Source organism: Triturus cristatus, chromosome 4_1 (assembly GCF_964204655.1).
Source record: "Triturus cristatus chromosome 4_1, aTriCri1.1, whole genome shotgun sequence".
Classification (NCBI taxonomy): Eukaryota; Metazoa; Chordata; class Amphibia; order Caudata; family Salamandridae; genus Triturus; species Triturus cristatus.
This window is the reverse complement of record NC_140585.1, coordinates 163675666-163747754: the sequence shown is the minus strand read 5'-3', so window position 1 is coordinate 163747754 and position 72089 is coordinate 163675666. Positions and strand designations below refer to the sequence as shown.

General features: G+C 45.7%; 1 long non-coding RNA gene across 1 annotated transcript; it reads left to right on the top strand.

The window, feature by feature from the left end:
- The first annotated feature begins 55666 nt into the window (after positions 1-55666).
- Positions 55667-68801, top strand: LOC146853790 (uncharacterized). The gene is made up of 3 exons (XR_014980721.1): positions 55667-55703; positions 63929-64007; positions 68674-68801. It is a non-coding gene; the product is annotated as an uncharacterized LOC146853790 (long non-coding RNA).
- The last annotated feature ends 3288 nt before the right edge of the window (positions 68802-72089 follow it).

Below are 72089 nucleotides of genomic sequence, written 5' to 3'. Positions count from 1 at the left end.
CATCTGTTGGAAAACAAAAAGAACACACATATAAGTTAGTATTACATTTAGAAATGTGCATACACAAAACACAAGACAAAGCTCATGCTGTAACAGTATTCCACATTATAGTAAAGCATTTCATGTTCCCTGTTTTGTGTTCCCAGCTTGTGTAGTTGTACAGTCGGGGAAAAACAACTAAAAATATTACAGGAAATAAAAACAGAACTGCACAGTATATTACTGCAAATAAGTGACATTACCCACTGCACCCACTACAATTATTTAATCAATTATTTTACTTATAGCTACTGAACTAATCTCAACAAACATATCTTAAAAATAACTATTCATTCTAGAAGTGGTACAATTATACTAGTGGATGTAAAGCACACTTGAACTTTAGAGATCCTTTTGAAAACATCTCCCCTTTTAGGACGCATGATGTCTTAAACAGTGATGATCCATGTAGAACAAATGCTATATACTACTTATTAAATAGTAATACTCCTTAGAAATGTATTTCAAGAAACAAAAGGTAAGAATCTGGTAGTTTGGAAGGCAGTTTTTGTTTGCATTTAAGGTTGCTGTCATTGCATTCTGGCCATTCAGTTTCACTCTTTAAATATATAATGCCCAGATGTTACATTAAGTGAAAGGTAACAGCCATTGTAGTACAAGTAGTTCCAGAAATAGACTTTTGCGCAGTTTTGGAGTTTGTAATTTCAGTTTCCTATTTAGACCCATCACTAGCATTAATATAAAGTATTTTCTACATTTTTGTACATGCAATTCAGACAAAACATTTGATTTGCATTGTGGGCATGCCATATTTTGCCCAACTTCTTTTCTTCAATCTGTCAAAAGATAAGGTGCTTATTTATAAACCTCTTGAACTGCTAGTGTTTTACATTTTATGACGGTCCAACAGTGCAAAGTGCAGACCCATATCTATGAGGCCATGCAAATCCACTTTTCATGGCTTTTCATGGCCTTATAGATGTGGCTAATGTAACACATCGCTAGTCGATGTGTTGCCTTAACACCATCAGAAAAGCGTTCCTTGGTCATTGCGGTGGAAGTTACCATGCAGCACCCATGGGTTTTGACACATTCCCAGATATATAAGGTTCTGTAAACCTTGGAATGCATCAAAACTGTACATATCCGAGGGCTGGCATAACAAGGAGAAGTATGTTTATTTCTAGTCCATTTTCCTCTTTCCATGTGTGCTGCATTGCGCAGCACACATAGAAAAGAGGAAAACACCTACATGGATTGTTTTTGTGCAAGAAGGTGTTTCTTCCTGCACAAAAAACAATCCTGCCAACAGTGTAGGCATCCTGCACCCTGGTGCAAGGGTTCCTGCATTGGTGGTTAGCACCAAATTGTGTACCGGCTGAAAGGACAGGAATGCACCCTATCTGCCCTTTTTTTTTGGTGTAGGGCAGTACAGCAAGAAGACTTGCCATGCTGCCTTATCCCAAATCATTATAAATGAGGCCCATAGTTTTTTAATCCAGTAGTGGTAAGTACAGATATCACTCAGAATTGGTTTGAATGGTAGGAATAAAAGAGCAATCTTCGCACTCATGGATCCATGTGTAACTAAGTCCAAATAAGTCATCAAAATGTATTTCTTCTTCTTCTAACACTCCAAGGATGATCATTGTAAACTCATGTGTATCTTATTGACAGTAAATTCTACAGATCCACTACATATATCTAGTGGATGTCGAATGCCAGAAGCACAATGTTTTACAGTCCTATCACTATGTAAACCATGCAGTATAGAACATAATCACTTCTGTGGTTGCAGTTCAATTGCATTTATGAGATGAGGTAAATGAAAGAGTAACTTCAGAACATTCATGCATATTAGCAGTAGACATTAAAACTATTTGAAAAGTGGTTATCTACAATAATTCCCTCTTTCTCCAATTTATTTTTCCTAACACCTTCCTTGTTCTCCTTGTTTTCCTTCTTTTTAGAAGGATTCACTTTGGACACATTTTCGATTTTTCAAAAATGAGATACGGTCCTAAATGAGGAGCATTATCAGTTTTAACCAATTGTACACTTTGACACAACTTGCATCAACATTTACTTTGCTTTCATCTAAATCAACCAAAAATGAACTTGACAATGTTCTAACTTGAGACAATGCTACATATGACAAACCTTCTTTAAATACAGTACTACTACTATAAATAAAAGTTACACTTAAACCTTGAGGTTTATGAATAGTTACAGCATAGTCTAAAGAGACTGGAAACTGCTGCAGCTGGGCATATAAGTCGTTTACAAGCAAACAACTTCTACAAATCTCCTTCATGCCATCAATATAATGACATTTTAAGGCTAAGCATTCAACCCTATTCCTATCTTGAAAGTTAATGAAATCAATCACTTTACCCATAGCACTATTTACTAATCCTTCCTTAATTTATAAATTATGCCATATGGGTAAACATTTTACTAATCATGCAGTCTTGGAAACAGAATTCTCCAAGAAATCCAATGTTGCTTGTATTTACCTTTACCATCACCCCTAGTTGTTGCATTTTGTTGATTGCTGTAAATTTCAAAATGACTACATTCTCCAGTTTTAGCAATTATTCATTAAAACTGGAGCACTCCTGAAGTGTAGGATTAGGCAAATTATGGATTTTCTTTGACTTCATTCTCCGGTTTTAGCAATTATTCATTAAAACTGTAGCACAAGTTGTATTTGTCTATATTTTCCATCACATTGCTGCCTTCTGTATCCCTAGTATTGAAGTATTTCATAAAGACACATGCTTTCGAGATGTGGACTCCTTCTTGGATAATATGTGTCCCACATATTTGATTTCAAAATTGTTGGTCAAATTCTGTTAGGTAGTACATTTCCAGGAAAGATGTTGGAACTCAACTTCGTGTGCTACAAGGGCCAAGATTTACCCAGACAATTCCCCTTGACTTTGAGTACAAACTGGCTGGGCACAACCAATCGCATCATTCATAGGAGCCTATCACTCTATGGGAAAGCATTTTCAAGTTGAAGCTGCACAATTGTTTGGTTTGAAACTTTTCTGCAGACATTTTCTCCCAGATCTCTATCTCTGTCTTCCCTGATTTTGTGATGTACAAAGTCACGTAATGAGCAACAGCGATGTACAAATTGTGGATCCAAATTCGCATTCCAAATCTTCCGAATCACAGGTTATAATAATTATTATACTTGGAAGCCGCTGTTCTTCTCAGGTTGTATGTGTTTTTCAGTCCTTTCTGTGTGAGTGTATGTCTGGCTGCAGACAAAAAGCTGTTTACTCTTCCTTGAGGAATGACAGGTCATGTGAATCCACATCAACACTTGTGTAAAATTATCCTTTGCATCTCTATTTTCGACAACAATACTTCCCACATCCATGAGCTTCAAGGGGTAGACGTTGCTGTCTCAATCCCTTTTCAAAGGAAAAATACATTTAAAGCGCTGCTTCCACAATGCAGTGCTATTACAACACGGTCATTACAACGCCTGTGTTATTAGTATGCATTAGTATACATTGCAAGTCATTACAACGACTTGCTGCAGGGGGGCGCAAAGGTATTGGATATAAAACCCAACACCTTCCCTGTTGTTGCACAACCTGGAGTAGAAATAGTAAATAATACTATTCCTAAGTCCAGAGTGCCCCCTACAGCAAGTCATTGTAATGACTTGCGATGTAAAGGTATTGCGTACTAACATCAAAGTCGTTGTAGCGTGCGATGTATTCACATGCATTGTAACATGCTATATTTATTTTCAACACCGTCTTTTGGGATGGTGCATGTCACATACTGTTCTATGAAATACAAGACCGACTCATTAATGTCTGTTTCAAACTTTGGTGCATCTTTTATCCATTGCAGCATGTAAAATTGAGGAGCACCTCTTGCTTGGTACTCTTTTTTCCAAGCGACATGAGTCATTTCACCAAGAGGGGGATTTCTTTAGTTTTAGATGAAATATAGCATAGCTTGAACCCTGTAGGTAAATATTAGCAGAATCCAAGAAGAAAGGTTCTCCTGCTTTCTTGACATTGATATCCTTAATGTTTGAGTTCACTTATCTTAAAAATTCAAGAAACCAAGTAACCAAGAAACCAAGTCAGAAACCAAGTAGGTCTCTTAGCATTCTTTTGAGGTCTCCATGACAACAATATCAATAATCCTTGGTGCTATGTTGGAATGCCAGCAAGTTAATCAAGTTGTACTCTATGTTTTCATCCTTTTCCTGAACTTTCGCAAAAAAATCATTTGCAGAGAGATTTTGAAGATTTATTCCTGTCTTTAGTATGTGGTTTAAAGCTTATGAAATTCCAGACAAGTCACTCTCAAAGGGAATGCACTGGCAAAATCTTGGTTCCTCCTAATATAATATGTTTTGAGTAAAATTCAGCTGCTAGTATCTGTACAGGCTAGTCAACATACAGCTCTCTGCTCCAGCAGGAAGCAGGTGGAGAAAATAGCGACCTCTAAGCTTTTTTCGCCAGATAACTATAGCGTCACCAATGATTCCTTTACAATGCAGAATAAGGATGCTAAAGGGTTCATACATTTCTTCTGATCTCAATTGATCCTGCTTTTAAAATTGACCATCCTCTATATGTTTTATATCTTGAACAACATCAGCATTTATTTTTATAAAACATATTATTTTGTATCAGGTATAAAGTTGCTTTTTCACTTTATTAAAATCCACTAAGCCAATTAAAATCTTTTCACGTGTTTGCTCTTAGTAGGGACACCATTTACTAGAGTAATATATGGATCAACAAAATCTCTCTGTCACCCTATAGTTTCAATATTCTTTTTCAATTCTAATGGCAAATACACAACTCTACTTTTAAGACCTTTCTGTAGCTCTGTTGGATGTAATTTCCCAGTTTTTTGTTCCATACAAACTATAGCTTGGAAAGGAAGTATACATTGTACGAGAATTAATTCATAAACATTTAAGTCCTGAAGTTCTGATTTACCTTTAGCTAATGGTAACTTGCTATGTGCTGCTGTAGCTGGCATTATGTTATCCTCTAACTTATCATAGCAGCCCTTACATATGATTTGCCGCATGTTCAAATAAATATGCAGCAAACTCTTGCCACTTGCTTCTTATCTCCTGTTCAGTTTTTGAGTACACACCTATGTTACAAGTTTGGCTTTTGTATCGAGTGCATCAACACCAAATCTAACCTGGTTTGTTTCTTTGAGCAAACTGTGTTAAACTTTGAAATCTCTTGTGCAAAGTTTTCAATACTGATTCCTGTATATTGTTCTTCTACACCTCTAGTAATCAGCTATTCATTTTCCCCAGACTCCTTTGGAGGACCAAAGAAACAAAACCGAATAGTTTCACAAACCTTTCAAGCACTTGTACTGCACCATGCAAAAGGCTTTTTATTCAACTCTTCGAAATATAAGGCAGGTGTGTTTGCAAAGCAAAGACTCCTAACCGTATGTCATATTTTAGATTGATAAACAGCTAACATACTGCGTTATGTTTCGTAGGGTACCCCAATATAGGCTTGAGTAGTTGCCTGACATTTTACCGACATGTACTGTACCAATGTACTACATAACAGGTTTTGGTATTGACCTTTTACCTAGTTAAGCGCTGCATACATTTCATGTGGTTTTCCCTGAAAACTAGTCTCATTAATTATGCACAAGGATTTTCAGAATCATAGCAGGATAACCATCTTCTCCATAGTAACTATATATAAGTGTCACCCCTTCTGTCTTCCTCGGGCGACATGACACAGCAAGGTAGAACCCCTGAAGGTACCTTTTGGGTATATATACACCACATATTTGCTGGGGCAGGGAGAGGAGAAAGACTTCCATGCTGATACATTGACGCAAGACGCTGATGTTCCTGCACGCAGACATTCCAGTGCAGTGGTCTGATATCCTTCGCGGGGTGTCAATCTCGAGACCAAGATGGGGTTCTACAGTCTCTCACTTCAGGTAATAGGGTTGGCTTCAGCCTAGGGGGATTCTTGGCTCCACACCTACATACATGCTAGGTACACTTAGGTACAGCTAGTTAGGGTTGCATCGTAATAGTACGCATTATGACTGTCATGTATTTATATACCTGCCTGTGTTCATTGTTTTCCATTAGATTTAATGGGGTAACCCAGTAACCCTCAGAACCTGGGTACGTATATGAAAAGGAAAAAATTGGTTCTGTTGGGGGTGAACTTGATTTAAGGAACACTGAATGTGTACAAAAGGTTATTACAAAAAAGTGTGCCTAATCACAAGCAAACACACACACATAACAATTATTACTCTAACTAACGCAAAGTGATTTTCGTTCTCAATGTATTTTTAAATGTATTTTTAAATGTACACAATTATTATTGCAACATAAGACTGACCCAAAAGACAATACATAAACACATTTAGTGAACAATAGTGTACAATCACATTAACAATCAACATAGACTTGACATCATGGACATATATTTAGACAAAAACATTAAAAGATTGATGATCCGTGGTTCGTAGCATAAAACACCACAATATGTATTATTCAATATTCCAATGGTGGAGTTGCATGGATCAATCAAATAGATAACGTCGACGTTTCGACCCTAGGAATACGTGTGAATTTATACGCATCAAAGTCGGGTCTTCATCAGGACAACGACAACCAGTCAGTCTGAGGACTAAGAATCGATTTGTATATATATCCTTGTGTCGCATACGGTGAAAGCAATCCAAATTATCCCTGCGACATGGCAAAAACCTTACGAAGCTCCTGCGTAGGGCAGACAATTACCATCAAGGCGATCAACAATGTTTCGAGCCGAATGAATCAGCTTCCAATCTCACACAGTCCCGACAAACAATGAGCATTGTTTTAGCACTATGGTACGAATCTACCATCCATTTACTGTATTGGTGCTTATAATAATGTGTATCTGTTTCTGTTGTATGGTTGTTTCAGCACACCTATTTTACACTAGAGTGATGCTGGTTCAATAAAGGCTTATTGAAAATGTCCCCACCGTTTATTCTGTGTATCTCTCTGAGACAAAGTGAGCACGAGTAACTGAACGAAAGTACTGTACTGTTTCCACGATCCCGAGATGGGACAGAGTTGTCATGTTCGATAGTTGGCATGAACTATTCTTTCCTTGGTAAGAGGAGTTTACATAGACACTGTAAGCTAGCTGGAATACAGGTTAACATACACAGTGAGGGTTTCTGGAATCAGTCTGGACATCAATCCCACAGTATATGTTGTCTAAACGGGGGGATCCTATATAGGTTTATAGGAACTTCATGACATGGCACCACCAATGTTGGTTTGGTACTTATTTAATGGTGAAAGCTGAGTAGTTCAATTGTGCTTTTTGCAAAGACCCCTACTCACATTTACCCAGTGATGTATGGAGTGGAAAGGGAAAACCAGCCACAGCTGAGTAGGCATATCCTCTGTATTGGCTGTAGGTTTATTCAAGCTTGAAGGACAAGTAGTTCCTATTGTGCATAAACTTTATCACAGTTTCCTTGAAACTTTTTCAACAATGGCTGATGAAGACATCACTGCACCAGCACAATGTGCAAATGCAGTTAAAGAAGGAGAACAAGAAGGCAAAATAAACATTTCAGAAAATGTCATAACTGCCCTTGCTTTCAAATTAGCAGACTATGGAGTCACAGCAAGGGGTGGGACAGTAACATTCATGATTGAGGCACACAAATTATACATGCTAGAGGTATTCTATATATGGGTCAGATTCCCACCAGCAGATACATGCACAAACACATTTCATTCTCACACTGAAGATGAAACAATAGTGAAAAATTGTCCATATGATGACATTGAAGTTCCACTCACCTAACAGGAGCATATCAAATAGTTCAAAGGCTCCCTCCCACTCACAAAAGTAAGACTCTGTTCTAGCGGTTTACACACCGCACCAAAAATTGACACAATGCCAAGAGCAAACATACATCCACTACTCAAAGAAATAATAAAACTTTACAGAAATCTGACACAATTCGGTATGGGAACACAAACTTCAGCCAACAAGGGCTACACCAGCAGAACAAATTCAGGGGTCTACAACTAAAATAACTCCACAAACGCTACATGCAGTTATGGGTAAAATGCCCACTAGGCATGAGCAGATGCCATTCTGGATAGTTCAGAAAATTACACAGTTAGAGGAGGAGTTTCCACACACAAGCCCTCAAGAAAAACACAGTTAGCTAACAAGCTCCTTACCAATGGGGATCGCTCCCCAGATAGAGGATTCTACCTCTTTGGGTACAGTTTTCGCTACCATGTATATACCAGAATTCATGGTATCCCTTCAGCAGCAGTAATACCAGATGCCTTAAGGCAGATGATATTGAGTATGGGGCAGAACCTGCTCTGAATTTAGGGATAACATCTTTAGGAAATTTTGCCCAGGTATCATCTAATATATTAGCAAACATAAAAGGGGATGCAGCAGCATTGGCAATACACCAACGCCTGAGAGACTTCACTCCTTGACAACACAAGCGTGAGTTACCTAAAATAATCGAAGACACATAGGTCGAATTAGATTTAGATAATTTTGGAGTTAGAGCAACAAAACTTCAACTCCTGAAAGGACCGGAAAAAGGATAACACCAAGAAAGCACCTGATTTTTCCAAGAACAGATCACAATCAAGGGGTGGGTATCCTCAACAGGAGCCCACTGAAAGGAGGTACCAACTTAGGACATGATAACATTAAAAAACGTGACAGGTATCAGGATACTGATACATGTTCCTCTCGTTCCTTTCACGGTTCATCAAAAAACTCAGAGAGGGAAGGACGGTCGAACTTAGAGAAGAAGGACGGACAAAGTCCAGAGACACAAAGTGTACTTCGGACTATAATATCAAAAAAGAAGATAAACCAATATTAAAACCTCAATTAAAAAAAAAGAAAGTAGCAGGTCTTAAAATAAGACATGCCAGGGATACTGAGGACTCAACTTCTGAACGGGGAATGGGCAGAAGTAACAATAGCTCACCAGAACTAATGGAATTTCTGGTGATAGCGGCTTTGAATGAAAATATCATGGTGGAAACACCTGATACAAGGGTAAGTGTCCCACACCCGTTATGTAAATAACACTCCAAATGGAAAAGGACAAACCCAGAAAAATTAAAGGTCTCTTATTGGAGAACCTGACCAATGGCTATGACATCCTTTGGCTGAAAACGATTGCCACCTGAGATTGTTATGGATTGCCCAAAGTGAGAAACAGTAATTTTACCAGAATTTTCTTACCTTGCTCCAGTATACTTAAAACAATTATATGCACTGGAGTGGGTGGTATATCGCAACCATGTAGGGTGGAATGCTGATTCCCCTCACCATGTATTCCCAGTGAAAACAACTCCAAGTCCACAGAGACAGTACCCAATAAAACAAGAAGCAAAGAAACAGGTCAAGGAGATCTTAGATCAACTTGAATACCAAGGTTTAATAGTGAATTGCACCTCTTCAATGAATAATCCTTTGTTTTCCATAATAAAACCTGATAATTCATATTGTCTAGACTACAAACATCCGAACACATGCACTAAGAGATTTGCAGGACAGAATGCAAACAGTGCTGCATTGATGAATAACATTGTGCGGAAAAAAAACAAAACAACACTAGGGGCCTCATGTAGGTAGCGTACCAGTTACCACTTCTTAAATACCGAGCCGTACCGACTCGGTATTTAAGAAGTGGTAACTCGTATGTAGGTAATGAGTCGGTAATTTTTACCGATTCGTTACTAGTCGGTGATTACCGAATCGGTATTTACCGATTCGGTAATGAGGCATACCTTCCTATTGATGGGAAGGTATGCCTCATTACCGAATCGGTAAATACCGATTCGGTAATGGGGGGAACACATACAAGGGTGGCAGGGTGTCACATTGACACCCTGTTGCACCCCTGTTTCGGCCATGTGTGCACATGTGGCACACATACATGCCCTAAGGGCATGTATGCATGCCACATTGCACACTGCTACGCGGGTGAAAATGCATGAATACATACATTAATTATTTACCACCAACTAAAAGTTGGTGGTAAATACCGACTCTAAAACACACCCACACACTCCCCCTACATCTCGATTTTGCTTTCGGAATTTACCGAATCGGTAAAATTACCGATTCGGAAAAGTTACCGATTCGGTAACATTACCGAATCGGTATTATTACCGATTCGGTAATTTTACCGATTCGGTAAATTCCGAAAGCAAAAATTGTCCCCCTACATACCATTAGCCAAAATACCGGTCGGTAACGGTAAAATTACCGAATATCGGCCGTTACCGACCGGTATTTCGCTACCTACATGAGGCCCAAAATAACTTAAATCGATTTTTCTGCCAATGTATAGTGCCTGAGATCAGATATTTGACAGCATTCTCAGCCCTTGGCTCTCAGCATAGATTCTGCTGACTTCCCAAGGGTATAAGAATAGCCCCGGGTTGTCCTTAGCTAGGGTGACAGAGTTACTTCAAAATTTTGATGAAGAGGCATTGTACTATGTGGATGACATTTATCTAATGGATGATGATTTAATGGAAATAGCCCACCTCAATGTCCTTGTCGCCTAGGGCTGTACTCCCCCTGAGTATAATAAGTATACCACCAGACGATTTAGCTGTTGTGAGGCTTTATTTAGAGTTCGTGGACAATGTCTTGGTTTCTCTCTCTCCTCCTCGTCCTGCGGGCCAATAACGACGATGTCCTCTCCGAGTCCGGGGTCTTTGTCAGGTGGAAGGCCTCCGAGGGACATGCAAGGAAGGGAATACCAAATATTAGTGGACTGTTCCTGTCCCATCAAGTATTGAGGGGGGAAGGGCAGTGAGGGGTCACCGGGGGTCTGTCACCAACAACACACGTGGGACAAGAGGACTCTGTGAGTTATGTTATGTTATGTTACATAGAATTTGTAGAGCGCACGTTCACCAAACGGTTTCTTGGTGCTAGGAGAGACATGAGGCGGCAGAGGGACAGGAACTAGTTTTCATAAGCCTGAGAAAAGAGCAGAGTCTTCAGAAGTTTCCTGAATAAGGCATAGGTGGAGGCAGTTCTTATCTCCAGCGGGAGTGAATTCCAGAACTGCGGTGCCAGTACTCCAAGACGAGCACCGCCCATTTTTTTACGTTTGAAAGTAGGGATGACTAGCAGGTTGTGATGGAGGGACCGGAGAAGCCGGTTGGGAACATAGCGTATGATTTTAGATGAAATGAAAGCTGGTGAGCTTCCGTACAGGGATTTGAAAATGGTGCGCCCCAGTTTAAAAAGACCTTGTTTGGCCACAGGTAGCCAGTGAAGTTCCTTCAGAAGAGGCTGGATGTGATGCCATCTAGGGTGATGGAAGATCAACCTGGCCACCTGATTCTGGACAAGTTGGAGGCGTCTAAGCTGATAAACTGGGATGCCTACGTAAAGGCAGTTGGAAAAGTCCAGTCGGGAGATGACCAGGGCTAGGATTACCAAGGTCAAGGCTTCTTGAGAAAGAAATCTACTAATCTTTTTGATTCGGCGCAATTGGAAGAAGCCGGCTGAGACCACGGAGCTGATCTGGGCCTTCATCGATAGGTCGTTGCTGACTAGTATTCCAAGGCTCTTAGCGGAGCTAACTGGGATGGGGGGGTTGCTTAAGTGGGGAGGCCAAAAGTTAGAGTTCCATGAGTTAGCAGGGCCACCCGTGAGAAGTAACTCCGTTTTATCAGGGTTAAGTTTCAGCTGGTTTCCATTCATCTATTCGCTGATAAATGTCATAGTATCCTGAAAGTGGTTTAGCGAAGAAGGGAGGATGCTGATATTGAAAATCAGCTGAAGGTCATCCGCATAATTGTAGGTTACAACTTCCCTGTCCCGAAGAGAAGAGGTTAATGGGAGAAGATAAAGATTAAACAGAAGCGGGGAAAGGGAGGAGCCCTGAGGGACTCCACAGGAGAGTTTTCTCTTTTTAGACGAAAAATTGGCAAGGCGAACTGATTGAAATCTATTGCTAAGGAAAGAGGAGAGCCAATCCAGAGCCCGCCCCTGGATCCCGGCATTGTTGACACGGTCCAAAAGGATGTTATGATCGACCGTGTCAAAAGCCGCGGACAGATCCAGGAGGACCAGAGCAAGCCCTTTGTCAGCACTCCCTCTAAGCTCGTCCATCACTGTCAAAATGACAGATTTGGTGGAGTGAAAGGGACGGAAGCCGGCTTGGTGAGGGTCCAGAATATGATGCAGCTCCACAAAAGAGCTTAGCTGTGAGGAGACATGGGCCTCAAGGACTTTGCTAAGGTATGGTAGGAGCGATATGGGACGGTAGTTTTCCGGGGATGGAGGGGTCAGCACCTGGCTTCTTCAGTATAGGGATAATTTCCGCATGCTTAAAAAGGTTGGGGACTATGCCCTCTTGGAGTGATTTATTTAAGAGGGAGAGAGAATGGTCAGGACACCTGGAGAGGGTCTGCTGAAAGATGTGGGGGGGCAGCAGTCTGTTGGGGACCCTGAGCTGACTCTTTTTAGTAACCCCTAGAAGGTTTCCAAGGAAATAAGAGGAAGCTGGATCATCGGAGGTGGCAGGTCCTTGGTTTTGGGAGGAGTGAGGGGGGTGTGAAAGGGCGGGATACTGGCTTTAATGTCAGTAATCTTATCCATAAAGTAGGAATTAAGTGAATCGCAAAGAGATTGAGAGGGAATAAGCTTAGGCACTATTCTGTCAGGTTTAGACAGCTCACTGACTATAGAAAAAATGTCTTTAGCTTTATTGGCTGAGTTTAACACCTTTTTTGAAAAGTAGTCTGTTTTGGTTTGGAGGATGGCACTTTTATATTCCTTTAATAGGGTGATGTAAAGATTTTTGTCTACTGAGTGATAGTGGAGTCTCCACTTACGCTCAGCTTGTCTGAGTGTAAGTTTCTTAATTTTTAGGTCCGTAGAAAACCATCGCTGAGCGTCATGTGGTCTACAGGTTTTAATGTACTTGAGCGGAGCGACGTGCTCACTTGTGGATTCAAGCCAAGACTTGAGGTTTGTGGCCTGATCGTGAATTGACTCCGAGTCAATAGGGGCCGTAAGAGTAAGATGGGAACAGAGAAGGTCAATATTAACATTTTTCCAGCTCCTAGACTTAAGGTTTTTGGTCGGTTTGGGTCTAGGGAGTTGAACTTCCGGTAAGGGGAAGGACACAAAATGATGATCCGACCAGGTGCACGGATAGATCAAAAGGGACGAGGGAGTCATGTTCATTGTCCAAACCTGCTCTAAAATATGTCCCTTGGTGTGGGTAGGTGCCTGCACGTGTTGGGTGCAGTTCATACCCAACAAAAGATCTGTAAATTCAATAGAGCTGGCGCTCTCAATAGCATCTGAGGGCCAATAATTGAGTGAGTGGGAGGTCTGCCTGATGCAGAGAAAACCAAAAACGATACCTCCAGAAATCCCCGAGACCTCCCCACAAAGAAAAGAACAAGCTATCTCCCTCCCCGTGTGGATAGGAAGCCCAGGACCCGGCCCCGTACCTTTCCCAGCCACGCTCCTCCAGGCGCGTGGCGGGGCGAGACGCCGTGAAGTTGGCCTCCTGGCTCTGCAGCTCTCTCGTCTCCTCTCACTCCGACCTCCGAATCACGTCCTCCGCTCTCCTCGTTGCTCTCCTTCTCCTTCGCTCCGCACTCTCTGTCTCCGACCTCTCCTCCTCGGGCTTTCGCGCCGTCGTTCGTCCCGACTTCCGTCTTACGGGGTTCGATGGTCTCCGATTGGTCCGCCGTCGTTGACGTCACAGGAGGCGTCTCTCTTGTCGCGGCAAGCCAGTCCGCGTTAAAGGGACCGCCGGCACCCTGTATAGAAGGTGGAAAGGGCCCGTCAGCGAGGGGGTTCTTGTAACCCGGGTCTTCTCCTGAGACTCGGCGACAGTCCTATTCTTGGGTTACAAGTTATCAAGTGAAGGGAAAAGCCTAGTAGCTAACTTTTGAGAAAAGTGCACACTGCTCCAGTCTCCAAAGACTCCATTTCAGGATTCCTAAACTTTGGCTGAACATACATTTTGGATTACGCATAAAAAGTAAAGCCTTTCTACAATTTAATCAGACTTAATTTTTCAATTAGACATTGGACACGGGTACACACAGATGTACTTCGTTCCTTACAAGCTGACATGATAGCTACCAAACACCTACACACATGTGTAAATACCACAAATCTGGTGATCTGTGTAATCGCGGGCAATCAGGGTACACTTGCCTAACCTTCAATGAAGGCAAAACAGTACCCGTAGCATAACAATTACACTTGTAAACAAGCGCAGTGCTCTCTGCTTCCACAGAAAAAATTCTGTCAGCAGTGCAGACTTCTGTAGTGAGAGAAAGAGCACTGGCTCTGGGGAAACAAATGCTTGTCGTCACCCCAGTACCGACCTTAGAAGCTGTTACAAAAGCTAGCTCTCCGAACTCAAAAGTGCTACATCCATGATGGATACAATGGGCTAATTCTTTAACTGCAACAGATGTAGAATAGAAATTTGATTCTATACTAAAACACAAGCATTCCTGCAATATGAACAAGAATATCCTCTCTCAAATTAAATGATGCCACTAGATTAGAATGAATACATTATTTACACTGATGGTTCTGCTCATCCATCCATAGTTAGTAAACAACAACACAGCACAGCTTGTGCGATTGTGAAAGAACGTATGCAGGACGACAAGTTCCATCCTAGCAGCATGAAGTCTCAATCTCTAGGAGATTGCATAGTACAGCTGGCAGAATTAAAAGCCATATCACTGGCATTAATACAAACAGATCGGGAATTCCCCACACTTATAGTGTGCAATTTGTTTTACTGTGCCCATTCTTACAATGAATATCTTCACTACTGGGTTCAGATTGGGATTTAAAAGGTTGCACATTAAAGCACAAAACTGTGGCAGGAACAAGAGGCAGAGTTGAAAAAAGACTTCCTGAGAGCTTATTTGATACATATACGCTGAGTCATCAACCTGATGGCATTCACGTTGAAGGACATTCATTGGCTGATGAAGCCGCAAAAGGGGCAGTACTGACTGCTGCCAGTGCTGCAATCACTCATTCTAGCACAAGAATAGACAGAAGCACAATAGTAGCTCAAACGATTTAGTTTGTTTAGCTAGACCTGGCCACTAATAGCATTGTTTCAGTAATTAAACAATCGCAGTAATCCCTGGATGTGCAGCACCCATACCCTTGTGTGCAGCTAGATTTAAACTTAATCTGTGATCCATTTTTGGTATAACTCTAAATCGTTTGTACTTAAGTGCGACATCCGTCAACAGATGAAGGGTTCACCCGTAGCACGTCCAGCGCAGACAGCATTAATAATATCAGATAGACCTCTCGCCTGTGTCTATTTGGACCACTGTGGCACCTTACAATCTGATGGGGATTACAAGTACATCTTGGTGGCAGTAGATTCATGCTCTAGACTCCTGGAAGTTTGGCCTCAGCACTCCGTTATAAAAGATTTGCGAGTCTTCATAGAAGCATACGCAGATGGAACATTACATTCTGACCCTGGCCCCGGGTTTAGCTCTAGGGCTTACAAAGAAGCCATGGGAAGTTTGGAGTTTGGGTGTTGCATTGTGGTACTCCTCTCCGTACCATACTGATGGAAATTTGATTGTGGAGATGAAAAACCGGGACGTAAAGCAATCTTTAACAGCAAGGGTATTAGGTTTGGATGGTAGTTGGGTCAATCACCTATATTGGGTCCAAAGGACACTAAATAATAAGCCAAGAAGCTCCCAAGAGGGTGAGACCCCTTACAAAGTCCTATTTAGTCCTATTTAGGATGAGAATGTGGGTACCTGATCTCGATTATGAAAGCACAGTGGCGGATGAAAAACCTTTTGACATCAATAAATGTTTGCCTGTTTTACGCAATCCTAATGAATATCGGGCACTATGAAGTAAAATGCACTGCCACTGGGGAAGTAAAATCAGTCAGAAATAACTGCCTGAATATAAAAAGTCAGGGATCCGATCAGAGAAAAGATTGTGGGCAAGAAAGAATTTGGGTCATCATGCAGAAAGCCTGTACCTGTCTAGGCTGTCAAAGGAACAAGAACAATACTTCTTCTGCCTCTTGCCAGAAAGAAATATTAATCTCTATGGATCTGACCAAACCACACTATTTGGCTGCTCCTGAATAGCAGGCCACATGGGCTCGTGGGTAGCCACCGTTCTCCTCTTGATACCATACAAGAAGTTCAGATAGAAAGAATTGCAACATTTGAAGAGTCTACAATTCAAATGAACCACAGATGTCAATTCGGCCTACCACTGACGTCTAAATAAATATGCCTCTACAGGAGACAACTGCCAGTTCAACAAAACCTGATGAGCTACCAAAGATAGATCCATCTGCCTCTGGCTACTTCATTGATTCCGACACGTTATCTCTGGATCCAAGCTAACCTGAGTCACCACCAGCTCCAGTTTCCCGTAAAAACGACTTCATGATTTCTATTTTTTTCTGAAAAAGACATACCTAGTCTAACCATAGCTACAGCTCTGGATAATAACTGTAATACTGTTCCTAATATTCTGGATAGGTTTAATAACTGACTTGTGAATGGACACTATCTTTCAGAACGCTCCACATCATCACATGTGGCCTTAGTACTGAAACCTCAATTAACTCATCATAAACAGAGAGACCTGAGAACATTACAGCGGTTCCAATCCTGGTGGAAATGTTTGGTACAGTGTTTCATATGATGCATTTTGTCCCACTGAACCTTTGAAAATACCACACGCATTTGAACTTTCTTTGCATGATATCATTACCTCCAGTACATACTGCGTTGTTTGTGATTTTGAAACTGTTAAAAATCTGTTGTCTAATTTAGAACAGTCTGCAGCATTTTAATGCAATGTACTGTTTTCAACACTATGGTAATCAGTTTTTGCATAAAATGAGAACCCCGCATAATGTTTTGGCATACTACCAATGGGATCATTGCCCAGCACCACCAAAAGGTAGATCACACACGTTTGCATATACTCTGCATCCTTTAATGCCCAACTGTCTGAACGGGGTTTCAACTTATGGAAAGACGCTATAGACACAAAATCAGTCTTGTGTACTAAGCAATGGCAGCTTCAGGGATCCGAGGCACTCTTTCAAGCATGCCTCATACTACAACAGATTATTTTCCTGAATGACACTGTGCAACACACTTCCTATCTTGGGTTAGCCATAATTAAGGACTTGAACACACCTCATATACTCTCGCTTTCACATTTGGAGGGATGGCAACATTATACAGAAAATGGTGAAGGCACACCTGATGACATCATGCATGGTGTCATACAATTCAACAACCCCAATTGGAAGGGATGGTTAGTTTGGCCTATCAACACAAATAAGTGTCAGTTAAGATTCAGAGGTACCGCCGGGAGGATTATTATCCATAACCCAGACTTACGCTATGTACAATGAGAACATCTGTGGGTGATGACATCATACAGTGTTCAGAAGTTATGCGTAGCTTGGCTAAGAAACTCAACACTGTCTCAGGTGAAACAACAATTTCCGTACTCCCAGAAGACATTGATCTTAGGGATTTTTTACTAAGTCCCCGAAAACCATCTTATATGCTATTTATAATGAAGTTTGGAAACTCTCTCAACAGGAAGCTGTTGAGAGATTAAGTTGATTTTACAGAATTAACTTAGAAAAGGCTTTGATTGTGGTTGATAATGGCATGACCACCATTACATCCAGAATTTATTCACTGTGCAACATTGTATCTTCTGCTATAGATATGATGGAACAAGATCTGTCAATCTTAAAACATGGACAATCACAGTTATGTTCTTTATGATATTAAGCTGGACGCTACAATGACTGCACTGCTCCGTATTCGTAATTTGAAAGACTTCCGCTATTCCTGGGAGTACTGATTTTAATTTTTCTTCTATGCAATGGATGTCCCATTCACCAAGGAAATGGAAAATATGCTCTTGCACTGACGTTACCATGATTGCATGGTACTCCATCTTGGCACACCTCGACTTCGGGAGCTAAGCTAGTCTTGGGTCCTATCATTTAGATCAGTCTGGATTGACTGTGTTCTGCCTGTTCTCTGCTGCTTGTTCTGCGGACAAGAATGTGTGTTGGATCTCTATCTAACACTTGCATAGCTTGTGCCGCCAGACGTAGATGTATTACTGGACTCGCCAATGGCCCACGTACTGCAGTGTCCCCAGCACATTTCCATGTTGATTCTTAGACCCACCATGGGATGCTTCCTCTCCTGTGGACTAAATATCAGCATAATCATATAAATGACAGATTTGTTAGGGTGACCAGTATCTACTGGTAAGTTTGCATTAAGCACACATCAATTAGGCATAAAGACAGTAATGTTACTTCGTATAGAACATTATGCAAAACATTAGCCCCAGGGCACCATAGTAAACACTTGTAACAGGGCACATACGTACACTCCATTGTACCAAATTGCCCTCACTAGGGAGAGGCAGCTGCCGACCACTTCGATTCACCCTGCGATGCCCACAGGAACAAGAAAAGCCCCCAGCAGAGTGCACAATTTGGCAGATACCTTGACTCACCATGTGCTGCTGCTGGTCAGCCCAATAAATTGGAGACCTCTTGCGGTCATGTGCCCCACAATGTCACCAAAAAGGGCAGAGCAATTCCCCCGAGGACGGGAAGACTTCACTTGGTCCCCCCGCGAAGGCAACTTCCACATTGGCAGCTGCCCGCATGCATGGCTGTGAGAGTGTTTTTATGGGTATGTGAATGGGTGTGACAGTGTCTGTACAGGTATGTGAGTGGGTGTGAGTGTGTCTGTATGGGTGTAAATGTGGGTCAGAGAGATCCTATATGGGTATGTGAGTAGGTATGATACTGTGTGGATGTAGGTATGGGTGTAACAGAGTCTGTATGGGTATGTGAGTGTCTGTTTAGGGATATAAGTGGGTGTTAGAGTGTATTATGGGTGTACTTCTGGGTATGTGAGTAGGTGTGAGAGTATATGTATGGGCGTAAGAGTGGGTGTGAGAGTATATGTATGGGTATGTGAGCAGGTATGACAGTGTCTGTATATGTATGTGAGTTGGTATGAGAGTATCTTTATGGATATTTGAGTATGTGCATAACGTGTCTGTATGGGTATGTAAATGGGTATCTACATGGGTGTTCGTGAGGGTGTCACAGTTTCCAAATGGGTTTGTGGTTGGGTGTGAGAGTATGTGTATGGGTGTAAGTGTGGTGTGTGTGTCTGTATGGGTATGTGAGTAGGTATGCCAGAGTTTATATTTGTATGTGAATGGATGTGATAGTGCTTGTGTGGGTAAGTGAGTGTGTGTGAATGTTTGTATGAGTATGTAAGTAGATGTAACAGTGTCTGCGTTTATGTGTGGATGTGAGAGTATCTGTATGGGTATTTCAGAGGGTGTGAGAGTATCTCTATGAGTATAATAGTAGATGTAGAAGTTTATAAATATATTTTTTTGAGTGGCGCTAGCTCCACCAATCCCTTGCAGGGTTAACAGGGGCTACCCTGAGCCCTCCAAGGGGTTGCGGATCTCACATTTGGCCCCAATTTATTTTTGAGGCATTTTACTGCCCATTACACATGCTTACCCCTCATTTTTTACACACATAAGGGGTCTGGAAAGAATTATCCAGACCCCTTCCTTCACAAATTTTGCTTTCATGTAATTTCTCTAACACTACTAAACATATTTACAGCAAAACACATAAAGCATGCATTCTGGACCAAGACCAAACATCCTGTCAAATTAAGCATGATTTTGTATATATATCCAGTAAGGAATTAGCATTTAAAAAACCTTTGATGTTCACTGAAAAAAGCAAAGGTTTCAGGGACGTTATAGTTAGGCTGACATTTCACTTGTACAATACCAAAGAAATTCAGCCGTTATAGTAAGCCTAGCCAACTATAACTCACGCCCCCGCACTACACTGCTTATGACCTAATATATTACATCACACATGACATAGCTCTAACTCTCGCAAATGTGAGATCTATTGCATTGCAAATGCTTCTTTAATGAGTAGTTACATTTGTAGAGTGGTGGAGAAAAGAGACTGGGCCTCTGAACAGCGCTCAGAAATGTTGCTGTTGAAGACTTACAGGAGGCACCAGGAGGGCATCTTGGCCCCCAAAGTCCCTCAGGAGTGAAGCGGACTTCTTCCCCTAACCAGTAGTGTGCCAGGAGGTGTGTTTGCAGAGTGGTGGAGAAAAGAGGGCATGGCCTGTGAACACCTCTGTGTGGGACTTACTGGGGTAACATATTGGGTAGTTTGCCCTCAAGGAAATCTTTGGGGGCCAACTACCCCTCCTATTACCTCCATTAAGTCTCACAGAGCAGGATTGCTAAGTTTTGATAGCAAGCAATGCTCCCCTTTGCACACCCCACTGCAAACGCGCTTCCTGGCGCACTCCTGGTTGGGGAATAAAGTCCCCTTTGCTGCTGGGGGTCCTAAGGGGCCAACTAGACTACCTGTTACCTCCAGCAAGCCTCGCACACATATGCAAGAGATCATGAAAAGGGTGGTAAGAGTATATTTTTAATTAAATTTTGCTGCAAATTTGTGGATAGGTCTGCAGGTTTTTGGCAACATTTTTAAAAATAGACACACAGAATACTGCTCATCTTTTATAAGAAGCCCCTGGGTGGGTGTGATGGCTTAAAAGCTTTGGAAAGCCCTGGGCGGCTCCCGCATGGCCCCCTCACTTTAATAATAAGGACATTTAACATATCAAGGCCGAGGGATGGGGATCCTGGGGCTGAAATCGTCCCATATATATATTTTTTAAAGCCTGGTAGTTTACAGGAGCCGCCATCCCCTTTCTGCACCGATCTGCAAACTCACCTCCTGAGCATCTTTGGGGGTAAACAGCACCTCCTGTTACCTCCAGTAAGTCCCACATTGCAGAATTGCTAAGAGGTTGTCAGAGGCCATGCTTTATTTTGCCACCACTCTACTAACACATTTCCTTGTGCACTACTGGTTGGGGGAAGAATTCCACTTTAGTTCTGAACCTCATTAGCCTGATCTACACTAGGCTGTAAAGGTTGTACCCTATACTACAATGATGTATTTATGTCACCATACCTTTACCCTGTCCTTCACTCGCTGATTCACCACCACCTACCTGACTTCTCCCTTTCTCTCTCACTCAAAGAGCACTATAAATTTCTATTGTACTGAAATTGTTTGGAGCAACTGCGTTGCCATTAACAAATGCTTTGACTTAATATCGCTTTTGATATATTTCAAGCTTTTTCTGAATCAGTTTATTAAATATGGTTCAGTAATCACAAGAACCAGTGAGTGGTGAATGTTCTTGTGCACATTTTGTTATTGATAACTGCTATCATGACCATTTCTTGATTGTACTGTAACTTAGGAGTAACGCATTTAAAAACACCAATACATCATATAAACACAACACACAATAAAAATCCCACACCAATTTATATAATTTGGAAATATTTTTATAAACAAATAGACACTAAAATGACAACAAGGGAGGTGAATATTTAAAGATTAACCACTTTGAAGTACCTAAAAACCTATAGCGCCACTCTGGGACATCTGGTTTTGCTTGTGCTTGACCTTAACAAGGTTTGATGCTGACAACGATGGAACCCTGTCAGATACACTAAGCGGGAGGTGCCGTTCAAAATGTTACCTTTACACTTCATTTTTCCTGGCACTTTTTCATCCAATGGCACTTGACCCTCCACAGCAGGCCGGATTCCTAGAGGGTTCACAGGCTTGATGTTCTGTGAGGCCCTGATCTAATCCCAGAAGTGCGGAATTTTCAGTGGGATGAACTTGAAATCCTGTCTGGGTCATGTACCTTTTTACATATACCACTGGCCCTGGGCCTGCTTAGCAGACTCCAGGACAGAGTTGGTTAACACCAGTATCAATCAGTATAAAAATGGGGGTGAACAGGGAAAAAGTATGACTTTCTAACAGTACTGTCTTGTATCACTCAGGATTGATCAACACACCCAGAGCCACAAAAGATGGCCTTGTGTGGCTTGATAAGTCTCAGTTAGGTTTTGCGTTGCCCTTTCCCTCTGTATGCAAATTCTTGTTAAAATGGGCCTCTTTTTTTGTACTTCATGTTTGCAAACCTGTTCTCTCTTTTATATGAAAGAGCTAAGCACTAAGGATTTAAGTGGATTGTATGAAAGGGGGAACCCTGAGTAGTTTCCATGTTTTGGTGGAGATCAAAGGATTAGCAAGTGCCATTAATGCACAGCTGACAAATGACAAAAGCCTTTTGGCACTTCAGGCACAGTTTAACCAATTTGAATGGATAAATTACCATCCAAGCAACCTTGAATGAATAAAAGCCATCCTTGACACAGTTTTTACTCGTATTAGAGCCAATCAGAGAGGTATAGCTTTTTCAGGCACAAGGTAGCAAACAGTATTAAATAATCAAAAAGAATGAATCACGGAGGTCTTTTGGAAATTTTCTGATGAGGGCCCTCGGCCACACTGTCACGGCAGCAGTATATCTTGGTTCTTTGCTTATTTGATTAAGTGGGATGAATCATCATAGGGTCTTGGCACCTGAGTGTCCGGTTCTCCAAGTGTTTATTATCCTCCACCAGGAGGAAACCTGTCTGGTGTGTGACAGTAATGAGTGGGAAGTGTCTTCAAATAATTAAAACAATAAAAAATATCTTCTCTCCGGTGCAGATTTTTATTATATTCAAAGGGGAGGGATAAGGTTAAAAAAATAGGTGGTGCTTAATGGATATTTATAGGTCTAAAACACCTGGTGAGTAGTCGGTCGACATGTTTCAGCCTGTGTAGTCCAAAAGGATCGGATGGCTTTCTTCAGGACCAAAGGATCCAGCCATCTCAAAAAATGAGGGGCTGTGTATGTGTTATGTAAGGTAGCGGAATGGTTCAACCTATTAGGGCAACATTGACTGTTACGGACATGTAGTAATAGGCATTTTTGATCTATTTCTGTGGAGACCAAAATAAGGAAGAAGTTGAAGGCTTACTTATTATGCAAGGCAAAAATATACATAGGCTTACAGGTTATCGAAACAAATGTTGAAAACTTCTATTTCTTGCTTAATGTTATTTAGACGTTGTAATATGTTTCCCAGTGCTAGCTTCCTGTTATCTGCAGATTTGAAGTATTGCAAGCCGGAATGAACTTCGAGGTTTTAAAGGAAGAGAAAATGTGCTGAAATGCCAACGTATATCATATTCCTGGAAAATTCCCAAAGGTGCATTTGTGTGCTTCTATGAGGATAAAAGTGCAAAGTGAAAGTGAGAGAGCTTTGATAAAATAGGTTTGGTTAGTTTTACCTGGAACCTATAAGGCCATGTTAGTTCCATGATGCCGGCACTGCGGCTTGTAATCCTGCCGTGTGTGTTTGGTAAGACATGTGTTGTTGCTGTCTTATTTGCCCTGGAACAGGAAGAATAATTGGAGGGCAGGACTTTGTTGTTTGACCTCTTGCATGTCGTTTGATTTGTCGCAATTTCCTATGACTAATAGTGCTCAGCAACAATCATTCTTGATGTCTGTGCAAGGGCCAAGTGAGTTCGCAATTGTTAATATAGGAAGTGTTGAAGTGCGGATATTTTTGGTAGCAGTTTTTAGAGACACTTGGGGAGAGAAAATGTCTAATAATGCTGCCTTATGCATAATGTAGTTTGGATGTGTACTGGTAATGAGGTACTATATTTTTCAGGATTGTGTAGGATAAAATGCGATGTCACACTGAAAATCTTTCCCGATTTGTTCAGTGAAAAGTTTTGTTATTTACTAATTAAGGGGAGAGGAGTTGGCCTAACGGCTAGGGCGCTCGACCTCAGGCCTGGGGAACTGTGTTCGAGTCTCGGTAATGACGCTGAACATCCTGTGATTCTGGGAAAATCACTTAATTCCCCGTGCCTAATAAAAAAAATGAATGTGTGTCCTCATGTAACGTAACTGGTGCTATGTAAAGCGCTCTGATACCTGATTGGATTCGGGTCAAGTTTGCGCTATATAAAACTCAGCAAAAAAAATAAATACATATATTGTTGTTCTTTATTCAGCAGGTAATTTTCATTCTTACTTGCCCTTGGTGATTAATGGCATACGTTCATTACTGAAATGATAGCCATGGGATAGTGTTGTTTAATCCTAGGTTATAAGTTCCCAAGCGGTACACCCGCCTCTGTTCTTTCTCAAAAAGGATGCATTGAGCAGTGTCTAATGTCCACAGAATGATTCATCGTAGGTCATCTGTTGAGTGTTGTTCAGTTATGTAGTATCTGCTCATCTTGGTGGTTCATTTTTTCCACTGGATATTACAATGGTACACCCCTATGCATTGTTTGTCTTTTCGACAGGTCATTGTTATGTAAATTAGGTTTCAGGGGCATGTGATCATATAGATTACGTGGCTTATGTTACAGTTTGTGAGTCATCTCAGAGTCCATTTCAAATCTTTGGTGAGTTGTAATGACTTAGTCAGTTGTGTATGATGGCAGATTGGGCATGACCTACAAGGATAGTGGCCTGTTATGGGGGTCAGGGTCCATGAGGAAAGTACATTTTCTCCAACTTTCTTTTTTTCTCAAGGTTTATTGTGAACTACTATGTCATGAATATTTGTACTTCTTCTTTTGGCGAATCTCAGTTTTGGCCACTTCAGAGTGCCGGAGGTCAGTATGCACCAGTGTTTGTTAATGAATTTTTTTAGCTCGATTTGTGCAGCTGTTATATGTGGTTACACAGGTAAGGACATCTTTTTCATGTTTTTGTGACAGTTTCTAGGAGGCTACCACGGTTCTGATTGAGGGCTCTTCTTTGACATTTGGGTATTCTTTTGTCTGGGTAGTTTCTTTCTCTCGGTTGTACACTGAGGGCTTGTGCTTGCTGATTTAGTCCTCTTTTCACTGCAATTTCTCTTAACCCCTTCTGTGCCCATGACGAGCTGGACTCGTCATGGAGCACAGTCGCGCTGTGCCCATGACGAGTCCAGCTCGTCATGAGGCATTCCCCAGGGAATCCCTCTGGTGCGGGCACCAGAGGGATTCCCTTTAAACCAAAATAGCCTCGGGAGCTGGAGAAGAGCTTCCCCAGCTCCCGAGGCTCCCCCCCCCTTTCACTGTAATGACGATCGGCGCGCACGTCGGGCCGACGTCATTACAGTTAAAGTGAAACTGAAATGAGCCAAGAGGCTCATTTCAGTTTCACTTTCTATTTGCTCAGGGGGCGTTTTGGGCCCTTGCCTGTCGCGGGTACTTGGGCCTCCCACACGAGTGAGGCACCGTTTTTATCGGGAGACCCGGGGGAACGCTGGGTGGTAGGAAATTTGTGTCAGCCCAGTGATGCCACAACTTTCTCACAAAAAAATGTGTGGAAAAGGTGATTTTTTCAGCTAAATTTGAGGTTTGCAGGGCATTCTGGGTAAGGAAACGTTGGGGGATCCACGCAAGCCATACCTCCCTGGAATCCCCTGGGTGTCTAGTTTTCAGAAATGTGTGGGTTTGGTAGGTTTCCATAGGTGGCCGCTGAGCACCGGGCCAAAAACCCAAGTGACCCCCCTTGCAAAACCAGGTCGTTTGGAGATAGGCAATTTTCATGTCGCCTCACTACGTTGTGGGCCCTTGCCTGTCGCGGGTACTTGGGCCTCCCACATGAATGAGGCACCGTTTTTATCGGGAGACCCGGGGGAACGCTGGGTGGTAGGAAATTTGTGTCAGCCCGGTGATGCCACAACTTTCCCACACAAAAATGTGTGAAAAAGGTGATTTTTTCAGCTAAACTTGAGGTTTGCAGGATATTCTGGGTAAGGAAACGTTGGGGGATCCACGCAAGCCATACCTCCCTGGAATCCCCCGGGTGTCTAGTTTTCAGAAATGTGTGGGTTTGGTAGGTATCCCTAGGTGGCCGCCGAGCACCGGGCCAAAAACCCAAGTAACCCACCTTGCAAAACCAGGTCGTTTGGAGATAGGCAATTTTCATGTCGCCTCACTACGTTTTGGACCCTTGTCTGACACGGGTACTTGGGCCTCCCAAACGAGTGAGGCACCGTTTTTATCGGGAGAACCGGGGGAACACTGGGTGGTAGGAAATTTGTGTCAGCCCGGTGATGCCACAACTTTCCTACGCAAAAATATGTGAAAAGGTGATTTTTTCAGCTAAATTTGAGGTTTGCAGGGCATTCTGTGTAAGAAATCGTTGGGGGATCCACGCAAGCCATACCTCCCTGGAATCCCCAGGGGGTCTAGTTTTCAGAAATGTGTGGGTTTAGTAGGTTTCCCTAGGTGCCGGCAGAGCTAGGGTTCAAAAACTACAGCTAGGCACTTTGCCAAAAAAAGTTCATTTTTCACAGCGAAATTGAGGTGTGTCCACGATGCATTTTACGCAGTTACCTGTCGCGTGCACTAGGCCGACCCACACAAGTGAGGTACCATTTTTCTCGGAAGACTTCGGGGAATACGGGGTGGGTGGAAATTTGTGGATCCACGCAGATTCCAGAACTTTCCACCACAGAAATGTGTGGAAAATGTGTATTTTTTGGCAATTTTTTATGTTTGCAAAGGATTCTGGGTAACAAAACCTGGTGGGAGGCAGTCAAGTCACCCCATCTTAGATTCCCCTGGGTGTCTAGTTTTCAGAAATATGTGGGTTTGCTAGGTTTCCCTAGGTGCCGGCAGAGCTATGGTTCAAAAACTACTGCTAGGCACTTTGCCAAAAAAGGGTCATTTTTCACAGCGAAATTGAGGTGTTTCCACGTTGCGTTTTGCGCCGTTTCCTGTCACGGGCACTAGGCCGACCCACACAAGTGAGGTACCATTTTTCTCGGAAGACTTTGGGGAACGCGGGGTGGGTGGAAATTCGTGGATCCACGCAGATTCCAGAAACTTTCCACCAGAAAAATGTGGGGGAAATTTGTTTTTTTGGCAATTTTTTAGGTTTGCAAGGGATTCTGGGTAACAGAACCTGGTGGGAGGCAGTCAAGTCACCCCATCCTGGATTCCCCTGGGTGTCTAGTTTTCAAAAATGTATAGGTTTGTTAGGTGCCGGCAGAGCTAGGGTTAAAAAACTACAGCTAGGCACTTTGCTAAAAAAGGGTAATTTTGCATTGTGAAAATGTGGTGTGTTCACGTTGGGTTTTGAGCCATTGCCTGTCGTGGGCACTATGCATACCCCTACAAGTGAGGTACCATTTTTATCGGGAGACTTAGGGTAATTCAGATTTGTAAAGGAACTGTTATTACCTATTGACTTTCGATGCATTTCTGCCTTCCAAATCAAAGACATTGTGTAAAAAATAAGTCATTCTAAAAAATGACTGATAATTCTCATGCTAGTATGAGTATTCCCAATTTCGGAAATGTGCAAATATCTATTGTTTCTAAACTCTATATTTTGTTCCCATTTCAGAAATACATAGGTGTCTTTCATACCGATTTTTCCATGTACACATTTTTACAGAATAATTACTGTATACCCGGTACATAATAAAAAACCATTGCAAGTTGCTGCTCAGTTTTTGGCTCTGGGTTCGTCGGGTTCTTGGTGAACCTACAAGTCCTATATATCCCCACAACCAGAATTGTCCAGCGGATGTAACGGTGTATTGCTTTCAAAGAGCTATCATAATTAGAAGAAGTTACAGGTGAAAACGTTGACACAAAAGTCTTTTTTATTCAACAAATTTTCCATTTATCCTATATTTAACTGTTAGTTTCTATAAAAAAACCTTGATGGATCTACACAAATGACCCCTTGCTGAATTCAGAATTCTGTCTACTTCTCTAAAATGTATAGCTTTCCAGGATCCATTATTGCTTTTGTACCCATTTCTACCATTAACTGGAAGGAGGTCGAAAGCACAAAAAATAGCAAAAATAGGCTATGTCCCAGAAAAATGCCAAAATTGTGTAAACATTTTTCGGTTTCTGGCAAAAGTCTGGTATCCCCTAAAAGCTGGGAAAATGATGATTTCAGCCCCACAAACCCTTTTTTGATAACACTTGCAGGGAAATACCCAGAAGCTTTCATTTCCAGCCCGTTTTTCCCATTCTCCCCCCAAAAAACTAAATTTTGCTGTATTTTGGCACATTTCTGTGACCCCTCCAGGGGAATCCACAAACCCTGAGTACCTTCAGAATCCCCATGATGTTGGAAGAAAAGGACGCAAATTTGGCGTGGATACCTTATGTGGTCTAAAAGTTACAAGGGCCTCAGCGCACACTACCCCAAATAGCCAAAAAAGGGCGTGGCACAGGAGGGGAAAAGGCCTGGCAGCGAAGGGGTTAATGCAGAGAAATTGGTCAAAGGGAAGATTTTCTCTCAGAGGGCGCGGATGGAAACTGTTGACAGATAATTGTGATATTTTAGCTGTTCATTTGCAATAGGTTTTGGTTTTCAGATTGTTATCTTCAGTGATGATGGCGATGTCCAAGATGTCAAAGGTAGTACAGTTGGCTGAGTATGTGAATTTAAAAAATGTGTCTTATGAATTGAGCCAAGTTTGGAAATCAGATAAACTCTCTTCTGTGCCTTTCCAGCTCATAATGACATTGTCTATGTATCTTTTCCTGAACAGTATCCGACATCTGTGTGGGTTGAGATTGTTAAGGACAAATCTTTCTTCGAAATTGCTGATGTATAATCCTGGAACTGCCCATCGAAGTCCCGTGGGTTTGTAGGTAAAGTGTACCTTCGTACTCAAGGACATTTTTTCTGCAAGAGCGAGGTGACTGCATTCGAGAATAAAATACCTGGGGGTTTGAAAAGTTCTGTTTCTTTAAAAAGAATTTCCTCAATGGATTTTAGAATGGCTGGTGTAAAGACATTCGACATTCAAGCCAAATCGTAGTTCTGTTTCAAGGTCTTATTCATTGTATTTAAATTTGTTCAGTAGGTCTCAGGTGTCCTTGAGGTAAGTAGTGGTCTTTTCCACAATGAATCTGAGGAAGAAATCTGCGAATAGGATTGAGTTGATCCCTGACATGTTTAGATGCCCAGGAGGAGGGGCTCTATTCTTGTGTATCTTTGGCAAGGAATGGAAGTGTGGTGTTTTTTGCTAGTAAGACATCTGATTCTTTTTTAGAAATCCACTTCTGCTCCTTCCACCATTATATTGATAGTGGTATTTTATTTCTCTTGCGGGGGGACCTGTGGGTAATATACTGTAGAAGTTGTCATCGGACAGAAGGTTGATACATTGATGATTGTCATTTTCTGGAATAAGTAACACTATGCCGCTGCCTTATGATAAGGTTGTTGTCTTCTTTTAGTTGATCCTGTGCTCTAAGTTTTTGTTGTTGTTAAATTAACAAATGGCTCGTTGGTATTGTCCAGACACTCAGGTGCCGATCACGATCCGGCAAAAACCGGGTACGAACCGTCGGACGGAGCATAATCTCCGTCCGACGCGTACCCGGTCGTCAATTTTTACAAACAAGGAATTACGATTCGCACGGGTACACCATTACCGTACGAATCGTAAAAAAGCCCCACCGACCAAAAAAAACCTACCAATGCGATCCGGAAAAGCGCCGACCTGACGTCGGGACGCTCGCAGCCAGCCATTCACGACCCAGGAATTACGATTCGCACCGACGTCACCCCGCACGGTGAATATTTTGCGGCAGCCAAAAACTGCCGGGAAATCAGGACGACGCGAACAAGGACCACCAGTACGCGACGGACAGACGACGACGCGAACAAGGAGGACCAGTACGCGACGGACACACAGGACGACGCGACCAAGGAGGACCCGTACGCGACAGGACGACGCGATTAAGGAGGACCCGTACGCGACAGGACGACGCGATCAAGGAGTACCAGTACGCGACGGACAGACATGGACCCGAACCTACGTGTCATCCCTGCCCTCATAGCAGTCCACCTCCTCTACAGGTTACGACGCAGACGCCGCAGAAAGTCAGAATAACTAAGGGAGGGGGGAAAGTGGGGTGGGGTGGGGGTGGCAGGACCAGGGCAGGCCACAAAACAACCACATAAGTCACACACCACACATGGCCTGGACATACCTGACTCCCATGCCCTGGTCACCACGAGGGGGTGGGGGCGTGTCCTGATAAGCCAGCGACCGCCACAACGGAAGTCTGTCACCACGCGAACCGGCAACACAACCAGACAGGTACGTCCCGTACCCACGCCTGAAGAGCGTGGGTACGAGTCGTACCACGCCCACACACGTCACCCCAACAATGGCGGGACGGATCGCACCCACGTGGCAAAGGCCTGGGTACGGGCCGCACAAGCATCACATAGCGTGGTGACGTATATGTACGGACCCTACCCCCACCCCGTATGCAAGGAGCGTACCCCCCACCCCAACAGTGAAAGTACGACCCGTACCCCCACCCGCGTATGCATGGAGCGTACCCCCACCCCAACAGTGTAAGTATGACCCGTACCCTCACCCGCGTATGCAAGGAGCGTACCCCCCACCCCAACAGTGTAAGTACGACCCGTACCCCCACCCGCGTATGCATGGAGCGTACCCCTCAGCCCAACAGTGTAAGTACGACCCGTACCCCCACCCGCGTATGCATGGAGCGTACCCCCCATGCCAACAGTGTAAGTACGACCCGTACCCCCACCCGCGTATGCATGGAGCGTACCCCCCATGCCAACAGTGTAAGTACGACTCGAACCCTCACCCGCGGACGTACGGACCGTACCCCCACCCCCACCAGTGTAAGTACGACTCCTACCCCCACCCGCGGACTCACGGACCGTACCCCCACCCCAACAGTGTAAGTACGACCCGTACCCTCAACCGCGTATGCAAGGAGCGTACCCCACACCCCAACAGTGTAATTACGACCCGTACCCTCACCTGCGTATGCAAGGAGCGTACCCCCCACCCCAACAGTGTAAGTACGACCCGTACCCCCACCCGCGTATGCATGGAGCGTACCCCCCACCCCAACAGTGTAAGTACGACCCGTACCCCCACCCGCGTATGCATGGAGCGTACCCCCCATGCCAACAGTGTAAGTACGACCCGTACCCCCACCCGCGTATGCATGGAGCGTACCCCCCATGCCAACAGTGTAAGTACGACTCGAACCCTCACCCGCGGACGTACGGACCGTACCCCCACCCCCACCAGTGTAAGTACGACTCCTACCCCCACCCGCAGACTCACGGACCGTACCCCCACCCCAACAGTGTAATACGACCCGTACCCTCACCCGCGTATGCAAGGAGCGTACCCCCCACCCCAACAGTGTAAGTTCGACCCGTACCCTCACCCGCGTATGCAAGGAGCGTACCCCACACCCCAACAGTGTAAGTACGACCCGTACCCTCACCCGCGTATGCATGGAGCGTACCCCCACCACACCAGTGTAAGTAGACTCATACCCTCACCTCGAATGCATTGAGCGTACCCCCACCGTGTATGTTCCAAGCGTACATATCCTGAAATCGGAGGTGTGTGTGCAGAGTCCACCCAGCAGTGCCCTGAGACAGGAGGGGTGGGTGTGGAGTCCTCCCAGCAGTGCCCTGAGACAGGAGGGGTGGGTGCCTATCACTAACAGCAGTGCCCTGAGACAGGAGGGGTGGGTGCCTATCACTCCCAGCAGTGCCCTGAGACAGGAGGGGTGGGTGCCTATCACTCCCAGCAGTGCCCTGAGACAGGAGGGGTGTGTGCAGAGTCCTCCCAGCAGTGCCCAGAGACAGGAGGGGTGGGTGCCTATCACTCCCAGCAGTGCCCTGAGCCAGGAGGGGTGGGTGTGGAGTCCTCCCAGCAGTGCCCTGAGACAGGAGGGGTGGGTGTGGAGTCCTCCCAGCAGTGCCCTGAGACAGGAGGGGTGGGTGCCTATCACTAACAGCAGTGCCCTGAGACAGGAGGGGTGGGTGCCTATCACTCCCAGCAGTGCCCTGAGACAGGAGGGGTGTAACACATGTGTGTGAGGCCAGAATTATCCACATGCATACTGCCTACAAGGGAACATGTCCCCATGAACTCATGTCAACAGACTCCACACACAAGTACAGTGATCACCAAGGATGCCACGATTGTTGCAGGTGGAGACATGGCCCTGCATGCATGGCCAAAGTAGAAGGGCTCCGTCACACACACAGCTCATGTAGACACAGCTCTGCGCTAAACATTGGGAACACCCTGCAGGGAAGAAAGCTGGGTACACAGAGGAAGGAATACACCCTGGGACAAGTGCACCATGCAGTAACTGCTTACATGAACAAAGAAAGTTAGCCAACACCTTGTGATGGCACACAGATCCCAGGGTCCCACCAATGAGCAGCACACTACTACATATCCCACACACCCAAACCCTTAAACACCACCCAAAACCATGTAGCAGCCCCACCAACACCAATACCAGCATAGCAGTAGTGTGATAATGAAAACAAAATTAAGCTTTATTCAGCATGAGCACAATGTCCGTGGATCGCAGGCAGTTCAATATTCACAAAGCCCATAGGGCAGTCAATGATTCTCAGCTGGATGGGGGACACAGTGGGATGCGTGTCCCCTACCTTGCCTGCACAGTCAAATGGCATCGTCTTCCACACTGGTGAGGGCATCAGGGGGGGGGAAGCAACAGGCACCGCAGGGACATCAGGGCAAAGGGGCGGCATTGTGGGTGCAGGGATGGAGGACTCCACCACAGGGGGTGGGTCAGTGCCAAAGGCGGAGGCCAGGATGGCACTACACACCTTTGCAAGGTCCTCCAGGGAGTCCCCTGCACCCGAAGGGACCTCAGGCCCCAAGGAGGGGGAGGGGTCAGAGGGATGGGTCGCAGCGCCACCGGGGGAGGGTGGAGACAGGGGGGGAGACTCAACCACCCTGACCGGGGACCTCCTTGACCGCTTGCGTGGTGGTGTAACTGTGGGGCTCAGGGACAGAGCGGCCATGAAGGAGTCCTTGGGGGAGATGTGGCCAGGAGAGCTGAGGGGAGGGGATTTGGAGGGAGTGGACTGGGTGGAATGCGGACTCCCACTATGGCTGCGTGTCACACGTTTGCCCCCTCGACCCAGTGGGTGTGCCTACCTCACCCTGTGTGTGCGTGTCAGGAGGAGTGCGGTGGACCTTCCCTGCTGGTGTGGTGCCCGTGTCCGTTGATGTGGGTGCATGCCGACGTCTGGGTGTACGTGGGACAGGCATGGGAGTGGGAAGTGTGGATGGGGCAGGGGTAGGTGGGGGGAGGTCGCGCTGCAGGAGACCCACTGCTGCAGTCAGTGTGGAGTCTATGGACCTCAGCAAGTTGCGTTGGTCAGCCTGCGATGAATGAATGCCCTCCAAGAATGCCTCGATGTTGGTGAGGGTTTTGCCGTGGGCATGGAGGACATTAAGGATCGCAGCCTGACCAACCTGCAGTTGCCGCTGGATGTCCACAGACTCTGCATTGGCGGCAGCAGTGGAGACAGGGGCAGGGGGTGCGGTGCCTGGCAGGAAGGAGACATGCTGTGACCGGGCACGCTGGGAAGGGACACGAGCAAGTGGGAGGCGGCTGATGGGAACTGAGGGGGCGGTGCGAGGTGTTGTTCCGCTGTCAGCTGCTGGTGCAGCCACCGCCCACTCGGAGACATCCTCCTCGGACCTGTCAGCTTCGTATTCTGACGTGCCAGTCGACAGGTTCTCGGCCGCACTATCCTCCACCTCTGTCCCACTCGATGTGCCAGCCCCGATGTCACGGCTGGCACTGGTGCTCGGTCCCTCCGCCTTGCCTGTGTCCATGTCTCCCTCTGTGTCCCCCGACGATGCTGTGGGCAGGGTGGAGAGACAGAAATTAATCAGACAGCTGTACACATCAGTCACATGAGTCCAATCTACATAGGTAACATTGCATAGCCTGAAAAGGAAGATCCCTGACATCTACTAAACAAGGGACCGATGTAGGGCATGAAACACACAGTTGGTTGAGCCACCATGCCACTGCAACACCATGGAGAGCATGAGACAATAGCTCAAGACAGGAAACGTAGTCTGACATAGCACCCAGGCCCTGGGGACAATCCAGCACTGCATCTGCACCACACAGCGTCGGTGAAAATACCGATGACCAGGGACCATATGCACGAACTTGAGACACATGCTGCATAGGTAATGCTGGAAACATGCCCAACATGACTCGGTCACTGCACCTTGCGTGTGTGTCCAGACAAACATCACACACTGCCCAGACCCAGCAAGTAGAAATCAGGAATTTACATATAGGCATTGCCCGCCCCAACCAACCCCTACACGAGGCAAATTGTTGAGACACAGGTGGCACCAACATCTCATAGTCTGGGTGATAAACACAGGGGCAGGCAAAATGCAAGATTGGACGCCAAACAGCCAAGGTGCACCTGTACAAATAATGAGGTACCAGTGCCCATCCTCAGATGAGTATAACAAGACACACAGGCACTGCCAACTGTGAGTATGACGAAGGACAATCAGGTCAGGCTGCACAGTGGACACCTGTACAAAATAGCACGTCTATATACATGGTGCCAGGGGACAATGGCACAGAGCACAACCTACGCTGTAGACACTGAGAGTGTCCACGTTTATGATGACACACACCACTGAGGAAAAGGTGCTCCAGGGGACAGTAGTGGCCACGCAACCACATGCTACTGAATGGTAATGACTGCAACACACGCCACCATCCCTGCACTATGCGTATCGCACACTCATGCACATCATGTCACAGGCCACTACATAGGACATGCGCGCTGTAAGGCATGACACATGAGAGACCAACTCCCATGTCTGGAGTCAGCATCAGTGCCAACTGACATGGAACCCACATGCAGTGCACTTGACAGGGCACAGCCAAGGTCCAAAAAGCTGTTACACACCACCCCCACACATGATGCTACAGGCATTGTTCTCGTGGACAAAGCACCAGCCTACATTACCTTGTGAAGGAGTGACCACACACAGACCAGGGAACACATTGCAAGGAGGGGAAGGGTGGCAGGGGCGCAGCGCTATACTGGGGCAAACAGGATCTGCACAGCACCTTTAAACCCTGCCAGTGAATTAATGCTACCGTGCCCTTACAAATGCCGGTGACACACAACAAACGCACATGTACCTACCCCCTTCCGGCTGCTGCATCGCCTGTAAGCGCCTCTCCAGGTCTGGAAAGACCACCGGCAGCACACGCCTGTGGAGGTGGCTCAGACGGCGGCGGCCGCGGTTCTTGTGGCTCTCAGGTGAGTCCCCCAGCAGGAGCCGTGCAATCCTCCGCGTCCAGCACCGGATATCCTGCCAGCGTTTCCTCACCTGGGGCAGGCTCCGCCTCCGACCATCCACACCCCTCACGGCACTGACGGCGGTCAGCCAGATCTGCTCCTTGGCAGTGGCGCCTACCTGTGAGGATGAACAAGTGACACCACATCAATACACCAGCCACATGTCACAGAGAGACATATGAGAACAAATTAGCTGTTTACAACAAGGCATGTCATGCAGCCAACGCATTGCACCTTTGTCATAGGGACATCATCCCCTGGTGAGGGAAAAAGCTGTACGTGCCATAGTGGGTACACAGGTGGAATGATGGCAATGTCACAATCAGTGATCAAGGCTCACACTGTGCATCACACCCACCCCTCCTGTCTCAGGGCACTGCTGGGAGGACTCCACACCCACCCCTCCTGTCTCAGGGCACTGCTAGGAGGACTCCACACCCACCCCTCCTGTCTCAGGGCACTGCTGGGAGTGATAGGCACCCACCCCTCCTGTCTCAGAGCACTGCTGGGAGTGATAGGCACCCACCCCTCCTGTCTCAGGGCACTGCTGGGAGGACTCCACACCCACCCCTCCTGTCTCAGGGCACTGCTGGGAGGACTCCACACCCACCCCTCCTGGCTCAGGGCACTGCTGGGAGGACTCCACACCCACCCCTCCTGGCTCAGGGCACTGCTGGGAGTGATAGGCACCCACCCCTCCTGTCTCAGGGCACTGCTGGGAGGACTCCTCACCCACCCCTCCTGTCTCAGGGCACTGCTGGGAGACATCAGGCTTCCCCCCCCTGGGACCCCTCCTACAGTACATGGCATGTGTGTCACACCAGGACACAATGCCAGAAGTCACAGTCACAACATAGGGACAGTCTGTGCCAGTGGCCTATGCACTCACCTGATACCCTGGTCGCCCATACAGCATGGAGTACTGTGGGAGGATCACATCCAGCAGAGCCATGTTCTCCTCCAGGGTGAATGGCTGTGTCCTCTCCACAGCCCTTGACATGGTTCCAGGGAATCAGTAGCAGCAGCTGGGTCGACGAATGCAAAGATGTGCAGGCAAGTACTCCCTCATGGGACCTGGCTGCCTTATATCTGCCTTTCTGCCCTGTCTCATGCACAGGAGTACAGAGTGATTGGTCACTCACATTTGCATCCTATGTTTCCACCAATCCCTTCAAACCTAGAAGTCTGTGGGTTCTCTATCGGTTTCATTCTCCTGCATGATGTCAGACCCACAAACACATTGCAACAATGTAAAAGAATTCCAACTGACTTCTGCTGTGCACCTTCCAGAACAATTTCGGATTTTGAACTTGGTCTCCATGCCAACCAGCATGCATGTAGGCCTCAATACTTGTCCCCTATGTAATTTGGAGCATCACGCACAGGTACGGTGCGTTTCAGGGCCCTAGGGCACCCCAAATGCGTTTCAACGGCCCGTACATGCATGCCTACGTTCACTATCAGTATGGGTGTCCTCGCGTATGCGTATTCGTAGTGGTACGGACCGTACACACGCATCTACGCTCACTATCACTATGGGTCTGCACGCGTATGCGTACTCGTAGTGGTACGGCCCGTACACACGCATGTCCGCTCACTATCACTACGAGTACGTATACGCGTGCAGACCCATAGTGATAGTGAGCGTAGATGCGTGTGTACGGTCCGTACCACTACGAGTACGCATACGCGTGCAGACCCATAGTGATAGTGAGCGTAGATGCGTGTGTACGGTCCGTACCACTACGAGTACGCATACGCATGCAGACCCATAGTGATAGTGAGCGTAGATGCGTGTGTACGGTCCGTACCACTACGAGTACGCATACGCGTGCAGACCCATAGTGATAGTGAACGTAGATGCGTGTGTACGGTCCGTACCACTACGAGTACGCATACGCGTGCAGACCCATAGTGATAGTGAGCGTAGATGCGTGTGTACGGCCCGTACCACTACGAGTACGCATACGCGAGGACACACATTGTGACAGGGCCGTACACACGCATCTACGCTCACTATCACTATGGGTCTGCACGCGTATGCGTACTCGTAGTGGTACGGACCGTACAAATGCCTGTACGCTCGCCATCACGATGGGTACACATACGGCAGCACTCCCACAGTGATTTGGGAACGTACACAGGCCCTCTTAGCAGCAGTACGGCGGTTTTTACACATCACAGTGGTGATAGGCGACACACAGGTAGGAATAGGGCGGACATACTTGTCCATGGATGGACATACTTGTCCATGGATGGACATAGTTGTCCAGGAATGGACATCAAGGCATCGTCTGTGCATTACTACATGTGTGGGGCACAGGTGTGACAGGCTGTGATGTGGAACATGACTCCTGAGTGGAGAAGGCACCAGATGTATGATGAGATGTGTATAGGTGTACTGTGTGACGGTGCAATGTGTGCCAGCCATGCCCTTCACTCCTTTGACATGTGTGCATGTCGGACTGCACACTTGGGGTGAGCGTCACTGGCATGGCACGGACACCAACACACGGAAGTGTCCCATGATGCCCGGGACAGGGGTTATGACACCTGACTTGTCACTACCCACAGTGCACAATGTGACTATGTCATTTATGTGTGGGGGATTTACATCAGGTTGATGTTGTAGCACCCTCATAAGCTGCAGCCGTAGCAGCAACCAACATGTGTCTGTGTGTAGATTGTCATTGCACACTGTTCCGCACACCATGCCACATGTGGTATCGGATGTAAGGTGCACATGTATGCATGGGACACGGAGTAGCGTGACAAGGCCATGTCTGCATCCTCACAAGGAATGTGTGGTGAGTCATGACATGTGCACCTTCATGGCAAGGTGTGTGGGCTGTCCTAGTGTAATGTCATGTGACCTGTGGCTCCAGTGTTCCGCGACCAGTCTCTGCAATTGGCATCCTACTTCTGCTGATGTGTGGGTGTATGTCACTCCTGTCTTGCGTCTGGCTGTTCACTTGCACTGGGACACAGCTATTCCCATGGCGTGGCATGGGGAGGCTCTCAATCTCCGTGTGTAGCTGGGTCTTGGAAGGAGTGCCACCTTGCATCCATACGTGTGCTGGCCATGTAGCACATACCTGACTCCCTATGTAGCATGTGTGTATTGCCAGATTAACATGTGCTCAGTAGACATGAGTTGTTGTCGTGGTGCACTCACTCTTCCTTGTCACTTCCAAATTACTGCAGAGCGCCGCCTCTTGCCCGAATAATTCCAGACTTGGCTGCCATGCAGGAGAATGACAGCATCCGGCTCTACCGCTTCACCCAACCGTTGATTCTGGAGTTGACGGCGAGACTGGCACCACACCTGCAACCGCTGCACAGGTATCCTACGGCACTGACACCCCAGCTGAAGATAATGGCTGCCCTACATTTTCTTGCCACGGGTACCTTTCAAAATACCATAGCTCATGTTGGTGGCATGTCCCAGAGCATGTTCAGCGGTGTGCTGCATGATTTCTTGGAGGCCATGTTGATTCACCTGGATGACTTCATCAAGTTCCCAACCCCTGAACAGATGACTGAGGTCAAGCGTGGATTCTATGCCCTGGGAGGGATGCCCCATGTCATAGGGTCCATAGATGGGACACATGTAGCTTTCGTACCACCACACGCACGGGAGGTGGCGTACCGCAATCGGAAGCACTACCACTCCATCAATGCCCTTGTGGTGTGTCTCTCCAACATGGTGATTTCACATGTCTGTGCTCGTTTTCCAGGATCAGCACACGATGCCTACATCATGAGGCGTAGCGGGATGCCTGATATGATGATGCAGCTGCGCAACGAACGGGCATGTGTTGTAGGTGGGTACAGTCTGTCTGTCTTCTATTCTGTATCGCCTACCAGCACAACCGCTTCACCACTTCTAACGATGACCATGTGCTTTCCATGTAGGGGACGCTGGCTATCCCAACATGCCATGGCTGATCACACCTCTCCGCAACCCCATCACGCCGGCACAGCTCCGCTACAACACCGCCCATGGCCGGACAAGGCGAGTGATAGAGAGGACGTTTGGCATGCTGAAGAGCCGATTCCGGTGCCTCCACAAGACCGGCGGTGCACTCCCTTATGCCCCGGCAAAGGTCTGCAAGATCTTCATGGTCTGCTGCATGCTGCACAACATGGCAGTTGAAAGAGCTGTGCCACTCATCCTGAATCAACATGACGAGGACCATCCACCCGTGGAGGACGAAGGGCTTGGCAATGGGGCTAGTGATGTGGAGGATGTGGAGCCGCAAGAGGACATCCGGACTCGGCTCATACGCGACTTCTTTGCTTAGTGGTGAGTACCAGTGTCTGAGTGTGCACGCATTGGTCCCCGTGTGGCATGCGTTGTGATGTGTGTCTCCACCTGCATGTATGGCACGTGACTCAGAGGTGTGTGTGGGTGTGTCACTGGAGTGATGGTGCCAGTGATGGTAGTATTTCCCCAGTCATTATAATGACCTAGCATGTTGTCATCCATGCATGTGTCGAGTAAATGCACATGCAAGTGGCTGTGCATTTTTGTGGCTGACTTCTTGTGTGTCTCTCTTCCCCAGGTACCTGCACATGCCGTCTGCTGGTTGCATTGTTGTGGCACTGCTATTCATCATGGACATGACATCGTGGGCTGACTCAGCGTTACAGGCACGGACACGTTTGGAAGTCTCCATGGGGTAAGGGATGCATCTGGGGTGTATTGGGTGTGGCAGTTGTTCACGATGTATGCACACTGCCCCTGTCAATGTGTTGTTCCTCTGCAGCCATGTCGCATCCCCATGGGACACGACATGCAGCTGAATAGATGGTCTGCCTGGTTGACAGGCATCAGTGATGGGATAGGGGATTGTGATGATGGCATCAATGTGTGTGACACTGCCCTTGGCCACATACGGTTAGCATTGGCTGGACATGGTGTGGGACTTCGACATCAGCGGATCTATGGTGTATGGCAGGCTCTCCGTGTGCAGCTGTGGGTATTTAGCTGTTAGCCGACGCTTGTGTACCACTTCCATGGCAAACTCGCATGTGTGCTGAAGAAGGGGGGTGCCAGTGTTGGACCCACATGTTACTCCACATGATGTGTTCATGTGTACTTCGAGTGGCCTCTGCAATCCCGAATACATGTCTAATAAAGGTGTCCCTATGCCTCCAAGGTGCCTCTTCTCAGTCAATGTTGGTGTGTTGCCACGGTGCATCCTGCATGTCTGGCATGGTAGTCCCTGATTGTTGCTATGTGTCAATGTGTCGAGTTGCAAGATGCAAGCTGTGTGTGTGGGCTGAGACTGTGTATTGGGCATGATGTCCATGACTGTGTTGGTATTGTGACATGTGCCATCCCCATGCATCCAACGTTGGCCAGGCCCCCATTCTCGGCATCCACCGGACTCCGGCTTGCAGGACATGGTTCTGCCACCTGTGTACACATGCCTTGGTGCCCCCCAGGACACTGGACTGGATCCCTGACCACTGCGCATGACAGTTGCTGTACTCAATGTGTGTGTCAGCACGGTTGTTCGGCAACCCCCTCAGCTGGTTGGGCCCATCACGGGTGTGTATGGTGCTCCATGTCTGTCTTGCCTAATACACTGTGACCCATGTGTCCTGTGCCAGACTCAGGCCCCAGGGTGTGGATGGTTGAAGACAAAAGATGACTCAGGCATGTTTTGACTTTACAAGACACATGTTAGTTAATAATGCTACCAGCAGGCATCTACTCATCATAGTGTGATTTATTAGTGGGGGGGGGGTGGGCAAAGTAAGGGTCTTTCCGGGATGTTTGAATCCAAAGTTCAGTAGGGGAGTTGGGGTCCTTGCCATTGGAAATCCTCAGAGTCCATGCCACAGTCTTTGTCAACATTGGTCAGCCAGTGACCAGCAGGGCCATGTGGCAGAGAATGTCTCTTGATGCTGTGATGCTGTTGCTCCAGTGGGCTAGGTGCCAGGCCAGGTGTCCTGGGAGATGGTGATGTAGCAGCCACCCTCACGGTCCTTTCCGTGGATGACCCGGCCTCCTGCGGGGAACCTCACCAGCAGGCCGTGACGACGTCTGGGATGCTCCGTCGGATGTTTCCTCCTCCTCCTCCTGATCCCTCCCTGTGGGTGGTGATGTTCTCCGCCTTCTGGCACAGGGAGGGTCGGCCATGGTGTCGGCCATCCGACGGAGTGTAGCGTGAATCCCCTGGAATGCCGTCACTTGCTCAGCCTGTCTGTCCTCCATCCTCCGTTGGTGTACCAGTAGACAGGCAATTAGCTCCGCATGTTGCTGGGCCTGCTGGGCCTTGATCCCCTCGAGGACGGACACAACCTGGGCCATGCCCGTGGTGTCCTGCCGGTATGAGTCCAGGATGTTACGGACATGGGAAAATACCGGATCCCCAGCCAACTGGTCAGGCTCGCGCCTCCGCCGTCCTCCACTCCCACCACCCCTGCCCACTTGCACCTGGCCTGCACTTGTGGGCACATGGGGTCTCCGGAACCCCTGAGGGGTGGCATTGGCGTTGTCGCCTGCCTCCTCCTGGGTGCCCGGGACACCGTGTCCCTCCTGGCTAGCCTGGCTGCACTGTGGTGTTGGGGCAGGGATCCTGGGTGTCTCCTGGGATGTGGCAGGAGTGGGGGTGGTGGTTGGCACAGTTGTACCTGACGCAGGTGCTGCAGGTGGTTGGACACCAGAGGGGCCAGGTTGGTCGGGGTCGTCCGCAGAGTGGTGAGAGTGGTCGCTGCCGGTGGGATCGGGCTCCTGCAGATCCAGGTCCTGTGAGTGTTCCCCCCCAGTGTTGTGGGGTGCACCACGACGTTGACCTGTGTGTGAGAGAGACAATGTTATTTTTTGTCCATGCAACATCCATGTTTCATCATTTTCACAGTTGGCACATTTCCTCTTGGAATTAGGATTTGTCTTGCATTCCACTCACAGTGCACTTGTGCATGGGTGTGTCCCTTGGGCACCACTTTGGCCCCTTTAACTATGTGTGGCACAGTCTTACTTGCTGCGTCAAGTGTGACTGCAGTCAGCAGTGGAGTGGGCAGGTGTGGCTAGCCATGCACTGTACATGTGCACATGGAGTGGATCAACACACTTATATGATCCAGGTAGCTGTCCTTGTGCTCGTGAACAGGTTGTGACATGGCCATGTGTTTTGCCATGGTGAAGAGGGGGGCTTCTGGCACTGGCCACCCTTGTCTACATGCACGCAGTCTACCTGCTGACGAGCAGACATTCACACACGCAACACGGCTGATTGGCTCTCCCTGTGTCTCGCTCCCTCTGTGTCCCCCTCTCCCTCCCTCTCTGTCCCCCTCTCCCTCCATCTCTGTCCCCCTCTCCCTCCCTCTCTGTCCCCCTCTCCCTCCATCTCTGTCCCCCTCTCCCTCCCTCTCTGTCCCCCTCTCCCTCCCTCCGTGTGTCAGCCTCCTCCCTCTGTCCGTCTCCCTCCCTCTCTGTCCCCATCTCCCTCCATCTCTGTCCCCCTCTCCCTCCATCTCTGTCCCCCTCTCCCTCCCTCTCTGTCCCCCTCTCCCTCCATCTCTGTCCCCCTCTCCCTCCATCTCTGTCCCCCTCTCCCTCCCTCTCTGTCCCCCTCTCCCTCCCTCTCAGTCCCCCTCTCCCTCGCTCCGTGTGTCAGCCTCCTCCCTCTGTCCGTCTCCCTCCCTCTCTGTCCCCCTCTCCCTCCCTCCGTGTGTCACCCTCTGTCACCTCTGCCCAGCTTCCTGGGCACACACTGTTAGCAGATCTTTGAGTGGCTCTTGGATTGTTGATGTGAGTTTGTTTCTGATCTCCAGGCACCCATTGGGTGTAGTGTCTGTGTCTGTGCACTGCTGCTGTGGTGGTGTGTGCTGCCACTCGTTCTCAATGTTGGCTGTTCATTAGCTGCTGTCATGTGCAAAACAGTGCCTTCACCCCCATGTGTTGATGCAAGGCGTCCGCCATTTGCTGGCAAGTCATTCCTGTGTTGGGACACACTGTTTGTCTGGCTGTGACCTAGGCCATATGGGTAGAGTGAATTGTTGTCTGCTTCTGAGTTGCACTATGTGCTTTTTTGGGCCCAGCCTGCCGCCATCCGGGTTACCGTGTCATGTGTTGTTGTCTTCTGTGTCCTGTGACTTGACATTGTCCAGCTGGGTGCAAGGGGCATGGTGGCAGCAGTGGCATGTGCGTGCTCATGGAGTGTGGTTGAGTCATGCGATGGCTTGTGGTGGTTGCGTGCCTGTTGGTGATTTTGGTTGTGGATGCCGTTCCCCCCTTGTGAGGTGCGTTGTTTGTGTACTCACCCGGGTCTCGGAGTCCTTCTAATCCTTCGACTGCCTCCACCGGCAGTATGGCCATCACCCTCTCCTCCCAGGGATGGTAGTGTACGGGTCTGCGGGAGGGCCCTCCTCCGGTGGCGTTGGCCTGGTCGTGTTCATCCTGCCTCTTGGCTCGGACCCTCCTCCGCAGATCGTACCACCTGTTCTGGCATTCCTGCTTGGTCCGTCTGGTGTCCGCAACAGCATTCACAGCATCGACGATGGTCTGCCACATGGCAGTTTTTGCTGCCAGGCTGGTGCTTCTGACCAATGTTCCAAAGATCTGTGGCTCGACTCTGAGGATTTGATCAACAAGGACCTCCAATTCTCGGTTACTGAACTTTGGATTCTTGGTGGTGGGCATGGTGAGGGGTGTGGGTGGGGATGGTGGGGGGGTGTGTGGATGTTGGGGGGTGTGTGGATGGTTGTCTGTGTGTGTGTGTGAATGTGATGAGGGGGTGTTTGTGAGGGTGGTTGTGTGAAGGTGTGCAAGTGTAAGATGTGGTGTAGCTTGTAGTGTGGTTCTGTGGTGTCTGGCAGCAGTGAGTCTGTTGCAAAGGCTCATGGTTTGTGTGTGTGGGCCCTTTTTATTGGTCCATTGGTGGGTGTGGCTGTGTTTGAATCTTGGGTGGGTTGGTTATAAGGAGTGGTGGTGTATTTGGCCTCTGTTTGTTTTTGGCAGTTGCAGGTCAGTGAATGTGTTGTTTTAGTGGTTGTTGGACATGTTTAGTGGCTTTGTGCCATTCGAATGGTGTATTCTTGTGTTGTTTTGTTTTGTCCTGGTTGTGTACGTGCGTTTTGAGCGTGTGTACGGTGTGTACATGGGCCATTTGGTTGTACGGTGCTGTCCTTGTGTGTGGGTTGGTACGACTCGTACATGCGGTGGTGATGTTGGGGCCTGGGGTGCGCTCCGTACTTAGGAGGTTGTGTTGGGGGTAGGACCGGAACGTACTGGGGTGGGGGTAGGACTGGAACGTACTGGGGTGTACATTGACGATGGTACGACACGTACTGGGGTGGGGGTAGGACTGGAACGTACTGGGGTGTACATAGACGGTGGTACGACACGTACTGGGGTGGGGGTAGGACTGGAACGTACTGGGGTGTACATTGACGATGGTACGACTCGTACTGGGGTGGGGGTAGGACTGGAACGTACTGGGGTGTAGGTACACAGGGGTATGACACGTACTGGGGTGGGGGTACGACTGGAACGTACTGGGGTGTAGGTACACGGGGGGTATGACACGTACTGGGGTGGGGGTACGACTGGAACGTACTGGGGTGTAGGTACACGGGGGGTATGACACGTACTGGGGTGGGGGTACGACTAGAACGTACTGGGGTGTAGGTACACGGGGGTATGACACGCACTGGGGTGGGGGTACGACTGGAACGTACTGGGGTGTAGGTACACGGGGGGTATGACACGTACTGGGGTGGGGGTGGGGCTCGAACGTACTGGGGTGTACATAGACGGTGGTACGACACGTACTGGGGTGGGGGTACGACTGGAACGTACTGGGGTGTAGGTACACGGGGGGTATGACACGTACTGGGGTGGGGGTGGGGCTCGAACGTACTGGGGTGTACATAGACGGTGGTACGACACGTACTGGGGTGGGGGTGGGGCTCGAACGTACTGGGGTGTACATAGACGGTGGTACGACACGTACTGGGGTGGGGGTAGGACTGGAACGTACTGGGGTGTACATTGACGATGGTACGACACGTACTGGGGTGGGGGTAGGACTGGAACGTACTGGGGTGTAGGTACACGGGGGTATGACACGTACTGGGGTGGGGGTACAACTGGAACGTACTGGGGTGTAGGTACACGGGGGGTATGACACGTACTGGGGTGGGGGTACGACTGGAACATACTGGGGTGTAGGTACACGGGGGGTATGACACGTACTGGGGTGGGGGTACGACTGGAACGTACTGGGGTGTAGGTATACGTGGGTATGACACGTACTGGGGTGAGGGTACGACTGGAACGTACTGGGGTGTAGGTACACGGGGGTATGACACGTACTGGGGTGGGGGTGGGGCTCAAACGTACTGGGGTGTACATAGACGGTGGTACGACACGTACTGGGGTGGGGGTACGACTGGAACGTACTGGGGTGTAGGTACACGGGGGTATGACACGTACTGGGGTGGGGGTGGGGCTCGAACGTACTGGGGTGTACATAGACGGTGGTACGACACGTACTGGGGTGGGGGTACGACTGGAACGTACTGGGGTGTACATTGACGGTGGTACGACACGTACTGGGGTGGGGGTAGGACTGGAACGTACTGGGGTGTACATAGACGGTGGTACGACACGTACTGGGGTGGGGGTACGACTGGAACGTACTGGGGTGTAGGTACACGGGGGGTATGACACGTACTGGGGTGGGGGTGGGGCTCGAACGTACTGGGGTGTACATAAACGGTGGTACGACACGTACTGGGGTGGGGGTACGACTGGAACGTACTGGGGTGTACATTGACGGTGGTACGACACGTACTGGGGTGGGGGTAGGACTGGAACGTACTGGGGTGTACATAGACGGTGGGACGACACGTACTGTGGTGGGGGTAGGACTGGAACGTACTGGGGTGTACATAGACGGTGGTACGACACGTACTGGGGTGGGGGTACGACTGGAACGTACTGGGGTGTAGGTACACGGGGGTATGACACGTACTGGGGTGGGGGTACGACTGGAACGTACTGGGGTGTAGGTACACGGGGGTATGACACGTAATGGGGTGGGGGTACGACTGGAACGTACTGGGGTGTAGGTACACGGGGGTATGACACGTACTGGGGTGGGGGTAGGACTGGAACGTACTGGGGTGTACTTTGACGATGGTACGACACGTACTGGGGTGGGGGTAGGACTGGAACGTACTGGGGTGTACATAGACGGTGGTACGACACGTACTCGGGTGGGGGTACGACTGGAACGTACTGGGGTGTACATAGACGGTGGTACGACACGTACTGGGGTGGGGGTACACGGGGGTACGACACGTACTGGGGTGGGGGTACGACTGGAACGTACTGGGGTGTACATAGACGGTGGGACGACACGTACTGGGGTGTGGGTACACGGGGGTATGACACGTACAGGTGTGGGGGTAGGACTCGGACGTACTGGGGTGTACCTAGACGGGTGGGGGTGTACATACACGGGGGGTACGTGTCGGACGTACAGGGGCTGGGGGGAGTGTTGGGCGCGTATGCGGGCACATGTCTCCATGGTTGCTGTAGGAGTTCGGTGCGGACGGTGTTTTTTCCATACGGTTGTGAGTTCGGACGCACGGGATGGATCGTGATTCCTCGGTCGGACTTGACTTTTCACGTTTGTACGGTAAATCGTCCGAGGACGTATCGGACACATTTTCTGACCCGAGGACGTGTGGGGAAATGTTCCCAATGCGGTTCGTATGGACTTTTTACCATGCGAATCGTGATTGCCAGTTCGTACGGCACTTGCACAATTCGTAGGGTAAAAAGACCGGATACGAGTCGCACGGGGGAATTTTTTACCGGATCGTGATCGGCACCTCAATGTCTTTGAAAGGGTTTGCTCGATGCAAGGACCCCTACCGGTGTGGGAGTGTGAGGAGGTCAGAAAGATAATTTTCTCCTAGGCACACAACAGCATTGCTTGTCTGATGATTTTTCCATTGTCATCTGTACCTCCCTGAGTGCCACATCGCATTCCCAACTTGCTACACATAAAGGTAACTGTTACATCTGTATGTTGTTATTGTTGCTCTTTCACATCCTTCCTGAGTGTATACCATGAAAGTTTATGTTGGTGTGGGTTTACAAATGGATACACTGTATTGTATTGAAATTAGGTAAGTGACAGGGTCAAGATGGCCCCAAAGAAAGGTGCTGCCAAGAAAGTGGCCAGTGATAAGAAGGGGCTTACCACCACTGGTAAGTTTCCCCAGACCATTTTAGGAAAAAGTGTGCCTGCTACAGCAGTTTAAGGAGCAAGCTGGGATCAACAACCATGCATCAGCGAACCCACGCCAACCTAGGTCCAAGCCGATGTCTGGTACAGACGAGACATGACTTTAAAATGAACCTATTTCTTTTGTAAAGTAGTAGCCATCAATGCAGGAAACTCAGATAAGTGGACAACAGCCACAGCCAGCAATAACAGGTCCTCCCGAAATAGGGGCATTCCAGAAGATGCTGAGGAAGTAGATCCTCTCTTTCAGAAGATTCAATGTCTTCCGGATGTTATGTGAAAGAAAAGAGGGTTAGTCCATCATCTTCTGCTGCTAGTCCCCCTTATGATGGTCAAGACTCCACTTGGTTCCTGCCTCAGGTTGAGAGTGAGACACACCAGGAGAGACTGCAGAAAAGAAAGATTCTTGAAAGCTTTAGAGTTATGGATGTAGAAGAGGAGGATGATGATGAGCCAGTCATCATGGATGTTAGTCTAGCCCAAGTGGAGATGAACATTACTTCATCTCAATCTGCTCTGAGGGATGTGTCACAGATGCCACCACCACCAGCGCAAGCTGCCATATTTGCAAGGCCCTGGCAGCGACCTACATCTACAAACACCTCAGTAGAAGTAGGCATTGCAGAGGGGAAAATGTCCAAATCCCCACCTACAGCCATTTTATGTGACATTGGCAGTGCTACTAGTGTAAGAAAGTGTACCTCCCCAGTTTGGGACTTCTTTACAGTTAGCAAGAAGGAGCCAAACATTGTCATATGCTCCATTTGTGGAGCAAGTGTTAGTCAGAGTAAGCTTGGTACAAGCTATGGTACTGGAGACCTTTGAGAAAACACCACATAATGCAGTGGGAGGAGCACCTTAGCAGGGTGTTTGTGAAGAGGGTGAAAGGCTGAGCAGGGAATAAGATCCAATAACACTGGAAGGTGAAGAAGAGGAATACATCTTCACTACGCAAATCAGTTCTGCCTCTAGCAGTGCAGTAATATCACCCACATCAGCAAGGTAGCAATGGCACAAGACTCTCAAGGCGTACCCAGACACACATTGAACCTACCACCATCTGCTCTAAAATGCACCTGCATCACTGCCAACAGAGAAGAAAAAAATGCAGGCTATTATTTCTGGGATATTAGTCAGGAGGGGAAGTAGGAACGCAACCACCGAAAGGCACATTTATACAACGTGAAGCTGGCTAAAATGTTAGTGATGGACCTCCTCCATTTGTGGAAGGGGTGGGTTTTAAAAAATTTGTGGCAGCCATCTGCCTTAAATGGAAGGTTCCTAGCCAGTCCTATTTTTCCAGAGTTTCTGTTCCAGTGCTACATCACAATGTGCTCAAATAGCCATCTGACAACAGACATGTGGACCAGTTGCCAAGCCACTAATTGCATGTGCATCACTGCAAACTGGAACTCTTTTGTGGAGGTTAGATAAATGATATCTGATGTTTTTGACACTGATGAGATTTTTAATGGTACTTGGAAGTATGCAACAGAAGCCATGTCACTATGGAGAAATCTCATACTGCTGGAAACACCTTGGAAGATTTTAACAACAAGGTCTTTGAATGGCGACAACCAAGAGGGCTTAACATTGGATTTGTTGCCATGGACAGGGTCAATATTATAGTTAAGGCCATGGCAGATGGTGTGTATTTCAGGATCCTGTGATTGGCGCACTGCATTAACATCATTATATAGGTCTGTCTCAAAAATGAAGGCCGAGTCAGCAACTGTCCACCTGCAGAAGAATCATCACTCATTTCTGATATTCTTTTAAAGCATGGATGCTGCTGAGGGTCATTTAGAGTGATACTAGAATGCTAGTTAAAACACATTGGTAATTAACTTATTACATTTTGCAACTTCTTTTTGAGCAGTACAGACCAATCACTGAATAAGTCATGCAAAGAGGGATGCAACTGTGAAAGGCATGATCACTGAGAGGGACCAATGGGGCCTAGCCAAATACCTGACAGAGATGCTGCTTGCTTTTGAGGATTTCACATGGTAAGTCAGCAACAAGGACAGCACCATGGGCCAATCTATCCCGTTGTTGCCTATGCTAAAGGAACAGCTAAAGGGGGTTTCTGGAATGTACGCCGGAGTGGATGAAAAAAAGCTCTGTATGAGTTTGTGGAGGGCCTAATCCTTCGCTTATCTGTTAAGATACAGGAGCAAAGAGACATTGTCCCAAACAAACATTACTGGTCACTTTCATTCCCTTTTTCAGATTCGGATGTTTCAAACTAAGTAACTTGGATTGGTGAGCAAGTCAGTGACCTATAAATAGAATGCCAGGGATTTAGAGGTCCCTGGAATTCAGCCTTCAACTTCAGAGCCTGAAGGCAGTGCTGTTGGCTCACAGCAACCAAAATCAAAGACAAGAAAATAGCAACAGAGGAACAAGAGCATCAGCCGCAAAATCTGGATCTGATTGGTTTCTACTGGCAGGGCTTAAGTCCAGTGCAGAGTTGACGGCAAAAAAGGTCAAGCAAGGTGGAGCACCAATGACTATTGAGAGTATGGTACAAACCTATATGGATGACCGAACAGAGGTCTATCTTTTTTTAAATAAAAACATTCTTTTTATTTAACATTCGCTCAGAACGTCTCTCCACACATATGCTGCAAATTAGTACACATATTTGTTTCATAGGTCTACATTCACAATTTGGTTTCACACACTCTAAACTTCCCATATCGTTCCACCCCCCTTTTCAAAGTCCCATGTATTCCTTTCATTGTCCCCAAATCTTGTCCCATTTTCTCAGATATCCTCTGGCTTTATATGTGACTTTCTCAGCACCAGCGCACCAATCCAAATCCACCTCCAATTCCTTCTGGTCTGGTGGTCGTCTCGCCCCCACTTCCTGGCTATGTTGCTTTGTGCCACTACTGCAGCAATTTTAAGCCATAATATTGTGTGCTTGCGACATTTTACCTCTCCAGTCATGCATATTAGCAGCCATCGCGGCATCACTGCAATCTCTAACTCGGTAAATTCAGAAATAACTGTTGTCACCTCCTTCCAGAAATTCTGATTGACGCTACATTCCAAAATGATGTGAAAGAAGGAGCCTATTTCACCACACCCCATCGCACAAAACTTTGATATACAATGGAACAGTCGATAAAAAAACATTCTTGAGGCATGCAACCTATATAGAATACGTAGTTAAGTGAGACATAATCAGGCTCTTACGGCTATTTCCCGTGGACTATGCACTGCCTCCTCCCAGTCCTCTTCCTCTAGGGTTCCTAGTTCTGTTTCCCACATCCTCCTTAGGGGGTCTATTGGATTAGGTGAATTGTGCTTTATTTTCTTATATGTTAATGAAGTGGCCTTTGATATCATTGGGTCTATTAATAATCTCTCTTCCAGAGGGGAGTAATCTCTGAGAATTCACCCTCCTTATTGTGTTGGCGTAGAGCGTGGCCTAGTTGAATGTACTTGAATCTCTCTGTGCCTGTCACCTCCATAAGTCTCCTAAACTGTATATTTCCAACACAGCCCATTTTTTAAAACCTTTTTAGGACCCCTCAATTCCTTTTGTTGGATGCTGTCCCACAATGGGGTTCTCCCGGTCAATTTCGCTTCCCAACTTATATGTTTTGTCGTTTCCCACCAAGCTCGCACTACCATTCGCATGTGTGGTGGAAGCTGCTTTTCCATATTTCTATGATGTAGTTCTGCTAGGTATCCCCTTTCTCCCATAACCCAATGGTCTGCTCTAAATGCTAGATCACTGCAATAAGTTAATGCCCAATTGTTAACTACAGTTAGGTGTGAGCCTCAGTAGTATTTCTGCATGTCCGGAACTGTGAGCCCCCCTTCATATACTCCCCATTGGAGTTTACAAAGACCTATTCTGGAGCCACCTCCATCCCATAGGAGTTTAGCTGTTTCCTACCCTAGACCACTGTCTTAGGTATTTTGCATGGGGCGTTTTGTAGGATGTGTAGTGGCATAGGTAGCCTCATCATTTTGAAGGTTACCGCCCTGCTCATTAAGGACACCAGTAGTTTCCTCCAGTGTTCCACATCGCTCTTTGGTCGCTGTTTTTGGGGGTACAAATTGTCTGATAGTAAGTCCTCCTCTCCCGTGAATATTTGATTACCCAAGTATGTGAATTTGGGTTTAACTACTAATGGTGTCATGTCCATCAGCCTCTGCAGGGTGTCTCCTGCCAATGGAAAGATAAAGGATTTGTCTTATTGTGTACCCCGAGTAACTCCCAAATAGTTGGAATATATGGAGTACCCTGTTGCAGACCTGTATGGGTGAAGCAGATGTAGGAGCAATCATCCACATATGGGGAAATTCTGCCCTCCCAGTTGCCTCCTACCTGCACACCCAATATTATTGTCTCATTTTGGACCCAGGCTTCCAGAGGCTCTAGTGCCAGGGCGAAGTTCATTAGCAAGAGCAGGCAAACCCGTCTTGTACCCTTTCTGAGGTGGAAGGGTCGGGATACTTTTTCATTTACCCTCAGCCTAGCCTGCGGGTCTTGGTACAGAAGTTTTGCCCAAGCGCAAAAGCTGGGTCCGAAGCCCAGTCTCCTCAGAGTCTACTCAGTCTACTCAGAGTTGTGTGAAAATAAAATGTCATTCTATATTGTCAAATGCCCCTGCAATTTTTGTCATTTTTGTCCATTCCAGTGCCCCATATAAGGTTAAGCCGCATGCCCCTTTGGGGCATGAACCCTCACTGGTACGAATTGACCAGTGTATATATCACCATATGCCATCTGTTTGCTAGTGCCTTTGCTAGCACTTTTATCTTTGTGTTGAATAGTGATATCAGCCTATATGACCCACACTTGACCCGGGATTTAACTTTTTGGGGGATCACAACTATCGTGGCTGTGTGCTGGTCAAGGTGAAGATCTCTCTCCCTAGACTCTTGATACATTTTTAACAAATGGGGTGCAATTTTGCTGGCTGCACTTTTATACAGCTCCACTGGTAGCCCATTACGGCCAGCCACATTTCCTGATTGTAAGTCAGTAAAAGTGCTCACTATCTCTTCCTCTATAAGAACTTGCTTTAATGCCTGTCTATCCTCCGCCGACAGTGTGAGGAGATAAATTTCTTGCAGTAGTTTGGCACAGTCCACTGCGGACTGCTTTGTTGATGAACTAGAGGGTGTTTCATAATATTGGGCAAATGCCTCTGCTATTTCCTTGCTTGTCTGGTGGGCTGCCCCTCCTCCCAGGGTATGTATTTCCAGAACCCAACATCTATCTTAGTTTCTTAACTCCAGCCATACAATAATTTTGTTTGCTTTGTCACCAATGTCATATAGTTTTCTCTGAATGGCTAGTGCTTGTGTTCTCGCCTTTTGCTCCCCCAAGTCTTTACATTCCTACCTTTTGAGTCAAAGTTGTTGCATCATAGACTCAGCTGCATCTCTATTTTCCAAGGTTTCTTTTTCAATCGAATTATCTCTTTTTCGAGTTCTTCCCACTTTCTAGCCTGCTCTTTTTATGTATACCAATTTGTGCTTGGGCGTACCCTCTAATCATAGTTTTGTATGCCTCCCACAGAGTGGAGACTGATTCCACGGAGCCCAAATTATCCTGAAAGTATTGTGTAGTACGAGCCTGTACCTTTTGCACAACCGTTTATTTCTGAAGTGCCATGGGTCTAGTCTTGGGGGTAGTGTTGCTTTTGGGTGGTCCCTGTAGCTGCACTTTAACCAGGGAGTAATCGAGATACCTCATGTGTTGTGTGTGGCCCCTCAGAATTTCCCTGCCTGTGTCTTAAAGGTAAAATTATAATCAAGTGGGGAATGACTTTTATGTGCGGCTGAGGTATAGGTATATTGTTGATTCGCAGGGTTGTGGGAGCGCCACAAATCTATTATACAAGTTGTCGCCATAGCCCCTGTCAGTCTATCCAGTTGTGGGTCCATTACTGTGTTCAATTCAACCCAAGAATGAGCATGCCTTGGGGCATTTCAAGTATGGTATTCCCCAATGCTGGGAGGGCATCACTATGTAACTTTGGAGAAATATACAGTATACAGTAAGCAGAAATTATCTTTTTTACTCTCCCATGTGCAAGTCAGTGCAGCATATCTTCCCAACTGGTTGTGCCAGCACCTAACCACTATAAATCGGATGGACGTCCTGGTTAGAATCCCAGCTCTCCTAGATCCTGATGAGTAACCCGCATGTGCTTGGAGTTTGTAGCCATATCGGACCAAGGCTTTACAATAGTTACCTTTTAAATGGGTCTCTTGAAGCAAAACTACGTCTGGAGTGTGGCGACACAGGTATTGTAATACCAGCGTATATTTACCTCACTACCCAATCCATTAACATTCCATGTCAAGATTTTCAGTGACATTGTGTATTAGTATTCGTGTTATTTGGTGGGGTCTGTCGATTTGCTTAGTCTGTTGTCCAATGAGTTTGTCTATTTCTAACTCTGTGTTCGATCTTGAGAGATGATTCCTTTCTCCGTTGATACGTGACATCATGTACGCCTGTGGATCGGTGTCAGAGGTGTCTCTGCCTACAACCAGTCCCTGGAACATGTAACCCCTACCCTGCATCCCTGCTTGGCAAGTCTAGAACCTCCCACCACCCCAAATTCCAGAGAGCCTGTCACCCCATTTATACTTGCGTCAGGCTAGGGTAGGCTGGAGTCGCCCAATGCCCCAGTCTCAACAGGGCACTCAGCCCATCTTAACCTACTAGTATAATTTCATGGATCTCACTACATCCATCAAAGTGGAGTCTCTGCTGCAGTTGTTTTATCTGCATGTAATGTAAAGCCTCTAATCCTGCTCTTTGGGTGGGGGCCTGTTGTTGGATGTTACTACAGACAGACATGTGGTGATCATCACATTATGCATGTGCTAGGCTACATATTATTAGTATGATGATCATTATCATGACAGTTGAAAGTTTGATCAGCCTGATAGTACATGCGGCCACTGTGATTGTTGGTTGACATAATACTCTCGTCATATTAATAGATCGCACATCAGTCATAAAAGGAATGATTGCAAAAAGGACTATGTTTTTCGATGTTGCCTCTGAGTCTTCTTGGTGCACTCCTGGTGAAGTTTAACTTCTGTCCTTCTTCATTCTACAATATAATTTTGGTTTTCCAATCCCAGGCCTTCTCTTCTCCTGCACAAAAAGGCAAAAGCACCATAGCACTCACGCTTATCTTACAGGACCGCATCAGCCAGGCACCCACGATTGACAGACAATACAAGAAGAATGTAGATGCATCTGTGTGTGTTGTTTGTCTCACACCTATATATTATTTTATTTACTATTTTCAAACCTAGGTGACAGAACATTTAGATATATAATAATATATCAACTCGGGTCTCTCTGGGGCTGACAGACTGTTTGGGTTGCACTGCCATGATTTAACTGTGTCATAATCAATCCTTCATTTCCTTTTTCTTCCCTCAACAGATTGATGAAGGTTGGCTGCTCATTGCCCAGTTGAATAATGTCTTTGTGTAGTGTTTGTCTTTGTCACACCTTTCCCTAAATCCCACTTCCCATCCATTCATCAACCTCCTAACACTCTTGCCCTGGACTGTGTGATTTATTGAGGTGTGACTTTATAACTTATACCATTTATTAATCATACACTTGGTGGAGTGGATGTAGCGACAGCAACACCAACTCGGTTCAGGATCTTTAGTTCTACTTTGTTTACTGAAACAATTGCTCACAATGGCTCCATTTACCCACTCACACATAAAAATTATCAATATTATCGATAAAGAAGAACATAATTCATCAGCATCATAATTCAGGCATTGTGTTGCACAGACTCTTAATCTTGTCACTTTCATAATGCGAGTATTTACTACTTTAGTTTTAATTGAAATACTAGCTCACCATTGCTCTGAATATTTTAGTACTGCTATCATGTATTCTTTGATGGTTGTAGTCTGGTCTCACATATTTTTAAAGCTATGATATAATAAGATATATAACCCATTTTTATTTACTTTAGTTTAGTTGTCTGCAATGAATAATCCTTTTAACTAATCCTACAATTGGAGTTCAACTAGATGGGAGAGAGACCTCACTTCTCTACCACCCTGGCATCTTGGGAAACCCTTCATTCCTTGATTCATCTATTTAGGTAAGAGAACAATGGAGTGAGTAAAAAATTGTCTAGCAAGCGCGACAAAGAATTTTCAATTCTATTAAGGACACGGAGGCGAGGATTATGCTTCCCTTTGCTTTACTGCAAACCACAGCAGCCAATAAAAACAACTTTAAACTCCAGCATACCCCGGAAGTACAACCCCCTCCATAGTATGCCCCAATCACTGTCAGTATATATAGTCCGAACCACGACATCACTTCCTCTTTCTTTGCATGAAACTCTTAACACAGTCCACAAACTTGACCGTTGAACACTGGACCACCGATTTCCCCATCGACGTGCGTCCAAACTTGAACCTCGAACTTCCTCTCCGGAAGGCGATGTCATCTGTCCAAAGCGAAGATGAGTTGTCTCCCTGAAGAGCCGTAACATCCTTGCCGATGCCAAAACTCCAGAACCTCAAGGTTGCTTGGTCTGTTCACCTGAAATGGAAATTGACATCGTAACGTCCATACAAAATGACGTTAAAGGCAATGTATAGGATTACCGGGTGGGTACAACATTATAACAAGTACATAATAATGCCATCATACCAGATGCTTGGGTGGGATAATCCTCGCCTCCGTGTCCTTAATAGAATTGAAAATTCTTTGTCGCGCTTGCTAGACAATTTTTCATTCTATGGCAGTCCACGGAGGCTCCGATTATGCTAGTTTAAAGTTGATTCACCACCACCGAAGCTACATCCACAATAGGTTTATGATAGAACGTTTTGAATGTGGAAACAGCCGACCAGTCCGCCACACTCATGATATCTTGCAACCGGGAACCCGCCCCCAAAGACTTTGAGGCCATAGCTCCCCTAACAGAATGAGCTCCAACAATGGAAACATCCACCCCCGCAAGACCCAGTAACCAAGTGACCCACCTGGCCAGGGTTGCAGATGTGACCGGGCGAAAAGGTCTCTGAAGAGCAATTAATAATTGTCCTGATACATCAGCTCTAAATTCCCTAGTACAATCTTCATAAACCTTCAAACACTTGACCACACACAATTTGCTGTGATGAGGAAAGGCAGGGTATGTAATACACAGAGAATGCGTTTTAGTACGCCTGGAAATCGTAAAGGAAACTCCCGAAGGAGTAAATACTCTACCTGCCAAATCCAATGCCCGCACATCCGACACTCGTCTACATGAGATTAGACACAGCAAGACTGTCAATTTTGCCGATAATTGTTTCCTAGACAGGGCTTCATTATTCGGCCAGTTCCTCAAAAAACGCAATACCACCGAAACATCCCAAAGTACGGTGTACTTAGGTTGAGGAGGGTTCACTAAATGAATCCCTCGCACCACCTTGCAAACCAAAGGGTGTTCCCCCACCGGTCTGCCCTCCACATGCGGATGGCCCGCCGAAACTGCCGATCTAAAGTTTCACCGTCCGGTATGCCAAACCGGATTTGGCCAATTCCGACCAAAAATTCACAATTAGATGGATGTCGGATCCCACTGGATCACTGTGTCGCTCACCACACCAACCAACCCATCGTTTCCAAGCAGATTTGTATCGCTTGTGTGTGGAGGGTGCCCACGCCTGGGATAAGAAAAAGAGAGTGTCTTGTGAAACTCCCGGCACCTGCCAGCGATGCCTGAAAGTATCCAGGCCATGAGAACTAACTGGTTCTGCAACACTAACGGGTGGCGAAGCCCCTGAGGATCCGTGAGAATGTCCGGAAATGAGCGAAGTCGAACCGGAGGAGCACAGGCCAAGGTCAAGGCGGTTGGGAACCATGCTTGCGCTTTCCAACAAGGAGTAAACTGGACCAGTTCCGCTCTCTGTCTGCGAGTGTGTGCCAACACTCTCGGGATCATGGCAAATGGTGGAAAGGCATATAGAATGCCCGTCGTCCACGAGTGAAGAAAGGCGTCCGAGCCGACCGCCAGAGGGTCCGGCCGCCAACTGTAGAACCGTGGAAACTGACTGTTGAGTCTGGACGCAAACAGGTCCAACACACAAGGTCCCCACTTGAGATTCAACGCTTCAAAACTGCTGGGATGCAGCTTTCAATCACTGCTGTCCCGCAAATGTTGTGAATTCCAATCGGCAATCACGTTGGATGACCCGGGAATATATTCCGCCGTCACCACCAGACGAAGGTCCAGGCAATAATGCCAGAAGTCCTTGGCTATCTCCGCCAAGAGGCGAGATCGGGTCCCTCCGAGCCGATTGATGTATCTCACCGTGGATGCAACAAGAAACCTTCTGCGGGGCCAGAGTCCGAATTGCAAATGCTCCCGCAAGAAGTTCCAAGCAGTTTATATGCAATTTCAGCTCCTCCTGAGACCAACGACCCCCCGTCTCCATGGTCCCGCACCGCGCTCCCCAGCCCCATCGACTCGCATCCGATTCTATCACCAAATCCGGGCTGGAGGAGAAAATGGCCCTGTCGTTCCATGCATCCATATGGTCTAACCACCAATTGATCTCCGTACGAGTCCCTGCTGAAAGGGCTATCTGTTGTGCATACGAGAGACCCTTGCGTAGATGCAACATTTTCAATCGCTGAAGGGCCCTGTAATGCAATGGGCCCGGAAATATCGCCTGAATGGACGCAGCCAACAGGCCTACAAGGCGAGCTAGCGTCCGTAAGGATATTGTCGGAGAGGCAAGCGCTCTCCTCAATTCCTTCCTGATTGCCACTCTCTTCCTCAAAGGAAGCAGTAACTGACACGTGAGAGAGTTGATCTGAAATCCTCAAAAATCCATCGATTGCGATGGAGTCAGAACCGCCTTCTATAGATTCAAGAGGAAACCTAGTTCCTGCAACAGTCGGAGCGTCCAAGACAGGTGCCTCATCAAGAGTTCTCTCGACTATGCCATAATTAGAATGTCGTCGAGATAAATTATCAGACGTACCCCCCGTTCTCTCAACCATTGCACTACCGGTCTCATGAGTTTGGTGAAACACCAAGGGGCGGAAGACAGACCAAAGGGCATCGCGGAAAACTCGAACCACTGGTCGCGCCAGAGAAACTGGAGAAACCTTCTGTGTGGCGGGAATATAGGAACCGCCAGATAGGCGTCCTTCAGATCTAAGCGAACTAGCCAATCCTGTTCTAGAAGGATGTCCCTCAGTAAATGGATGCCCTCCAGTACACGACGTCCCCAGAGGGACCGAAGCCGATAAACAAAACACCTCAGAAAAGCTGAAAACTAACAGCACAGTGAAAAGAATCCTGAATCTCTATTTACGCCAGCGGCACAATCGTCAATACAAGAACTTCCCCACAATTTACCACAACGATAAAAAGGTAAGGAAAAGCACTTATCTGCTGCTGCAGCAGCAAAGAAAGAGGAAGTGATGTCGTGGTTCGGACTATATATACTAAAGTACTGACAGTGATTAGGGCATACTATGGAGGGGGTTGTACTTCCGGGGTATGCTGGAGTTTAAAGTTGTTTTTATTGGCTGCTGTGGTTTGCAGTAAAGCAAAGAGAAGCATAATCGGAGCCTCCGTGGACTGCCATAGAATTCTTGTACTTGTAGGCAATATAGGCAATGGAAAGTGGGAAAAAGTTGTAAACCCACCTCCCCTTTGTGGTCAGTTGCAGACTGCAGAAACCAGAAGAGTAGCAGTAACACATAACTGTTATACAACATCAGCAGATTTTAAAAAGAGGCTGCTGCTGAGCTAAATATGGCAGCAATGCAAAGTAGAACACCCCAAAAAACATTTGAAGCATAATTACTATATTTATTACTATATTAACAACAATATAGGCTAAACAGTATAATCCTAAACTGGCCCATCCCTCTCCCCAAACAATTCTCCCCATCCCAAACCAATGATCATAATGTCCTAAAAAATTAAAACTCAAGGTCAAACTGTCCCGGTCCCAACTCCAATCCTACCCACAACAAATCCCAGTCCAACCCACCAAAACAAAGGTTAAAAATGGGGCAAAGGGGCAGAAGAGGGCACAAACAGTGGGCTGGGAGATTTTTGAGTAACCCCTCCATCTTAATCTGCATGACTTCCATCTTAATCTGCCTAGCTTTGACCTTTTCCAGACTCTGCATGATGTGACATGAGTTGCGGTCAGAAATTAAGCGGGGCATCAGTGATGGAACGCTGGTGGGCTGCTGCCAGTGGAATGTGATTCTGGTGTTGTGAGTGAGAGGCCGGAGGCACTAGGGGCTGGCTGGGGTCCTGGGCAGCGGCTAACTCTTCCTCCACCTCATGGGCCACCAGCCATTGGTACTCAACCCATATCACCTCCTTCTTCTGATGCTGCTACATTCTGCCAATTTGGATGACCACCACAGACAGCAGGAGTAACTGTTAAGAAAAAAAGAGAAATTGTAAACAATTCTCTGTGCAAAACACGTTTTAAACATTTAGCAGTGCATAGCACAGTAGCATTACCTTGCAGGTCCCATAGGGCCATTCGATCTGATGTGATTAGAGTTACAACCATTACCCACACATGTTTGACTTAAAATTGAAGGCAAATGACAAATGCACTAACTGTAGGGAATTAGGGCAAATGTAAACACAGCACACTAGTTTTAAAAAACTGTTATTTTTCTTTCTTATCAAGGATTTCCTAGTAGAACAAACCTAAACAGACACTTTGTGTGGAAAAATAACAATCAATTACCTTTCATTAAAGAGTAAGGCAGTACGCACTATGGAGTACACATTTTCTTTCTCTTGTTTGCTAAATTATTGGAGGCAGTCGAGCTGAGCTGGTGCCCAAGTCATATGCATTACTAGTCAAGTCAAGTCAAGTCAAGTCAAATGGTCTTTATTCGGATAAAAATATCCATAAAAGTACAAATCATCACCGCCAATTAGATATAATATACAGGCATAAAACACACACATTAAAAATCGATTTCATGACAATATTGCTGATGACGTGGGTAAAGATGTGCAAGGATGGCGATAAGGAGCAAAATAAATTCAATATACATAACATGTGAGTGTCGAGCCAACTTAATTACAATTTATGCAATAGACAATCCAAGAACATTGAATACAAAATCAATTTTGTCAATGTCAAAAGAAGTTTGTGCAAACGGGCAATAAAGTGCAGACAAATTCGGTGTAAACTCTATACAGACATCAGGCCTGACTATATCAATGTGCAAATAAGCAGTCTGTAAACATTGAATTGGATTAAACAGGAATGATAAATAAAATGCTATCTTATGGTGAGTCCATAGTTTTTCGTGAACGTACCGCAGATTGCAAAAATGAACTTACTCTAAGAATCATGACATCACTTCCTAACTGCAATATTTCATTGTATGCCAATTTGTAATCAGTGATAGTGTGTGACCTAAAATAAGGAATCAAATACTGTTTGGTGTATCTAGTGTAAAAATTACAAAAGAACAGGAAATGTAGGGTTGTTTGTTTTTGACCATTTCCGCATGGGCAGAGCAGATGCTCTAGATTTTTATTGAAACCAAGTGGGAAGCAGAGTGAGTATTTTATGCTCCCGTCACTAAGGCGAAAGAGCAGGCTCCTGTGCCATCTTCCAATATTTTTCTTAAGATAATCCTGTAACATGTCTTTTTTGTGACCAGGACTAGACAAAATAGAGATATATCTAGTTATAGATGGTTTACGAAGCTCTGAGTGTTCTCTTTCCCTTCGGAATAGAGCAAACAGTGCCTCTCTCATGGTTTTAATGTTCATGCCCTCTGTATTTGAAGGGTGAAGAAAGATATGTTCCAATTCCACACTGGCCAGGCTTTTCCTAACAGCATTAAGCCACTGTATAGAACTGCCCCTATCACATTTAAGGCAATCGTTAATTATTTCCTGAGTTAAGGTTGCAGCCGGGTTTTGCCATATCTTTAGCCAGAACAAGGCTGGCCGAGATCTAATAAAATCCTCAACATAATACAGATTTAATTCTTTATGGCATATATAGGTGGGTGATGAGATTTGTGCCCCTAAAATCTTTCTACAGAGTCTATTTTCTTCTGTCTGAATACCACTGCAATTTGTGTACCCCCACACCTCGGCGCCGTATGTTGCGGTGGGTAGGCATTGAGATTTATAGATCTGTATTAGGGGTATCACAACCTCAGCCCTCTTTGGCTGTCGTAGGCTTATAATTGAATTGACTGCTTTGGCAAGTTTATTTCTACCATGGACTACATGTGCTGACCATGATCCAGAGTCTGAAAAAATCAAACCCAGGTACGGGAAAGTGCCGGTACTTTTTAAAACATTGTCTCCTGATGCTATGTGATCAATGCGATGTTTTTTGGGCCCGCAGGACATAATATATGATTTTTTAAAATTGGTGCACAAGTCCAAATCAGCCATAAAAGAAACGAAGCCCATAATTAAAGTGCGAAGTGCTTTAGGTGTGCGGCCCATCAGGACAGCATCGTCTGCGTATAGGAGTACGGGAAGTAATTTACCGTTAATTTTCGGCACATCGCATGTAAGATTAGACAGGGATTTATTTAGTTCATTTATATAAAGGATAAAAAGCAGGGGGGCCAAGACGCAACCTTGTCTGACCCCCCTACCAATTAAAATATCCCCGGAGACCTCTCCTTCATTATTTATCCTTACACGGGCTTTTAGGTCTCTATGCAAATGCGCCAGAAAGTGGACGAGTGTCTTATCTAATCCGTAATTTAGAAGGATCTCCCATAATCTTGATCGATTTACAAAATCGAACGCTGACGATAAAATCATACTTTACTACTCTCTGCCGTCTGCAGCCAGGGCAGTTGTAATAGACAATTATCTTATTCCAAATGCCCTTCTCTTCTCTAAAATGCCTTTCAATCTTATACTGCCTACAAGGCAGCTAAATATTGATATACGTCACATATCAATCATGCGCACATCCTGTCTGCCATAAGTAAACAGTGGGAAAAGCGATGCACTGCATTACAGGAAAAGTATTACAAAACAGTATATAGATTGTATTTGACACGTTCATCACAGACTATCCCATCCACAAAAGTCAAGGCAGTTACTGAGTTCCAATTTACTCCCTGACCTCACAATCCAAGACACTTTATAATGGTTTTTTACAACAATCGCATTTGCTTGTCAGTAAGGAAAAGGAAAGGAAACTTAAATTACACTGCAACAGGGTAAGTTGGAGTGATTAGGTGGGTAAGTAGATGTTTTACTGATCATTATCATCAGCCTAAGTTTTGGCTTCTGAGTCACTGTGGTTGACAATGTTGAAAGGGAATAATTTGAAAAGGTGTAAATCCATGATGGAAGCCATGATGTAATATATCACTTGTCTATAAAACTATGGCACATTGTCAGGAACACTGTAGCCAGTGCACACACCAGGAACAGTCAGGGAAAAAGCATGTGAAATTTAGGAAGGCTCAGCAATTCACATTGGAGAAGATCTACTTCAGCCACCAAAACTGCTCTAAAACATTTTCTGAATCTACTCAGCATTTCACCAGCTATGGATTTGAGAAACAGAAACTGCAAATCAGAGAAAAGAGGTCAGCGGACTAGTTCATTTGAGCGCGAGGTGGCAGCAGACCAAAACGTGCATGCGCAAGTGTTAAACACTGTACTTCAACTGTTTCCAGTGAGGCGCTGTTGCCGTCTTTCATCCACTCATCATTTCTGAGGAGAATCTAGTTATTACAAGGACACCAAGTAGTGTCTCTTCACAGTGCTTGCGTAACACATTTGTGCCCGTCAATTTTTTTGAAAGTTAGTGAACTTGAGCTCCAGTGTAGTGGTTTTATACGGCGCATGTTAAATAATACTACAGAATTTCTTGGATAGTGACAGGAGTCACTTCGAGTACATCCTTCTCTTTGAACTATCTACAATAACCAAGTAGTGTCTTTGCAATTCCACTATTCAACACTTACTAGTTTGCAAGCAGTTTTGGGTAAGCAAAATACAAATTTACTAAGTGAGCAGAACCTCAGGTAAGATTTCCTTCTTGTAATATAAGACTATTCAATAGTTCACAGTACACCTCAAATTTTGGGAAGAACTCTAAATATTTACAAGACTACATCCGGAACTAATCCAGAAAGAATTCTTAGAGATTCTACAACAAACGTAAATCCAGCAGCACATCCTTTCATTGGTGCAGAAAACATTTAGAGAGAGGCTATTAACTTGCATGTCATTGGTTAATAGTACAAAAAATTATTTATTTTTTTAGAGCAAAACTAATGTACGCTTGAGTTACAAAGTGTGAGTTGTATGATTTCTATTCCATGCAGGTACAACATTGCAGAACCCATATTAGAAAGATCAGAAGGAGACCAGAGTAAGAAGAACTGAGAATACTTCCTCTGCAAGGTAGTCTCTCTTGTCTATCCACTTCCCCTTTCACCCCAGCTGTTGCTCTGCGCAAACATATTCAATTACAGTAGGCGTGGGGGGCTTTGGCTTCATGTTCATCTTCTGTGGGATTATATTAAGGTATCTTCTGACACACATGCAAAGAGTAGGGTTTTAAAATGTTTTGGTGAGGCTTTGTGGGGAAAGAATAAAGGAGTGAAGTACAGGTAGGAAGTGAGTGAGTAGGCACTGGGAGGGAAGGGAATCACACTTAGTTGCCATGCATTGAAAACTTTGTAAATGCCACACTAACTCAAGCAGACACATATTGCACAGCCAAAACTGTAGTGACAAATTGAACCTTACAGCGGTTAGGTCATCATGGGTGGCACTGGCAAAAGAGCCATGGGTAGGGATAGAGGTGAGAATTGATGATGGGTGGATGCAACAAGTATCTGCAACACTTAATAAAATACTGTGAGTCAAAGGAATAGACAGGAATACCACACTTTGAATCAAAGCTTTGATACAACTATTCTAGGTAAGTGAAGTAGGTGAGCATACCCTTATCAAGATTGAAGGGGGTCCCTATTTCTTCATCCAAGCAATTATACATTCATCATTTCATATTCCTCACCCTGGGCTTGGATACACACCATTTAAGCTTTACATACATTCTCTCATCCAGTCTTTTACCATGGAAAACCATCCATCCATATATATCCATCCATCTAAACATGCATCTTTCACCAACATTAATTTGCCCTCGATGCATCCTTTCACCCATTCACCCATCCTACTTAAACCTACCTGAGAATTCCTTTAACCCACTCAGGCAGGCATCCTTTCACTCACCAGTGTACAAATCAATATATGGTCACTGACTGTGTGTTTTTAAGAAACATTATGACCTGTGCCTTATATTTCAAAAAGCCTTTTTTGAAGTAGGCATGCATGTTTCTGTACTTAGTTTCTTTCCTGTATCCCCTGTAATGTTTGATGTGACGGCTTCCTGATGAAGGCATCCTTTACAAAATATGCATAGTTTGTCAACGGAACGTCAGCTTCTTTACCATCTGAGCCACTCACATTGTGAAACTATTGTCACTATATTATAATTGACTAATCAATGTAATGCATATTGCATCATATGAAAAGAAATGTTATTAAGTGTATAATGAAAATGCATTAACTATTGTTTTAACTATAGTATAGGACACTGCAGAAGATTTATATGTGTTTTTTAGAAAAGATCATTATATATTTTTGATGAGATTAAGACCAAAACAATAAAGAAAATTACAAATATTTTTGTAACAACCATATAAGCAGTCATATAAGTCATTTGATACATCATAACTATGTTGCCTGTTGTTATGTTAGCCAACATATGACATGCCTGCATATATGTACTATGTGTCACTTGGCTAACTGTGGTTCTCAACTAATCCGTTCACTCATACCCTTTCTTCTACCCAGGCAGGCATCCTTACACAACATATATTCTTTCATTCATCTTTTACCCACCTATGCATCGTATCACCCACCTTTATGAATTATTTCACTTACGTATTCACCCATGCATCCTTACACTCATATTACATTTCACCCATCCTTTCCCTTTCCATCCTTTCTCCCATTTTCTATTAACCCATTGTTGTTAAACTTCAATATCAACCTTCTAAGTTCCAGAAGGAAGAGGCCATTAACTACTCACCTCCTGCTATACTCCCTAAAGTGGGGTGGTCACAAGTCAACACTCTTGCAGTGAGTATATATTACTAATTGTCAATCAGCAAACAATGTGACTTACCACTGCGCATCCCTGCCGCTGCTGGGACTCCCTTCATTTGCAACTGCTGCATCAACTCTCAATGCTGGTTTCGGCACTGGTGTTCTGTGCAGCTCGAAAAAACATTTCCCATTACATTTTAGATGCCAGATATGCATCTTCCATTATTAATAATATTTTTTAGCAAAATACAACTACAATTTATCACTACAGTTCAGTAACACTATCTTCTATCAAATTCTAAATATGATGTTGGGGATTTTGGTGGTTGGTGATGTTTGATGAGTCAGGTAGTCAAGCCAACCAAAACGTTTCTGTAATAGAGAGGCAGAACTATGATGAATTTGGTCAATGAAGCTTAATGAAGGGGTGGAATAATTGATCAACAAAAGACATATGGTTTTTGTTGGTGAATGCAATAGGTCTTCCTCATACTTCGAGCCATGCTGCACTAGCATCAACTGCTGATATACTATAATAATAATTCATATACAACATTGGGGGTTCCGCTATTACCATGGCCACTCTCTTGTTTTACTGTTTGAGCATGAGCAAGAAAAAGAAAGCCTTCCCAACAAACCATGCATACACTACCTAAGTTAGGCATGCAATCTTCATAGTAGAGTAGAACAGACGTTCCAGTACAGACAGTTTGAAGACAAGTCCTGTAGCTTGAATCATAGAAAATAAGTAAATATGATAATATAGGGGGATAAGAACAATTTAGGAAAAATCAAATAGAACTAAGAGGAGTTGAATATAGGAAACAGGCACAGAAAAAGGATAATAATTCTAATTGTGTAGTGCCAAAAGTTAGGGAAAAAAATATTATGAACAGGAGGACCTACTTGGGACAGCAAAGTCATCTGCCGAGGCACTTGTGGAGGAAGTGACAGCTCCCTCGCTTGCCTAGCTGGATCTTTGAGGCCCATCCCTCTTCCTGCACCTGGATGCTAATTTAAGAAATACATAAAATAAGATTAGTGGTACAGTTAATAGTAATCTCCACAAAAAATATTTCGGCAAGGAAATGCAAACACAGTAAGGTTGAACTTTTCTAAATAAAACTTCCTATATTACCAATAGTATTGTAGACCAATTCCTAATTTCCTAACCCTATTCCAAATTTCTTAAACTACATTTTGAAACAACTAACACATTGCAACAAATGATCTTTTCTTCTCATCTCATTCTCATTCTCTTAGTCTCAAGTTACCCTCTTTGATGGGCCTAACTCAATCTGCATTTTTTTAATGCATAGATGCATGCATACTACACATCAACCGTAATTTGCCTGGGATTGGGACTGTATGAGATATAAAAATAACAAAGGCACAGAGAAGTGAGAGAACACACTATCTCACTAAGACTAATAACTACAACTATCTGGACAGGGGAGTGTCTGCATGACTATTTAAATAGACAGCCCAAGCCAACTAGTAGGAAGAGGTAGCGCTGCTGAGCACCTCTCTACTCTATGATCACATAATATTGTAACATAAACTTAGCTTACCTGAGTGTGAGCAGCTTGCCTGCTATTTGGGAAAAATATTGGCATATATTGAACACAGCAAATAAATAATTATTCCTCATCAAGCCTCGCAACCTTCACACCCAGCAGCTCGAGCAGGTCCTGGTCCGTATCCAGGAAGTCAGCCTTCCAGTGCATAAGCTGTTGATGGGTGCACAGAGACCAGCACACTGTCTCCCACTGCTGCTTATGCTCCCAGAGGGCGTGCCGGCTGCCAGACCTTGAGCTTGGGGAGGTGGTACTGCACATTAAAAACTGCGGCAGCCACCCCCACCCGACAGCAGGTTGTGTAGGGCTGCACTACTTTGTGGCCTGTGCGTTTTGCTGGTTCGGTGGGGGTCAGGCACTGTCACTCCCCTGGTCTACCATGGCACTGGGTGGGGGAAGAGAAGAAAGCAGAAACAGGAAGGAAAAAGAAGGAAGGTAGGAAATAGAAAAGTAATGAAAAAAATAAAAAAATACAAAAGTCCAGTAAAAACATAAAATACAAAAGCACAAAGACACAGGGTAAGGTAATAATTAAAAATGATGGGTAGATAAGTTTCAGAAGGGTAACATTAGATGGATTAAAGAGGGATTAAAAACGTAGGCTGAAGCACCATAAACATAGCAAAAACAACATGGCTGTGCCCATGCAAACTTCATAGAGCCATTCACACTTGATTTCTGGTGTGAGAACGCACTACAAATTGTGTATAGCATGTGAATAGGCACAATGAGCAACTCAACCCACTTATAGAACTCCGCATAGTGCTGCAGAGGTTTTTACCACTTTGTGGAGTTCCACGTAGCACGCCTACACAAACTCCGCCCAAGCATCATATTTTATTCATATAGGTACCAATTAGAAACTAGTAAATGTAACTTAATTTTTAAACAAACAGAACTGCTTACTAAATGAGAAAATAATACATATGACTATATAGAGAATTTAAAGCACATTATATAACCAGTTGTGAAGAGGTATCATAGCAATTCTTCTAGATACATCCACTTTGAAGTGGTGGATGTATCAGAAAAACTGTAGTGATATTGAGTGCACTTTCTAATTGAACTGCCTACATTTTCGGGACCTCAAAAAACGGCTCATGGCCGTTTTCTCCGGAGCAAAGAGAGAGTGTGATGCTAAGAGACGTGACAAAAAGCATGTGACAGATGGCTAATGGGCAATCTTACCTGGAAAATCATGTGCATCTTTTTCAATCTAAAGATGAATTATTATCTGGACTTTTCCTTGCTTTGCAACACTGACTAATAATTAGTAAGATTCATTATTCTACATAATGCAGGTTTTAATGTGTGTACATCGGAAAATACTGAATAGAAGTTGATGTACTTCCTACATGTTTTCCTTCTCTTAGATAAATATTATCACCCAAAGACATGATGCCGAGAAATGAAAGCACTGTGACCATATTCTTCTTCGTGGGATTCACCAATGACCCAAAGCTGGAAATTCCGTTCTTTTTACTGTTTTTATCAGTCTACACCTTCACTCTGTTGGCCAACATAAGTATTATCGTAATTGTCTGGCTGAGCCCCCAGCTCCACACACCCATGTACTTTTTCCTCACCCAACTTGCTTTTTTGGATTTATCCTTTACCTCTGTTATCTGTCCCAAGATGCTGGCTGATCTTCTTACTGAGAAAAGGATAATTACATGTTCTGGCTGCATTGTTCAAATATTTTTCTTTTGTGGCTTTGGTGGCACAGAATTCTTCTTATTGGCAGCGATGGCATTTGACCGATATGTAGCAGTATGTAGCCCATTGACATATATAGTCATCATGAACAATGGTATGATTTTGCGTTTGGTTGCAGGGTCATACATAGGAGGCTTTCTAGGTTGTCTGATAAATACAAGTTGCATTTATCGATTATCTTTTTGTGGCCCTGATGTCATGAACCACTTTGTTTGTGATTTTCCAGTGCTCTGGAAGATGTCCTGCTCTGACATCTCGTTAAATGAATTGATTGTTTCTATATTTGCTTCCATCATAGTAGGAGGTTCTCTCGTTGTTATATTTGTCTCCTACTCTTACGTTTTTATAGCCATCCTGAAGATGGGTAACACAACACGGAGAAGCCGGGCAGCCTCCACATGCCTCTCCCATTTGACCTGTGTTTTTCTTTTCTATGGCAGTACCTTCCTGAATGAGATACGTCCCAATGCAAGTTCTTCAGAGGTACAGTACAAAGTGGTTACTGTGATTCTCACCATCCTGACACCTGCTTTAAACCCCCTGATATACAGCCTGAGAAATAATATAGTGAAGGAAGCTGTAAGAAAGATATTGAGCTGGACATTTAAAACACAGTGATGGAGACTATTGCAACCACCAAGATCTGACAGATAATGAAACACTATTTAAGTATATATTAAGGTATTTCTTATACATTAAGTCAAGTGAGCTGACTGGATAACGGTGCTATGAAAGATGGACCTGGTGCTATCTGCACAACTATACACTTGGATTACAGGATACAGTTCCAGGAGTGGAGAATAAATTTACGATCCTGGCAATGCTAGATAAAAATATGCCTGGTGAATAAGTAAGTAATTTATTTATTTGTATGAGTCAATCAAAACCTTTACAATATTCACTTGACGACATAATTCATCTAAATAAAACCAGTTTCATCATGAGTAGTTACAAACAATAAAAGACTTTGGTACAATTTATGTAAATTACGTAACATATTTCACTCTAGCTAGTTTATGCAGGGCTTCTGAGGAATATCAGAACATTCAGTATGCAGTAAGTAGTCCTTATATCTGGGTTTTGACAGTCTCATAAAAGTGCCTGGTGCATTGTGCTGTGAAAAAATCTACCGTTGGATTTCCTATATTAGAGAATATTTTTTTTTTATGAAAAATGTTTTGACATAATGTGTCTGCCTCATCATTGCAGTTATGGCAAAATAATTTCCTTGGTATGGAAGGAGCCATGCTTTAAGCAAGGCAGTTTGCGTTGTGTGTTTCCTGTTGGAAATTGCCAGTTCCGGGAAGTGGTGAGCTCCCGTTATCGTGCTTTTGCATCCTGTTGTGTGAGCTTGCTTGGGTGGTTCTCCCCCAGGACTTTCCAACTCAAATTCTGAAGTACCCTGTGGAATAGTCGTGGTTGGATGGCCCGCTTTGTCATCTGTCTTTGGCGATGGGAGTTCAGATGTAAAAATATCAACTGGGCTTTTTGTCCCGAGCTCTGATCTGTCTAAGTGGAAGTAGTCCGTTATGATCTTCTTCCTCTTTCTCCCTTTCCTCCTCTGCTTGCATCTGTGGGCCAGATCCTCATTGCATTGTCCCATGTTCTGGCCTTGTAATTTGGTGGCATATGTTATTGATTGTTCACCTTCTGACTGTTGCATATGATGACTTTGTTCTAAATCACCACTCGCTTCTTTTATGTTGCTGTTTTTGGTGAGCATTTCTAACCAGGACATCTCGATTGGCTGATCCTCTGTGGTGTTGGAAGTGCTAGACCGACTGGTTCTTGAACAGATAGTGGTCCTGGAGTCCTTTGTGGATATCTTTGAGGGGGTTTTTCTCCTGCTCCTGTTCCTGCTTGCCACTTCTCCACCAGTAGTTCTCTCTATATTGCCGTTTGCTTGAGTTTCTTGAGTTTTTATGTTAGCTTTATTCATCAAGTTCCTGATATCACCCACGAAGTCCCCCATCGCCGCCGGGAATGTGGACAGTTTGTCAACTAAAGCGAAACGGTGCAATGAGTTTGTGTTAACTGTGTTTCTTCCTGAACTCTGTGGATCAGTTTTGTCATGTCCGTGAGTCTGTGATCGATGTTTGTGACATGAGTGGCAACTGAAATAAGAATGGTTAATTGAATGTCCATTTTATTAGTGTGGAACTGTATTGCCTTGATGGATAGCTGTATAGTGCCCAATAGGGACGGTCAGAGCTTTCCTGTGTCTGGCCGGTCCCTACCCTTGGGATGGCTTTGGTGCCCGCCAAAGATCTTGACCTGCCTAGAACTTGAAGTGTTTAAAGGGCTGTGCCACTCTGGTTCGAACAATGTATAAAACCCACTGTTAGCTAAATCTGGGATAGGCACCTCTGATTCTCCCCTTCCACCATGGTGCTTCCTGTTGGGCTGTTGGAAAATTGGTTGGGCCCTATTCCCGGCGAATCAAAGTTAAGGTATGTTTTAACCTCCAGCTTATAAAGCTGGGTTCCTCTGTTGTCTTCGCCCCATCCTTCCCCATCTCCTCCAGGACTAATTGAGGTCCGTGGGGCATCCTTGTCTGACCCTGAAAAGGGGTGACTTAATTCTGAAGCTACCAGTGCCACTTTTAGTTGAATGTGCTCTTTGTTCATTGCTTTTTGTTCTTCTCTGACGGGAGTTTAGTTTCACTATTTCTTATGATAGTGCACCGAGCAATGGTTTCTGATGGCACTGTGGTGGCCTCCTTATTAGTTTTTGAGGAGAGGATGGCCGTGATGGTGGTCATATCCCCTTTTTTGGGATTTTGCATGTCTCTGGGGGTTATTTCTTCTCTTCTTAGCAATACTGTAATGGAAGGTTCGAGTGATAGGCCTATTCTTGGCACAGGCAGAATGCCAAGATCTCTTAATGGTGCCTGGTTTGTTCCGAGGTGTACACCTCATAAAGGGGATATTAGAGGAGCTGTGTGGTCTTCCTTAAGTATGCCATCCTTCAATGTCTTTTGGGTTGGCCCTTCCTGGGGGCCATCCTGGTGTGGAGTGGTCTTACCCCCTTTCTCACCCTCACCAGGTTCTTTCTTCTCTGTGCTATAGCTTGA